The 69438-nt window shown below is 39.4% G+C and overlaps 1 protein-coding gene across 1 annotated transcript; it reads right to left on the bottom strand.

The window, feature by feature from the left end:
• Positions 1 to 8915: 8915 nt before the first annotated feature.
• On the bottom strand, positions 8916 to 50044 carry klf5l (Kruppel-like factor 5 like). The gene is made up of 4 exons (XM_038303706.1): positions 49747 to 50044; positions 25431 to 26361; positions 21463 to 21522; positions 8916 to 10344 (listed from the first exon to the last, which is right to left on the bottom strand). The coding sequence occupies exons 1-4, from the start codon at positions 49885 to 49887 to the stop codon at positions 10166 to 10168; spliced, it is 1311 nt and encodes a 436-aa protein (XP_038159634.1). The 5' UTR covers positions 49888 to 50044; the 3' UTR covers positions 8916 to 10165.
• Positions 50045 to 69438: the final 19394 nt, after the last annotated feature.

The raw sequence follows: 69438 nt of genomic DNA, 5'->3' as shown, positions 1-69438 counted from the left end.
TATATTTATTTATTTTTATTTATGATATTTAATGAGCACATATGTCCCTGAAAAAAGCCTTAGTTGAGTCGTTTATGTGCAGAAGAGCTTTCGATATCTTCTGTTCACAGAGGAATGTTGTTTCATAACCAGGATCTTGTTTCTTTGACCACGATCTATATCTCATGATCCCAGGAAAGGGTCAGAGTAAATAGGACGTTTCACAACAAATGATTTCTTAGTATTTGACCTTGATGCTCTACTTTGATATGGCCATATTTTTTTTTTCAATTGTTCATTCTAAAAAGTCTCTAAGTTAGAATTAAATAGAAAAATGTGCACAAAGAGTTTTCCTTTCTGGGACTTTAGCAGATTTTTATTTAAGATTTTCAGGTATGAAAAGAATGATGTCATGTGATAACAAGGTTACCATGATCTTTGGGAAAGAAACAGGCCCACAGCATCACTCATCCTCTACCTGTGCTGAACAGGGTATAAAGTACCCTGGTGGTCTCTCCCTTTGGAAAGAAGGTTAGGCTGGCTAGAAACCCTCTGATGTTTAATGTCAGTGCCAATCTGTGATAATCTGTTTTGTTAAATTGAAGCATGAATTCACATGTTGCGCTTTTTAATTTTAACAGAGCAAAAGAACCAGCTTAAAAATATGATATATTTTTGCTTGTTTTCCAAATCTGATGAAAATCTTCCTGTGGCAGACTCTTCTCTTACATCCCCCCAGGCATGTGAACCTAAAACCACCGCAGTGGAAAGGAGGGTTTCTTGGAAACAGAGTTTCCAAAACTTGTTGTCACGATTTGCCATCAGTCCAAACTCCGACTTTCTGAGAATAAAACGGTGGCTGCGGCATAAGGATAATGTCCTGTAACATGTCGGTGCAAAGCATCCAAACAGACCAGTCAGTCGCTCATTACATCACGCAATGCTTTGTGAGTTTAGTAGATCTTGTTAAGGCATATCTTTACCAAACTGTGGATTTAGATGAACAATACAGCTGATCCCTGCGTGTCAGACCGACAAGTCACAGTCTGCAGGTGCTGAGGGCTGTTTTGACATTATGTTTGGCTGCTTTCCCTATTTCCACCTTCTCACATGTCACCGGGACTCAGGACTGTGAGCAGCTTCCAAATGAAACAGAGTCAGAAGTGTTTAAATCAACACCCGCATGCAGCAACAGGTATCTGGTGGTTTATGGAGCCTCAGCTTAAAGTTTAGCTGATATACATTGCCATCTCCAACCAGTAACATCTGTTGCATTTCCAGTTTTCAACAGGTACGAGAACATTTCAAGAACAAGGGGAAAGGGCTTCTTAGATGTTAGATAAAGCAATTCAGGGAATTTTAATCCAAGGAAGTGAAGAAATCTTTATAGGCTTTTGTTTGGACAAGCAATGCCAGTGTTTGTCTCAGTCATTGCAGCAGGAGGTCTGTAAAGAGAAATTCATCAACGTTTCTTTCTTCCAGAGTTTTTAACATTGACCTACACAACAGCAGAGGTGGCACCAAGTCATTGTTTTGCAAGTCATAAGTCAGTCTCCATTCTTTTCCCTCAAAGCTATCTCTATAGTTCTGCTGCTATAGGCTTAGACTGCTGGAGGACATAGGGACCCCTTTTTCATCATTCTGCTTCATTCTATCTCTATTCTCCCACTCTGCAGAATCTGTTAGTTCAATCTCTAACGTTCTGCTCTCTCTGCTTTTTCTCATAGTAGCTTCATCTGGTCTGTTCCTGTTTGGCTGTGACTCCATCCTGGAGAGAAATATCAGCTGTGCTGCTGCCATCAACACCTTTGTTTCTAGATGTTGGAGCTTGGCCTGTTTTCCAGTGTAGTCCTGTTTCTCTGACTGTGACTAACTGGATGTGCTCTCTTCATCCTCTGACATGGGAGCTGGCTCGGAGCTCGTCTGCCTGGCTGTGTGTTTCCTGGACAGTTGCCTTTTGTATCTATGCTTCTTTTTCTATGTCTGCTTCTGTCTCCTTGAACCCCAGTGGGCCTCAGCAGATGGCCGCTCACACTGAGCCTGGTTCTGCTGGAGGTTTCTTCCTGTTCAAAGGGAGTTTTTCCTCTCCACTGTCACTACAAGCATGCTTAGTGTCCTGCAGTTTGAGTTTCAAGTCATTTCGAGTCCTTTTAACCTAAAGTAATACTGTATTTACACTTTGCTGGTCATAATCATTCCAAAAAAGTAAAAAAAAAAAAATCAATCCATTGGACTTTGTTTCCAAGTTGAAGACGTTTCGCTTCCCATCAGGGAAAGTTTTTCAATTCATGTATGCTTCTATATGTATTTATTACAACAAGTGCAACTTAAATTGCAGAAAGAAAAATTATTTCTGACATTGTTATAGAATTCTAATAGAAAACATCCATGGTATGTCATGTTTTTTAAACATTACATTTTCTGTATGATTATTTTAAAGATACAACAGATCCACAAATAAAAACAACTAATGACTAAATAAGAAAAAGAGTGGAACACAACATCCTCATTCACATTTTCCTCTAAATCTTCACCTCATGATGAATGTTTACATTATTTATTCGCTGCATCAAAAAATGTCAAATATATTTTCAATTTTAAACCTAGATATGAAATAATACAATATAACCTACAATAAGTCAAATTACATCATTTTATCAATTCAGTTTAGTCTGTCCAATAAGCTGCCTGTAGTGACTTTAAATGTCCAGCAGGTGTCAGTATTCTGTGAGACACACTTAATATTATCAGCGTTCTGAAGGCATTTTAGCCAAAGGATTTTTATCAGAAACATAATTAATGTGCACAAATAAGGAATAGTTTTATTAACCATAGATTAAGCAGAGATTTAATAGAGTTTATATATCTGAGGAGAGTGGTTAACTCTGCTTCAGACAGAAACGTTCTAGAAACTTGTGTTTAGTTTCTCTGCAACCTGCTAAAGGACGCTGGACTCAATATTACTTGCAGCGCTGACAAATGCACACATTTGAACCTGTGTTAATAATGCTTGATTGCCTGCAGCTATTTTATTTTAAGATGAATCAAGCGTAGTTATTTTTGGTGCTGATGGATTTATCTAAAATGTCATCAGGGAGGAAAGGGGGTCAAAAGAGAGACACGTGGCGGCAAAGTGGTACCTGAATCCATAATGGCCGCATCGAGGGTCAAGGCCTCTGCACACAGATAACACAGTTTCATTATGTGTCACCACTACGTCTTCCTCATTTCACTTTGGTGAAGATTCTCAGTCATCCAGGTTATTCCAAAAAAAGTTAAAAACAATCCACTGGACTTTGTTTCAAAGTTTGAAGACGTTTGGCTTCCCATCCAGGAAGATTTTTCAATTCAAAATGTTGAATGTTGAAACATTTTGAATTGAAAAAGCTTCCTGGATGGGAAGAGAAACGTCTTCAAACTTTGAAACAAAGTCCAGTGGATTGTTTTTAACTTTTTTTGAATACTCATTTCATTCTTTAATCACAGAAAAAAAACACCTTAAATTAAATAAATAACTTTAAGTTCAGCAAATGTTATAAATGTATATTTGCAAGGCTTTTTAGCAGAATGGTTCATATCTGTCTATCTATCCATCTTCTCTCATCAGCTCCCTTCTGATGATCCCAACTTTGCAGGTTGACAACTAGAAACTATTTGAATGCAAATATGTAGAATCTTTCTGTTTGAATCGATTGAGTTGACATCTAAAAGTTGCTTCATAGCACATAGTTTGAATCTTTTACTATACTAGTAAACAGAATTCAATTAAAATAAAACTTTCATCTGGTCAGTTTTCCAAAGCTGCTTATCGGATCAACAGAAAATGTGCTGTTTAAAGGTCTTAGAGAAACACTCCTGAACAAAGATTGAATTAAACTGATAAAAAATATTGTGGTTAGGCTGGAGATGGATGTTATCCATCTTATTTAGCAGCTGATCTAATAAACCTGTGGGAATAACATGTTAGAATAACATGGTAATGCTCAAGTTTGGTGAAATCTTATAAAATTATACAGCATAACATAAAAAAAGTCTTGTTCCTTAAACAAAAAGAACCCGGAAGACTGGTGGAAGTAGCTTATGGCTTTTTAAACCAGTTTAAATCTTTTCTGTTCCTCCAAGAGACAGTTAACTTCAGGCAGTTGGACAAGTTTTAACAGGAGATTTACTGCAGCAAGTGGAATGAAGCATTTGCTGTGCTGTCAGCTTCACCAGGCCTCCAGGTGAAAAAATATCCTGAAGAAAATGTACCTGAGCAGAAAATGGAAGAGCAACTGATGGCTGCAGATAAGCAGGTGAGTCATCGGAGTGCCTGTAGTCAAAGCTCTGCCTGCTAGAAAATATGCAATTAAAGAGAGAAAAGCATCATTTTCACTCCAAATAGGACATATATATGAGTGTGAGCGATAGCCTAGTAGTTAAAGGAAAAGTCGCTCACATTCAGAATTCAAATTCTGAAAGTTCTTTAAATGTGAAATGATTCCATCCTGTTCAATAAATCATCAGTGTTTTTAATTCAGAGTAATTTTCATGTGAATGTGCTTTATTGGAGGCATCCATGTTTGTCAAAGAACACTACTGCCACCTACTGGTTAGTGACATTGTCACGGTGCGGTATCGGCTGTTGATCAAGTCCCAGTGCTGTATCTGGTGTTTGTCACAACGCGCTATTATCCAAGTCATCTTGAAAACATTCTTCTTCCAAATGTTGGCTACATATTATGGGTTTTTTCTCTGGCCAGAAGTTCGATGGCAAATCCTCCCTCTTCAAGTTGGCGATCCAACGACCAACCCGTCCGTGGAGGATCAGGAATCAGAAAGGTGGAATAACTCTTTTTTTCACTTTTACCCGATGTATTCCAGCATCCAGCTGCCATGCACGTGGGCATTGTCAGTTTCACTATAGCTCTGGTGAATTTCAATGGTGAAGTCCTCTGGAAATCTTCAATAATTGTTGTTGATTGCAGATGTGTCTAGTAGTTCCCATTGATTTAGCTTGGAAAGCGGGGAGAATGGCGCTAGGCTTACCGCACCGTGACGTCACTGCTGGAAGATGGCAGGAGGGAGGGGCTACTATATTTGGACATAAATGGCCGCTCCCAGACTCAGTGATCGCGATGAAAATTGTTTTTATTTTTTTACTGATTAACGCTAAATTCATTAAATCACTGCGAACGCATTAGTTTTATTCATAAATAATGATCCATTGATGATTCGTTGCTGACCGGACTTTTCCTTTAAAGTGTCTTTGAGGGGCTGCAGACTGAGCCAATACTTTTCAGTAGAATAGAAACTAGATGTGTAATATTTTGTATTTGATGGAGACCCAACATCTGGGAGAACTGTGGCAGTGTCATGATACGGAGGTATAAGTTTATAAAGAACTTAAACTGAGACAGGAAGAGGGAAACAAAACATGGGAGGAGGAAGGAGATGAGTTATAAATAAGAAAATCCAGTAAGGAATGAGAGAAAAAGACAAGCTTTGAAAACCAGGAATATAATAAATGACAGAAAACATTAGAAGAAGAAACACAATCAGGCATAAATGAGAAACGCCAGATATATCACTTAAAATTAATAAGAAAAAACTAACAAAAGGAATTATAGAGATCATGAAGACTAAAACTAAGTAATGAACCAAATGCAGAACTACATTCACAAACAACAACAACGATAATCAGGAAACAAACTACTGAAAACCAGCATCTGAAATGCTTTATGTCGCTTTCACCATCTTTCACCATGTAAGACATCATGTTCAGGATGAAGAGCCGCTGCATGTTTGTCTTCTGCTGGACTCTTGAAGCGATGATGAAGATTCAGCAGAAGATCCACTGAGCCGTGCATCTCTGCAGCTCCTCCAGAGTTAAGGTGGATCCCTTGACTCCTTCTTGATCTGTCCTCCTGTCGGTTTTGGTGGACATCCATGCTGGACGCCAGCTGACAGCTTTGCTAGGGCCCGGGACAACACGGTCTTTTGCCCCCCCAACACCTGAAAACTGCTCCTCTTTTCTCTCTGTTAACCAAGCTCCCTGCTCCGCTCGCTCTGTCACTCTGCACCTGGACCTCTGCCATCTTTCTGCTTTTCTGGCGCTAAGCTCAAGTATTTCTGTAAAATAAAATGTGTTTTTCTCCCTTACACTAGCTAGCAGATGCTATACTTTAAAATCACATTGCTTCTTCTCTGGCTCTGAATGGGCAACAGTCTTCTGCTATTCCGTTCCTGGACCTGTTCCTGACTATTCTTTACTTTATTTTTAATATTTACTCCTAAAGTCCCTCCAACCTTTGGTGTTATCTTCCCTTTTCTCTTTTTTTTCCTGTGCGCCAGACTTCTGAAAACCTGACATTCTTAGTTTGCAGCGAAACAAACTGTTAAAGTTGCAGCCACGCGTTGTCCTGGTTAACCATTTTAAGTTGGGTGGGGGGAGTTCTAATTACCCTTTATCTACAGAAAACATATTACATATACCTAATACATATATATATATATATATATATATATATATTTAATTTGATATTAAATGTTTTTATCACAAATAATTTGCCTGTATTTTTAATGGTCAGAGTGTTAATTTTGGGCCCCTCTCTGTCCTGGGCCCGGGACATTTGACCCCTTTGTCCCCCCCTGTCAGCAGGCGTTCCTCCACGTCTTCGTAGGCCTGCAGTCGGTGCATCCTTCTTCCATGTTTAAAAGATGGTGGGTCAGATATGTAATTGCTAATCAGATGTGAGATGATACACTGGAAAAAATAAAAATCAAGATGTCATTTTTTCTCAAAAAAAGTGCCTTTGTTCTTGGATTAAGGAGGTAAAACAGACCTTTTGTCAATGGAACAAGACAATTTGCATTTAAAATAAGAAAACACAATTGCGTTGTCTTATTTCAAGTGCATTTTATCTAAATATCTTATTTTAAGAGTAAAAATACTCATTAAATTGGCGGATCATCTTATTTACCAACTCAAATTAAGGGTAAATACACTTAATTTAAGGCATTTTTACCTATTTCTAGATTGTTTTTCCAGTGCAGAATCGACAAAGTCTCCTGGTAGGACTAGAAACCTCTTTTATAAAAACTGAGTTAAAGTCCCGCTGCCTTTTATTTCAGCCGTTTTTTAGTTACAAATCAGATAGAATGAAATAAGGTAGAACTGGATTTTAGTTAGAAGTATCAGATTAAATAAGGCAGAATTTTAAAGGAAGTTTTTAACAATATTTTAAAATCATACAGACTTTGCTACCATTTTGTTTTTATGCACTGATTTTAAATGTTCTTTAATATGGAATAAACTATTGATTGTGACTGTAATTATTTTTGATAAATCAATGTATGGAAGTTTTTCCATTTGAGACAGAATAGATAAAGTTCTTTTTTGTCGCTCTGCTAGAAAGTTTGCTGTTATTAGAGTTTAAGGTATTTTAAATGTTAATGGACTTTTTCCATCAGTTTCCTCGTTATGCAGCGAGGATATAGATGTAGAGCTTCGTCCCAATGATCAGACTGATATCATCTCATGATAAACCTAATGTTTGTGCTTTATCTGCCAGCAGAGAGAGAGACGCAGCTCCACCCTTTGTTGCTTAAGATCTACATGTCCTGAATTACTCTTCAGGTTAAATTGTTGACTCCTTTGTTCTGTCAGAACATCATGCACTTTTGTCCCCCTGCAGCACCGGTTCGCCAGCGGCGTAAACTTTCACAGCACGCAAACACAAACGGATCATCTCAAACCTGCAAAGCTGGAATGGAAATAATGTGAATAAATTATTAACCCAGAAATAAAGCCTTAAACCTTTTATAGGAAATGTTACAGACATGATAAAAGAGGAAGAAGAGAAATGCAATTATTGAAAAGTCTTTAAATGTTATTTCAATAAACGATGATTAAAAAAAAGATTTCTAAATGCATTTCAGGAGTTATACAAACTCACATGATTAATGCTGATGGAGATTATTTATTTCTAATAAAAATCCTACAGAGAAACACTTTTTTTCCTTCCCTTTAAATTTTGTAGTGACTTTTACTGAAGAGTAGAATTTTCTTTTATCTCAAATCGCCTTTTGTTTAACCTTTCTAACTCTCTTAAAGCCTTTTTAAAGAAAGAGTTAAGCAGACCCTGTTTAAGCTGCTGAGACTGGAAGCAAAATGTTTTTTTAAATCAGGCCCAAAGCAGTTTTCAAATTTGATGCCTTTCCAGGCAAAAGGGCTGAAACTTTTTAAAGTTTTGTTGATAAAAAAAATTACACAGTAATTTCCTGCAAAAAAAAACAAACTAAAACAGACAAAAACGATCCTGAGTATTTTCTTTAAAATGTCGCATGCTTAGTTTTTCTTTTTAATTTAGCAAATCAAACATACTTTTTTGCACTTTCTTGGTGACAACTTTAGAGAAATTTATCTAAAATCCAATTTCTACTCAAACTTTATAAAATCTTCTTGGTTGGCTTAACAGGGCAGCAGGAGGACGTGCGGCACAAGTCATTTTCTAAAAATAAACTATTAATAAAAATTTTAGCTTGTAGTTTTCTTAAAACTTTATAAGGTTTTATGGTTTTTTAGCATTAAGTTTGGAGGGCAATGTTGTTTATTTCTAAGTTTTTAACATATATATATATATATATATATAAATTTGTTAAAAAAGTAAATGACTCTAGCAGAGAGTTCAAATGATTTAGAAAAGGAGTATTAGTTTCAAACTTCTTTTATTATTTCATTGCAGCATCACTGCTGCACCAAACTGAAAAAAAAAACAAAAACAGAAATTTTATCAAATTTGCATCAACAATCGGGTAATTTTCTTACACACATTAGGTATCAAAACAAAAAATTAAACTCATTCGAACAACCAATCTAAAATCCCGTTAGTAAAAAAAAACAATATTAATATTATCATAGCAATATTTACAGAGTCTTCCGTTAAAACTAGAACTACGCTTATATACACAGTGGGCGGTCAGCGCCCCCTCTAGGAGAGAGACGGGAGAACTTTCTTCCTCGGTGACAAAATAAAAACAAATGGTAAAAGTAGAACAATCATACTCTGAAATAACAGGAGGGGATTCATTTAAACGAACCAAGCAGACAGTCAGCCTCCATGAAGGAAACCTTCAGCTTCAATGGGAGAAATCAGAGCACATGCAAAAGCTGCTTTGTTCTCTTTAATCAATACATCGCAAAAAGAAAAATTCCACTAATTTCACTAGACGGCTCAGAAACCCTGAAGCTAATCTGCTGCATGAAAGCGTCTTTAAAAGCTGCAGAGGCATCACTGATCCTCTGTCATACAGTCGATTGAACGTTAACTGCCTGAATGGGATTTTTCTGCCACATGGTGCATTAAACCAATCAGAAAGTCACACCTGATTACATAAAAAGCCCCACCCACCTGCGTCTATCGTTCCTGAGCTCAAGTGTTAAATAAATACCGGGAGAATTAGAACAAAACATGCACTGAAAAAAAGAGGGGAAGCCATAAAGCGGTTGCCGGGGCAACAGGGGTGAGGACAACAAACAATGGCGAGCGGCGCTGCTGTCTGAGCTGGACAGGTATTACCTGCACTGAAACAGGCATAACGAGCTGATGATTAACTCCTTCATGGAGAGCTGCCTTCTCGTCTCTTGGCTGTTTTTGCATTTTTATTTTTTTTTCGTCCCGTTTTTAGGGCCATCGGCTCGGCTTTTTATCACAAGGAAGTCACAATGTGGAAAATTATGTAGGATCACGTTCAGCGGGAAAATAAGTGTCAAGTATCAATCTCAATACATTCGCTGTATTTTTTCAAAAACACACAAACATATGCACAAGTATGTACACAGGCAGGACGTCTCGTTGAAAGTTCGTACCTCGCAGAGCTGAAAGGTGGAAAAAGTCATTTTGTAGGAAAGGAAAAAAAAATAAAGATTTCCAAGACATTCAGATTTTGGAGTCCGTTCTTGAAACCTTGAAGTGACGTTTACTGAAGATCGATCAATAAAGTGATTAACCTGGATGTTAGAAATCAGTTCAGGTCCTTTGGTACTCTAGGCTTTCTTTGGAGTGTTTTCGTGCTGTTAAGATAAAAATCAACCTCCCTCCCCAACAGACGAGGCACCAGATTCCAGAGAGATGGCTGTCATGCATGCATGCTGCTCTGTACATGTGTCAGATTGTTTTAGGTTGGATCTATAAACAGTCAGGAACTAGTTCTGGTGGCGCTTCATGTGCAGAGCCAGGTGATCCGAGCGCGAGAAGCAGCGGCTGCAGGCCACACACTTGAAGGGTTTGGCCCCGGTGTGCTTGCGGTAGTGTCTGGTGAGCTCGTCTGATCGGGCGAAGCGCCAGTCGCAGTTCTCCCACGTGCAGCGGTACGGTTTCTCACCTGGAAGAGAAGAGAGAGAGGAGGATGGGTCATCAGCACGCTGCAGGACGTTAGATAGAGCTAGAAATGCTACGAGCAGAGGAACTGTGAGAAAACTCAAGTCCTGATCCCACTATTTAGGATCTCTGTCAGAGACCTTAGATTTGGGTTTATCCCTTTAATTTTGTACGAAAAATAGACTTCAAACTTAGTCATGTACCAAAAAAACACCTATTTGAGGTCAGATCGGCATACGCTTTGAAAAAACACCAAAACGTAAATAATTAAATTGTTTTGTTTTACATGACTAAAACGATACACTCCTGCTAAGATAGTTTAAAGTCTATTTTTCGTACAAAACTAAGGGGAAAAACTAAAGGGAGGAACGGGTATTGACTATGGGTATGCTGGTCTGACCGCGTATGCTCATCTGACAGAACACCGGTCTACATGTGCCGTCTCCTTAGCAGATCAAATAACATAAACATATTTCTGGTTAGCATGTCTTTAACATTATGTCCAAAATGAAGCATTTTCATTCCAAGCTTTGTAGATCTGAACCACATATTTAACCGCTTCAGTTCAAATGGAGCGATGGATGCTGCTAGAGTCCAGCTCTTTAGATCTTTTAATTATTTCATAGAAGGAAAATCACATCCTTTCCCTACCTGCAAATCACAATCATAAAAAAGTTGACTTTTACTCACAGCCTGCTTTTGTTTCCAAAGGATAGTCCCTCCCTTATTTACAATGTGTCATCGTTAGACAAGGTAAATGTTCTTATAAGTATTTGAATAGGTGAAATAATAATAATTATGTTCTAGAAAGCCAAGATGTATTTCCATTAATTGCATAGTTTCACAGCATTGGTCAGAGAATAAAACAAAGAGGCTTTATTCAGTCATATATTACAGCAGGAAAAGTAAAGTTCATAGCCGGTCTGAGCTGGAATCATTTTATCTTTAAATTAATCCTTGCTTTTTTTTAAGTGGATATCTGAGGCGAGTTTTTTCAGCTTACTTTAAAGATACTTCTAAGTTTCTGCTGCCACAGAAAAATATCTATAATTTCTATAATCCAGGAATCACCAGTAAGGCTCAGGTCTGTTATTAACTGGAAACTGCAAGAACAGTTCAACTAAATTCTATTCAGTTTATTTCTATAGCTCCAATTAAAATCAGGTCACTTTCCAGTTCACCAGATCATCCAGTCAGATTGATTCAAAGTTTTCTATCTAAGGAAAACCAGCTGATTGCATCGACTCATTGACTCTTTGAAGCTGGTTTCGTAGCACAGTACTGTGGTCAGAAAAAGCCAAAAACTTTTGTAAGATTAATCATTTTAGACTCATTTTAGAATGTTCTGGAGAAAAGGTGCAGAGTGAGCTAAGTTAGACACAGAGTTATTGGGCCATAATAAAAACAGGCATCGTTTGTGTGTAGAGGAGAGGCCTAGAACACTGCTCTATCTGTGAAGCACGGTGATGGCAGCGTCTTGCTTAGGAACTGGTGTACCAAGTTTGGAGAAATCAAGACTTCCTAAAAAATGACGTTAAGTTTGCCTCAATTTAAGAGCATAAAATTATTTTTTTCTGACTGTTGCAAACCCTCATTGTACCTTTAATGTTGATTCTATGAAACTAGACACGTTCCACTGGTTTTGCAATAAACAGGCCTGCATGGGGAGGAAGGGATGATGACAAAAGAATCTGTGAAACGAGTTCAAAGCAGAGCAATAAAAAAAACAACGGAAAACAAGTTGGGTAAATCTGGCTTGACAGTTATCCTACTCCACCCAAAAGCTGTGCTGCGACGTGTCCAAGCCAAACATCTGAGTGAATCATCGGCAACCAGAAGAAAAACATGAACTGGTATGCAAATGACAGAGAGGAAAAAATACCAACGTTCCACACTTTGCTGGAATTTAATAACTGGGAGGGAAGTCATATAAATAACCTTTAAATGTTTCTAAAATATGACCTTCATCTTTATTTTTAAAGCATTGATATGCAGTCTCTAAGCTACGCTATCAAAAATGTGAGCAGGGTTCACTCTGCTTTGTCTGTTGGGTCATTAAGTGCTCATTATTAGCATTGACCCTGTTAGCTCTGATTAGATATCCTCCACTACAGACAATCAATCACTCGGTGACGGCCATTATCGGTCCAAAGTGCAAATAGTGGGCGGGCACGGAAAACAAAAGAAGGCTGAAAAGAAATGGCTTGGTTGGTCTATCACAAACGTTTTCATCCAAAAATCTTCATCATTTCCAAAAGTCCTCTAAAAGATCCGATATAAAACTCCCAAAGCTACACTAAGGTGTCTTTTGTGGACGGTATTCCGATTCCTGGTGTTTTTGGAAGTACAAATATCCGTGGATGAAAAGCCCAGGCCCCTGAATGCCACAGGTGTGTTTGGTTTTGCTCTTTTGCTGCAGGTCGAGGTCAAAAAGCACATGGGCTCTCTATTATCCCCGAGAGCCGGTGAAACACAACACAGACGAGCGCAGAACAAACACACTCCACCGCTAGATGTTCCTCGACAAGCGGCTAAAAGGGCAGCTGAAAAGCCATCCATCTACACCTGCTTTCATTTCTCCAAATCCTAACAGAAATGTGAAGTTTCCTGGAGATTAGCAACACAAGTTGCACATAATTTAAAAGTTAAAAAACCAGCATTGAGTTAAAAAGAATAATGGCAGACATGTTCTCCTGCGGAGATAAAGGCCACGGTGTCTGAAAAGCCTTTACCGACGCTGATAAATGGAAGCCAGCAGCTGTTTGATCAGGTGGCCGATTAGAAAACGGTCAAACTACAGTACTGCTGGCCTCCCTGTTTCAGTCACGTGCGCATTAATGAGTTCACGAACTTTGACCACATCATAAGCCCTGATGGATGAAGGCACAGTCTCACCCACGCAATCACAACAAAACACACATGAGAACCGTACGGTGAGAGTGCATCAATCACTCTGAACAAAGAAAGGCTTTTATACAGCAAACCATGGACTTCATAAGAACTCACATATTTACCCTCTGAGAGACTTCAAGTCTTTCTCAGGAATTAAAAACTGTTTCTCCCTTTTAATTGAAACTGAATTCCCCCCAGTAAGATGTTTAGTTCCCTGTATTCTTATATCCTTATTGCTTTTTTCATCGTAGACTATTTAAACACATTGAGCTCTTTTTTGAGATTTTTTTTTGTCTTGATATAGTTTTCTGACTTATTTTGCCAAATTCATACACACCAAAAACATCAAACGTTACTGAAAACTAACTACTAAGCATTCTTTTAGCTGAATACAAAAACATTTTGTACACCGAATAACTTCCTTTTTAATGTTTTATGATTTTCTAAATTCCCTGTTTATGTTTGCGGTAATATTTCTGCAACAGTTTTACTCAGAACTACTACTTATACAGTTCTGAAGTAAACTTTCCAACTTTTCTGAACAAAGTTTTCCATTTAGATGCTAACTGTTTAGAACCTACGGTAGCAGACCTCTAAAATTTCCCCACTTTCCATTGCTGGTCCCCTTCAATTCCTTTTTTAATCAATCTTTGTACTAAAATATTCTTTCTGTCATGATTTGTGGACGTTAAGATCTAAAGAGAAGCATCCACTCCTGATCAGATCCTGTAATTCAGAGTGGAGTCTGAGTAAAAAAATATGCACGCCCAGGAGAAGGCCAGCGGCTGCAGGTTGGAGGGGATATTGCTGGCTGTAGACTGAGAAGAGCCATTTTGAATGGCTGCTACTGTATACAACCTTGTGAGGGGAATAAGCTCAAATGGTAGCGCCCTTCCTTCATGTGCGAGACGTAGCGGGATCCTTATACACAATCTCTGTGGCACAATCGGTTGTGCATTCGGCTGTGGTGCGAGCCCACCCAGGGACGCCATTTTTTGTAGGGGGGTAGTGGCCTAGTGGTGGGGGCATAGAGCTTGGCGTTCTGTCCCCACTGCCACTCTGGGTCCCTGAGCAAGAACCTTAACTCCACACTGCTCCCCGGGCGCCGCACAATGGCATCATTTTTATGATAATAACAGAAACCAACATGGTCATTTGATCGATAGAACAGAAATTAAAGACAGAAATATCCCAGCAATATTTATGTATATAGAAATAAACAGTGAGACAATTAAAATGTTCACCTTGGATATAATGTAGGGATTTCTTTGATAGAAATTAGATAAAGTATTAAGCCAACTGGAGGTGAAAGAAATAAAATCCTCAAAATTAGACTAATTATGCTGCAGTTCATTAATTAGAGCATGCAGAAAGCTGAGATTGAAGAGGATGAAGAGAGAGAAATGAGCTGCTGAGTGGAGGAAGAGGCACAGAGTTCAGACGGTCAACGGTTTGAACACAGCAACTGTTTCCCAGCGATCAGAACAGGCGCAGAGTTTAGCTTAAAGTATATCAAACTTGACATCATGTCGTCATCAATGAGCTGCCTGATATTCACATCATTTTGTATAGAAGCTGAGAGCGGAAGTTTCCCTCTGATGCTTTTTCCAGAAAATGTGTTAATTTTTTCATTATCTGAAGAATTCAATAACTGTTTTCTCTTGATAATGAGAATTATCTCGTTATCTTGAGAAAATTATGAATTGTTTAACCGTGATAACGAGACAGTTATGTCGAGTGCGACCGCTCTCGGCTTCTGTTATTTTGAAAAAACAAACAAAAAAACAAAAAACAAACAAGATTTAAATCCTTTATAGGCCAAGTTACCATTTTTGATCACTTGCATACATACCCCTTACAAATGGAGTGCCATTTCTTTTATTCTCAGAGTGTTTTTCATGAATTTCTTTTAGAAGCACTTTTGTTATTTTTCTTAATATATACGGGCAAGTTGGCGTTTCTTGTTATTACATTGGCACTAATTTATGCCATCAAAATATACATATTTTTTTTAATCTTACAAAGGTAATTAGTTCTTGTCCTGGATTCCAATAACACACTACAAAAATTATCTATAAATTTGTGAAAATGTCTTAAAGTAAGTGTATTTACCCTTAATTTGAGTAGGTAAATAAGAAAATCTCCCAGTTGAAGGAGCATTTTTATCCTTTAAATCTGATTATTTGATATTATGCATTTGAAATAGGAGACTGCATTTTCCCCCCTTATTTTAAATCTAAATGTTCTTATTTCATTTGCAAAGTATATCACTTACCTGCTCAGTTCAAGAAAAAAAGCACTTATTAATGTACTTTTTAAAACAAAAACTGACTTACTTAAATTTCAGTTTTTTGCACTCTTTGCTTGAAATGTAGGTGTTTGAAGTCTTTCACTGAATGCCCTATAAAGGGTTAAATCCTTTTTGTTGACCTGTTCCACGTGGCTCTACCTGCCCACTGCCGGCCACCGCAGAACAATCATTAATTTCTTTACTTAATATTTTAACTGTCATAGTATCAGCGCTGACATTGGATGAGTGCCGCTTCCAAACAAAAACCTCTCTGATTATTTCTGAAGTGGAAAAAAAGGATCTTGGGCTTGATGAGAATCATTAGGGAGGGATCAGGCCAGGAGGCGCCGCTGATTTTTATAAAACTACGAGAAATGTATGGGAGATTGCTGATACTGGAGGACGGCAGGAAAGAAGAGTAAAATACAGCATTTTACCAGCTTTTAGTTTATCAGTTCCTTAAGGAAAGTTTTTTCATTTCTTGCATTTCTTAATGCACATTTTATCAGTTTTTAGGATTATAGGATTTCTGTTTTTTCAGGCTAATTCTACGCTATTCCATTTCCCACCATTCATTACCACACATTCTGCTGTAATCCGAATCAAGTGTAATCATTTATTTTTACAACGTCTTTGCAGGGTTTTTACAGAGTCAAAGAGCAAACACTTTCAGGCACTCCAGGACGCCCATAAACTCCAGCTTTATCAGCTCAGTTAGTGTTTGTAAAGAGGGATGGAGGTTTACCTAATCAGGCTGATTGCATTCTTTTAGGCACCAGCACACAAGAACAACTTCAAGTCAAAGCGAACAGCAGAAGTGGCTGCTGTGGCCATGGTCAAGGTTGCCGCTTTAACCCTCCTCTCTGCTTCTACCTTTCTGGGAGGGTCAGATTTCTCTGATAGAGGGCGTGAACAATGACTGACTTTAGGACAAAAGAGATTTCTACTGTTAACCCAGATGGTTGATGGTGGACGTTATCAACATCTGAACTTGTAGGAATGAGTAAATTACAAATATAATTATTAACAGAGTAGCAGCTATTCAAAATTCCCCCACTTTCCTAGATGGGTCCTTTGCTGATCTCCTTTAATTACTTTTTAAACATTAATCTCTGTTCTAAAATATTCCTTTTGTCATGATTTGTGGACATTAAGATCTAAAGAGAATTCAGTAAAAGGATGGAGTAAAAATAGGCAAGAGAAAATAAGTAAAAATGTATTAAATTAAGTGCATTTACCCTTAATTTGAGTAGATAAATGAGAATGAGCATTTTAACTATTAGAATAAGATAATTAGATAATATGCACTTAAATAAGACAGTGCAATTGTTATTTTTTCTTATTTTAAATGTAAATTGTCTCATTCCATTGGCAAAATGTCTCACTTTCCTCCTGAATTCAAGAAAACATGCATGTTTTTGATTTGATTTGCATGTTTCCAAGCGATACAAGGCCTTGTCTATATAAAGACTCAAACTCACTGCGGATCCAGACATTTGAATTGAGAAAGCTTCCTGGAGAGGTGGAGAAACATCTTCAAATCTTGGAAACCAAGTCCAGTGGATATTCTTTTGAATTTTTACGGAATGACTATGACCTGGATGACTGAGAACCTTCATCAGCAAGAAAACATGCACTTATTTTATGAAAAAATGACTTATTTGGACTTCAATTTTATGCAGGTTGGAAGTTGGAGGGAAGTGGGCTGCTATTCGGATGGCCTTTGACTGGGAAGGGCCATTTTGAATGGCTGCCACTGTATAATTCAGGTGTTTTTCTAAAAACACCAAGACACATTGCTAAGCCCTGCTTATAAACAGGGATTTAAACCTGGACTATATTAGATCTCTATTACTTAATGAGTAAAGAAATAAAACATTTTTCATATCAGTTCAGCAGGATTACCCAAGATTCAACTGAGGCCTCTACTATAAGTAGGTCTTATTGTCTTTTTGAGATAACTAAGTTATTGATTTGCACGTTTACTGATGAGCAGGAGGCATAAAATAGTAGTGCACAAACAGTATGTTTGTTTGTGTGACTGGTGCACACAAATCTTCAAAGCGAGGCGTTTGAATCCTGATCAGATCTCTGAAATCACACTGGCTGCTGCCACTGATCCATTGAATGCATTGATTCAAGATTGACCCAGCAGCCATATTGATAAAATAAAACTGTTATGTATTCATGAGTTTTCCTTTCTGCTCCCTGCCTGTGATTGGTTGGCTGATGCTTGCTTTATTTGTTTTGTATCAATGTTCTAAATCTAGGAATTGGTAAAGAGCTGCTGACCTGCTGCAGGGTGATTCCATGCACATATTAGCAAGTGTCAATGTTCCTGCATTTTATTACAGATAATTTATTAAGGTTTCTGAACAAACTGCAAGGATAGTTTTAAGCTTCTAATAAAAGCTTTGATCAAAAAGTTTGAAATGTCTAAAAATCTTGCGTTCCTGGGACAAAAGAAACCTCGTGCTGCTAACTGTAGATACCAACAAGCATTTACCTACTTTAACAAAACAAAATCAACACATAAATGTCTAGAAGCAAAGATAATAATCCTCAGGTCCTCGTCAGACTGGTAACCCGCAGATGATGCAATCTGTATTTTTTGTTAAATCTCCCTTAAGCATGAAAGCAGCAAGTATTTCAACAGAAAAAGAAAAACTAAACAACTTAAGAAAACTAACTCTGGAGGGAAAAATCGTTTTCCATTTACAAAGAAACAAACACAAATCGAGTAGTTTGGTAGACAATGTAGGAGAGAAATGATCGGATTTGATTATTGGTCAGATGTTAAGGTCCCACATTTCTGGTTCTTACTAGTAGGAAAAACAGAAAAAGCGACATTGAAAATGTGGTGTAATATCCTTAACATTCCAGCTAACCGATGCAGACTAAAGCTGATCTTATCAGCAAGATAATCGATCTTTGTCCACAGAACATAAACGGATGGAAAACTCACAGAGCAGAAGATGTTTAGAGATAAACAGGAGGTAAAAGAAAGAAAAAAACCTCAGTGGGTGGAGCAGAACAATGGAAGCAATAAGAAACCAAAATGGGAAATTCAGCAGAAAAAACAAAAAATTAGAGAAACTGAGCTACAATCAGAAACATTTGGAAAAGTGCTGCTATCTGAGGGTAGGAGACAGATATATGCTGCTATGATTTAGATATTTTTATAACAAACTGTCATTTAATGTCATATTTTCCTTTTAATGCCTGAACGAGCTACAGACTTGAAGGTGGGGACTGATACACTGGAAAAACAATCTAAAAATAAGTACAAATTTCTTAAATTAAGCGTATTTAACCTTAATTTGAGCAGGAAAATAACATAGTTTGCCAATAGAATGAGTATTTTACTCTTAAAATGAGAAAATTAGATAATATGCACTTGAAATAAGACAATGCATTTGTTTTTTCTTATTTTAAGTGGAAATTGTCTTGTTCCGTTGGCAAAATGTCTCTTTTACCTCCTCAATCCAAGAAGAAATGCACTTATTTTAAGAAAGAAATGACTTATCTAGATTTAGATTTTTTTTCAGTGTAGCTGTACCTCTGAAACAGGTCTAATGAGAGATGACAAATATACAGAAATATGCGTAACTGTGGAGGCTGCTGATTAAACGGTGCCTCTTCAGTAGGTTTCAACATTTTTGGGCTTAAAAATGGTAAATTATGGGCTTATCATGCAGCTGCTTCAAATGCTATTTTTTACAAGATCCTCCAGAGACCTGTTATTATCTATACAGTGGTTTATTCTTTCCTTTCTGAGGCATTTGTATTGGTCTTTGTTTACTATTCTCATGATATATCTTCCCATCTGCCTGCATTGTATTGCTGTATGCTGCTGTTCTAAGAACTCCCCAATATTCTCTCCTTTTATCTGTTTATGGAGCGTTCCTGTTTGCTCGTCCATTCGCTCCAGGGTTTAAAACCTGGATGCTGAAGGCGCTGCACAGCTTTTTAATCGCATGAGTAAATCTCTAAAACACCGGTTCAGCCAAAGCCGCTGGGAATCGCCGGGTTTCACGTTACAAACGTGGAAACCAGCCTGCCCCCATTCTGCAAAGCCCCTTTTACCGATCTGCTTCAGCTGAAAAGGAACTGAAAAGCTGGAGAAACTGGTTTGCTCTTCGTTTAATCGTGTGTCTTCCCTCTTTTTATCCTCTTTTCTTCATTCTGCTCTCCTCCCTCCTTTGTTCTTCCTCTCTTGGGAAGTTTAGCAGACAAGTATGAGCATGTGCCAAAGATCTTAAGACAGAATACAGAAATTGCTGAATGTCATTTTCTTCTTAATTGCACTGTTTTCCTCACCTCATCTATTATTGTTTCAGGGCGTATCAAAACTGGTTAAGTAACCAAAGTGCAGCATATGAATAAATAAGCTTAAAGCCTAGTCTTATGATGCGATGGAGTGAGCCTTTCCTGGCTCCATGCGACCGATGGGACAGAAGGAATGTACCATATGGAGCGAAAAAGACCACAATAAAAGCAACCATCTGATATCAGAGATCTGATTGTTCCTTATGTTCCTAACAGAGCACTTGGCTCTCAATCTGCAGGTTTACTAGTGGTTCCTAGAATTTCTAAAAGTAGAATGGGAGGCAGATCTTTTAGTTCTCAGGCTCCTCTCCTGTGGAACCAACTACCAGTTTTAGTCCTTGAGGCAGACACCCTGTCTACTTTTAAGGCTAGGCTTAAAACTTTCCTTTTTGATAAAGCTTCTAGTTAGAGTGGCTCAGGTTATCCTGAGCTATCTCTATAGTTCTGCTGCTATAGGCTTAGACTGCTGGAGGACATAGGGACCCCTTTTTCATCATTCTATCTCTATTCTCCCACTCTGCAGAATCTGTTAGTTCAATCTCTAACGTTCTGCTCTCTCTGCTTTTCCTCATTGTAGCTTCATCTGGTCTGTTCCTGTTTAAAACTTTGAATCAGTTTGACTGAATGATCTGGTTGAATTGTAAAGTGTCTTGACCTGACATGTGTTGTAAATTATTGTTATATAAATAAACTGAATTGAATTTGTGCAAAGTTTCTGCAAGAAACATAACCTAAAGTGTTCAGTCTTAAAACATTGTCACTGAGTGCATCTCTGGGTTGTTCTGCAGCTTGGAGTGATGTGCTGTGACTGATAAAACTAAACAAACATATGCAAACTGAACCTGGAAACAAGTCTCCAAACAAAATTTGTTCATATGACACCTCAAATCTCTGTGCTACTCTCTTGCATTTTTTATTTCTTATTTTTATTTTGTTTTTCATTGTGTGATACATGTACACTTGCACCTTAATTCTGTACTGTATAGACAGTGCTTGCTTGTTTATTTTTACGCACCTTTTTCCTCCTTGTTTGCACCTTCTTTAATTACTATGCCAATATGTGAGCAGTGAATCTCTCCGCTGTGAGATCAATAAAGCGCATCTAATCTAATCTAATCTAAACTAAATGTCATGTCTTGATGGTGCATTTCTTAGCAGCAAAGTCTCTTTTACCTTGGTAAAAGAAAGGTCTTAAACACCTTTCCCTGCTGTCTTTTTATTATTGCTAAGACCTCAAAATCATGGAGTGAAGGAGAGCTCCCTGTCTGCAAACATTAGGTACATATAGATAAAAAAAAATCATACGAAGGAAGGAAGAACAGAGGAAGGATGAATGGATAGAAAAAAAAAGCAGGATGGGAAGATTTAAAGAGAGGGGCAAGATTCTGAAAGGAAGTACTGAAAGCAGGGAAGAAGGAAAGAAGATAGTGAGAGGACAGAGGTTAGGTTGGAAAAAAGGAAAGATGAATAGAATGGATCTGATTTTAAAAAGCAGATCAACCGTTCCTCTAAAAACGGTTCGAGCTGCATGAGGAACTGATTGCAAATAAATACACCAACTTCCTGCCGTGTCAGTCTGACTGCTCGTAGTGTTGGGAGGAGTTTCCTCACCTGTGTGCGTCCTTTGGTGCGCCTTTAGATGGGAACTCTTTGTGTAAACTTTAGTGCAACCTGTGGAGAAAGTTTGGAGAAGACTATAAGCAAGATGTGGAGCAGAAACAGACTGATTGTCCTCTAACAGTCGGTGTGTGAACAAACTATGACTTCCCTTTAAATGAAATAGAATAGATCCCATTTCCAACACGTTTGAGGAATTTTAACAAGCATATTTATTTATTTTAACCATCATGGCTAGAGGCTGGAAGGCATTTTACCTTGAGAAAAGAAAATTGTTGCAGAAAAATGTCCCGTTCAAGAGCTTAAACAAACTGCTTATATTGTAGTTGGTCAACCTTTTATTCCATTAGCACTAAAAAAAAATCCCTAAAAGCAGCAAATTATGCAGAAAACTTATGATTTCTGCTAGTTACCTTATGCAGGTATTTAGCATTTAAGACCCAGGTTTACTTTCTGCATATAAACTTTGCTGATTGGGTTTAAAATCAGCCTTTATCTGATAGTTTGCCTGGTTTCTGTGTTTGCTGTGTTATTAATAGCCTGCTGCTGGTGGGAAAATCCTTCCTAAATCGCTCTTAGCGAGTCTGTGTGGTTTTGCTTTTGGATTTCAGTTTGTTTATACAACAGCAACTTTGTCTGTAAATTAAAAAGAAGAACTTGCTGGAGTGGTTGTGCAGAAACTTGCTGTTGTCAACTATTTGGTTATCAAACTGTTAAATCTTGCTGCATGCAGGATGCTGAGTGACAGCAGCCTGGGTTTGAGACGTCCGCCTAGAAGGAACGCAGCCGAGCTGAAAGGCTGATCCGTAGCGGCGGCTCAGCGCGGCTGCAGGGTCCATGAAGAATATGCTGGTCCAGCCTGAAGTCTCACATTGGGACATTCTGACCCGACTTATGCCTATATTTTCATAATCATTTGCATTTAATTCTCGGTCGGGCCTCTTTTTCCATGAATTACGGCATCGGTGCTGCTTGGCATGGAGGCGATCAACCAGTGATGCTCCGCAGGTGTTGATGAAACTCGTGTTGCTTTTAGGGGCCTTCATCTCCTCTACATCATTAGCCCCTCCTGCAGGAAGCATCACCAGCCTGGATTACTCCTTACCTCTGGTGTAAAGGAGCCACATTCAGCTCAAAAATTAAGTTAGCATCAATTAGCATAAAAAGCTTCTCAGCAGAGACAAGTGTGAAGCACCTAAAAGCTTCTTGGAAGAATCATGTCCTCCTGTCCTGATGTTCTGCTCAAAAACTGTTTTTCTACTGAATTTTTGCACAATTAATATTAGTATTGAAATGCTATGAACTTTCATGTCAATGCGTTTTTCTTTGCACCACGTTTTTCTCCTACGCTGTTTGCATTTGATCACTGCTGCACTTTATGAAAGGGAAATGCTAATTTCACTGCTAAGCTGCAGCTTATCTACGACCTGAAAGCTGCACAAAACAAAATGTCTATTTTTATACACTGAAAGGCAAAATGACAATAAAAGTTGTCCAAATCTAAGACTTTAATGAAAATTTGTTCAAATAAAGCCAAATACTCGATACTCAAATACAAGCATTGATTCTGTTCCTCTTCCCTCCACACTTTTAGCTTTTATCTGATAAGATTTTTGTTCTCTGAGAAACAGTTCAGTGTTTTTCTCCTTCTGACGCTTCTAAAGTCAGGAATAACCAGGAGAAGTAAAATATTTCCTGAATCGGCTTTATATTAAAGCAGTTATTGCTGATCTCATGTGTAACTGTGTCTGGGTCATCAACTAGGGCTGCAACTAATGATTATTTTGCAAATCTATTCATCTGTTGATTATTTTTTAAATTAATTGATTAATAATCAGATAGCAAAGGGTTGATTAAAAGGAGTTTTTTGCTAAATCCACTTGAAGAGTTCTGGATAGAACATATGAACAGATGAAAAGGATTTTTACACTGGAAAAAATCTAATTCTAGATAAGCCATTTTTTCTTAAAATAAGTGCATTTTTTCTTGGATTGAGGAGGTAAAAGAGACATTTTGCCAATGAAACGAGACAATTTACACCTAAAATAAGAATTGCATTGTCTCATTCCCAGTACATATTATCTAATTATCTTCTTTTAAGAGTAAAAACTCTCATTCCATTGGCAAACTATCTCATTTACAAGCTTAAATTAAGGGTAAATACACTTTATTTAAGAAATGTTTACTGATTTGTAGATCATTTTTCCAGTGTATATTAAATGCAAAATGTTTATTTTCTTTTTTTTTTTTTTTTACAATTTTGGTATAATTACTGCTTTTAGTGGGTTAATCTTTCAGCTAAATGCATGTTTTAGAGTCTCTATTCTCCAGTTAACGATCATTACTAAATTAGTTGACGACTATTTCAATAATCGATTAATCACGATTAATCTGATAAATTATTTCAGCGCTAATATCAATGAATTCTAATTTGAAACAGAAAGTGACAGCTGTAGTTAATACCCTGGATGTGTGTGTGTGTGTGTGTGTCGGGCCTAAAGCTACTGATGAGGGGCGGGGGGGCCGTGCTGCCAACTCACCATCCTCTCCAGGTCACGGCTATCGCTGATCTTTATTCACATTTCTTCCTTCCACTAAACTAGAGCATTAATTCAACAGCAATACAGACTGCAATATGATTTAATTACATATCAATAATATTAACTGTTTAATATTTTCATATAACTGTCTATCATTACATCTTTTCTCCCTTTTATGTAGTTTTTATGTGTCTAAAATGTTTTATTGGAGGAGTTTTATAAACGTGGACAAAAAAAAAGCTTGTACAGCGTTCTGCTGTTAGCATCCATGGCAGGTTTTATTTTATTTATATCAGTAAATCATTTTATGTTATCGACCTGAAATTATAAACTAAACGCGGTAAAAGTTTTAACCATATCATCCAGCCCCACATTTAACCCTTTATCCACCTGCAGCGTCTTTGGCCACTAAGGAGGGAGTCATCAACCGTTAACCGCTAGTAAGTAGACTATAAGCCAGATTTACATATTTATACAATATATACAGATTTAAATATATATAAAACATATATACAATGATTTTATTGCAGAACCACTTCTGCAATAAAATTGTCTTTTTAATCCAGGTTTCAGAACAGAAATGAATAAAATTATATTCTGAGTCTTTATAATTTTACTAGGGATGCACGATATTGGGATTTTGGCCGATATCCGATATGCCGATATTTTAAAACTCATGTAGCCGATAACCGATATCGATACCGATGTTAAAGCTGGACAAAAATAAGTAGTCATTGAAAATAGCAGTTTTGTTATCCATTTCTGACACTTTGAAAAATAATATACTCAAATATATTTTCATATGCTGATATCAAATAGATTTTTAAAAACGCGGTATCGATCTATTTTACTTTCAGAATCTGGTGAAATTTCATCGTTCTGTTACAAACTCTCGTGATATTTTGCAAATTCTTGTGAGATTTTGTTAGTAAAATAGATCGATACCGCGTCAATATATCAACATATAAAAATATGGCAACATTTGGTGAATTTTGGGGGGATTTCGTAGCATAACGATGACATACAGCAATATTTCATTAGTAAAAGAGATTGATATGGTGTTTTTAAATGGCAATATATCAGCATATGAAGATATTGGGATATTTTAATGGATCAATATTTTTTCCCTCGTCTTTAGAAGTTTTTAAGTCTGTAAAAAAGAAGTTTTTGAGGAAGAAGAAGAAGTAGTATTTTATTTTATTTTTTTAGACTTTAGAAACTCAGAAGCTGATCAAATATCGGGTTAAATATCGGTGGGGTGGCCGATGTCCGATATTTAGTTTTAAGGCCGATACCGATAGGGGGCCGATTATATCGTGCATCCCTATAATTTACCTTTTAAAGTTACTGATTTAAATTCATTTTAGATGATAAACTTCTTCAGTGTTAAATAAATTGCAGTCATGCACACAGATAACCTACCTGGATAGTCACAGAAGTGGATCCTCCTCTTCTCCAGCTCGGGATTGTTCCGCCTGTTGTATTTGGGGCCCGTCAGAACGCCCTGGCCGTGCGTCATTAGAAGCGCGTGCGGAGACAGTCCTGACACCTTCATCCCTCCCAGACGCTGCTGGTACGGCGGCGGCGGCTGCGTCCCAAGGCTGAGCAGTTCCGGTTGGCCATCCGGGCTTCCTGGCTGGGAGTTTGGAGGTGAGGGGGGCAAGCTGTGGGGTGCCGTAGGCTGGGAAGAGCTGTTTGGAGACACCTGATAGTAGCCGTGATGCTGCTGCTGCAGCTGGTGCTCGGCGTGCATCATGTAGCTGCCGTTGCTGGTGGGCAGAGTGGCGGCACCCAGGTTCAGCATGGTTCTGCCACAGGCGGAGCCCTGCGCCCCCGTGCTGCTGTGTGACAGGGTGAGGTCTGAGCTGCTGATGGGCATGTGGTAGACCTGCTGCTGGGGGGGCGGGGGTCCAATCTGCAGCTCTGTGTCTAAATGAGGCTGCTGCTGCTGCTGAGCTGCTGTAGAGACGCTCACCCCTCCTCCAGAGCTCATGTCTGGTTTGATGAAAACACTGTTGACTACAGGAGACACGCTGAAGACGGAGGTGAAGTCTGGCAGCGCCTGAGTGGAGGCTGGAATGGAGCAGGGCACCTCCACTCCTGGCTCCGTCTTGATCTGTTGTGGCGTCAGCGTTTTGGGGTTACTGGGCCTGTAGAGGCCTGTGCGGAGGTGGGTGGTGTTAGGAAGGATGAGGTTGATGTTGAGGCTGTAAGGGGCGGCGGGTTTGTCCTCTGAGAAGTACTCGTCCACCACCGAGGCGCTCTCTCGTCTGTACTTCTTGTCTGCGTCGGTGGGGGCGGGGAGGAGGGGGCTGTTGACCAGGGGAAGGTATTTGTCCAGCTCTAGCTGAATCTAAAATGAAAACAACAGAAGTTAAGATTTAAGGATTGATTCTCCTTCTAACAAGTAAAGCAATAAAGTCGGGAATAAACAGAGCAATATTTCTCAATCGTTGCTCGGAGCTACAGCTCAAACTGTACGATGGAACCGCAGGGTTTAAAAGTTCTCACACTGTGCGACCCGACGCTCTGATGCGTTCTACCTGCTCACACTGTACGCTAAAAACCAGGTGGGACTCAGCTCCGAAGTGAGATGGCGCTACTGGGACTCGTCTATCTGGAAGCCAAACCAGTAGCAGAGGAACATGAAGCTCACTAGAGTGAAACGCGCTGCCTTGGATATTTGGGCAATTTTGTGCTGAAAGCCCTAAAAAGAAAAGGAGAAGACGTGTTTGGACAAAGACATGGCATGTGGGGATTCTCTCCGGGTACTCCAGCTTCCTCCCACAGTCCAAAAACAGGACTGTTAGGTTCATTGGCTTCTCTAAATCCTCCTTAGGTGTGAATGAATGGTTGTTTGTCTCTGTGTTGCCCTGAGATGGACTGGAGACCTGTCCAGGGTGGACCCCTCCTCTCTGTCCAGGGTGGACCCCTCCTCTCTGTCCAGGGTGGACCCCTCCTCTCTGTCCAGGGTGGATCCCTCCTCTCTGTCCAGGGTGGACCCCTCCTCTCTGTCCAGGGTGGACCCCTCCTCTCTGTCCAGGGTGGATCCCTCCTCTCTGTCCAGGGTGGACCCCTCCTCTCTGTCCAGGGTGGAACCCCTCCTCTCTGTCCAGGGTGGAACCCCTCCTCTCTGTCCAGGGTGGATCCCTCCTCTCTGTCCAGGGTGGACCCCTCCTCTCTGTCCAGGGTGGAACCCCTCCTCTCTGTCCAGGGTGGACCCCTCCTCTCTGTCCAGGGTGGACCCCTCCTCTCTGTCCAGGGTGGACCCCTCCTCTCTGTCCAGGGTGGATCCCTCCTCTCTGTCCAGGGTGGACCCCTCCTCTCTGTCCAGGGTGGAACCCCTCCTCTCTGTCCAGGGTGGATCCCTCCTCTCTGTCCAGGGTGGACCCCTCCTCTCTGTCCAGGGTGGATCCCTCCTCTCTGTCCAGGGTGGACCCCTCCTCTCTGTCCAGGGTGGATCCCCTCCTCTCTGTCCAGGGTGGACCCCTCCTCTCTGTCCAGGGTGGATCCCTCCTCTCTGTCCAGGGTGGATCCCTCCTCTCTGTCCAGGGTGGACCCCTCCTCTCTGTCCAGGGTGGACCCCTCCTCTCTGTCCAGGGTGGAACCCCTCCTCTCTGTCCAGGGTGGATCCCTCCTCTCTGTCCAGGGTGGACCCCTCCTCTCTGTCCAGGGTGGACCCCTCCTCTCTGTCCAGGGTGGAACCCCTCCTCTCTGTCCAGGGTGGACCCCTCCTCTCTGTCCAGGGTGGATCCCTCCTCTCTGTCCAGGATGGACCCCTCCTCTCTGTCCAGGGTGGATCCCTCCTCTCTGTCCAGGGTGGATCCCTCCTCTCTGTCCAAGGTGGATCCCTCCTCTCTGTCCAGGGTGGACCCCTCCTCTCTGTCCAGGGTGATCCTCCTCTCTGTCCAGGTGGACCCCTCCTCGCTGTCCAGGGTGGATCCCTCCTCTCTGTCCAGGGTCGGATCCCTCCTCTCTGTCCAGGTGGATCCTCGTCCAGGGTGGATCCTCCTCTGTCCAGGGTGGACCCCTCCTCTCTGTCCAGGGTAGGACCCCTCCTCTCTGTCCAGGGTGGGACCCCTCCTCTCTGTCCAGGGTGGACCCCTCCTCTCTGTCCAGGGTGGACCCCTCCTCTCTGTCCAGGGTGGACCCCTCCTCTCTGTCCAGGGTGGACCCCTCCTCTCTGTCCAGGGTGGACCCCTCCTCTCTGTCCAGGGTGGATCCCTCCTCTCTGTCCAGGGTGGACCCCTCCTCTCACTTGTAGAAGGCTAGATATAGGCACCAGCAACCCTCGCCACCCAGAAGCGTGACAGAAAATGGACGGAGGGAAGTACAAGAAAGTACCAGAAGTTTGAGCAACCGATTCTTCAAAATCTCACTAAGAAACTCCTGTTTCCTCCAGAGTTCCCTCTGAGAGCCGGAAATGATCCGACCTTTGGTTTTAAACTGCTGCCTGTTCCAGGATAGAGATCAAACAGCTGCTAACTTGTAAGAAATGCATCAGTTGAACATTTCTGCACGCATTTCCTTGTCCTCGTTTGTTGTGCATCCTCTATAAAAAAAAAAAAAAAGCAGGAGGCGACTTGTTTAAAGTTTCAGTTTCTTTTAAGATAAAAACGATGAAGATGCAATCATAACAGAAGAAGTGCCAGAAAGATTATCACTTTATGCAATAACTCATAAAAGCTGAGGAGGATTCTGGTAACCGCTCTGTGAAAACCATTCATGTGAAGAACCTTTTCAACATTTTCATATTACTGATATAAACTACAGTATTATGTAATGTATCCACAAAATGATTCAGAAAAAGATAAAACAGACCAGCCTTTGCCAGACTGTTCGTTTACTGTAAAACTGCAAAAAATTGAAATTTAAATAAGTCATTTTTGCTTAAATTAAGTGCATTTTGTTCTTGAATTGAGAAGGTAAGTGAGACACTTTGCCGATGGAACAAGACGATTAACATTTAAAACAATTCAAAACAAAAGCTTTGTCTTATTTCATGTGGATGTTATCGAATTATCTAATATTAGTGGTAAAAATACTTATTCTATTGCCAAATCATCTTATTTACCTACTCAATTTAAATATTATTACACTTAATTAAATTTTTCTAGATGCTTTTTGCATTGTAGGAAGCTATATTTCAATCTGTCCCCAGATGTAATGAATATATTTTAATCTGTAGCCTCCAGCATACCTGGCCTGTATTTCTCAGGCTGCATCTGGATGCAAATTTGTACCTTTTTTTCCCCCATATGTCTATTGTGTCTTTTACAAAACTTTTATCAAAATGCAAACCAGGCTTTTTGTTTGCTTGATTAAATTAAATCCAAGGCTAGACTGATAAACAAATGATTGATGTCTCGTTAAAAGATGATCCTCCTGATGTCTGTAGCTCTCTGATTGGCTGTTGCCATTGGAGACGAGCCATCAGATCATGGATTGATCAGAGCTTGAGAGGTTCTCATAGGTGCTTAATAAAATAGTTTGATAAAAAAAATAAAAATAACTGAAGGTTGCCCCATATAACGCATATGGAACATGTTGGGAAAGTTCTCTTTCTACATGAACTAGTTCAAAGTTCAGTTCACACATTTTAAAATGAACTAGTTCAGTTCATAGTTCACAATTCCAAAAAATGAACTAGTTCATAGTTCTTTTTTTTTCATATATTGCTCAATTACACCATAGCCTACTGTAGAACCACAGACAGCAATTATTTTATCAGTTGTAACTCTGAAACTGTGCGTCAGATTTCATCTTCATATCCAGTTTTGAATCCTTATCCAACCAGGGTTTACATTAGCATTGAGGGGACAGCATTTCCCCATTGTTGCTTTAACGCTTTGTTGCTGTCCATTCACTTCACACTAGTAGCAGCTGCAGCTTTCACCCCTACAGTATATTCTCAGAAACATCAGGAAAAATGTGCTGCTTGAATGGTCTTTTTTATGAGGAATTATTAAAAGAAAAATAGGAAAGTAGTCTTTAAGGTGGAAATGTTTTTTTTTTTATTTTAATAATTTTTTCCATTTGAAATTCCATTTCAATACATACTAAAAAGGAATACTGGAATCCTGGAAAATTATACCAGGCAGGTTTAACAAACAAGTTACATGGATAGTAAAACCCTCAAGAACAGGGGTCTTCTATGTTTTCCAGACCAAGGACCCCCAAACTGATGGCGAGATGGAGCGGGGACCCCCTAACTATATATATTGTATGAAATTGTGTCCTATAGTCACTCTATTACAGATGGAGTAATGTAAAGAAATTAATTTCTCCCTGGGATTATTAAAGTTTTTCTGATTCTGATTCCTGGTTGATGGGACAGGTGTTGTGAAGGAAACGGTGCCCAGCTTGAAAGAGCTCCTGTGTGTCGCTGAATGTGTGCATTGATGACTGAAAGACATCTTTTGTCTCCATTTATCTGTTTACTACAGTGTGTTGATTTCATGTTAATGAGTATTTAAAGACATTTCAATTAGTGGGGGGAAAAAATGCAGGGGGGGAATATAAAAATATCAACTAACCATGCAGACCCTCATGCAGTACCTCCGTAGACCCCCTAGGGGTCGCGGATCCCCTGTTGAAGACCTCCGCTCAAGAACATTTTACCAACACAAACTGAGGGACCAGGCTGAGGGAGGAATTTAAGGTTACTGAAGTGCGGATTTTTTTTACTGAAAGCCGGCGGGCAAAGTTGTTGCCATCATCCTCACCGACCACCTGGTCATAAACCTGTTTTAAGTCGCCTCCATGCTGCTGTGGCTTCCACGCTGCATTTTGTTTAGATGACGCAAGCGGCTGTAGGCTACGACGCTGGTAGCTGGTGTTGCCAGATTGGGTGTTTTTCCCGCTACATATTAAGGCCTGTTTACGGTGTGATTTAGCCGGGGTTTCGCCTGGAGGGCTTTATAGAAATCTGGCAACCGATTGAACGGAGCTGAACTGAGAGAGCGTGCCGTTCACAGACACCAGAATGAACGAGTTCACAATAACGTTCATCAGGCAATAATGCAGTACGTTCAGTTCACGTTCGCCCAGAATATGAACGAGTTCATGAACTTTCGTTCAATGAACGCGTTCAGGCACAACACTGCATGGGAGGAATGCTTTGACTGCCTGCTGCCGTGGGACAGAATATTCTAATTAATCTATAAAACTACTGCTGATGTGCAAAATCAATGTTTTCAAATTAAAATCATATATTATTTATTTATTACTCAGTGAAAAAAATGTCAGATGATTTCTGTTTCTGCTGTCAGGAATCTGAATCCAACCTGTATTTGTTTTGGTTTGTTTTGTGTCTATATTTTGGGTGGAAGTTGAAAAAAAAAATCCTTTTATTTATTTATTTTTTTATTCATTTTCTTATTTATTATTGTTTTTTATTTAAAAATTAATAACAGAAAAAAAAAGAAAAGAAAAAAAAGAAACAATGTGTTTAAGGATCGGTCTGTCTATGAAGCTTGGCTTCTGTTTTAATGGGAGAGTTTATCGACAGTAACGACTTAGTTATTTTAATCATTGTTTATCTTTAAAGCCAAAAATAGATTTTCACTAAGTATTAATTTCTTTAAAAAATTTATTCAGTATTTTTTTACTTTAGAAAGTTATATGGTTGAAAATGAAAAAACCTAAAAAAAACAGACGAGAAGTTCTCAAGTTTTTACTCTGAAATGTAATTAGTGGATGAATTAAATCATTCAATGAGGGTGAATGAATGGGAATGAGTGTGGGGGGGGGGGGGGCTTCGGGTTGCTACATTAACTGTGTAAATCTATCCTGCTGTGATTTATGTGCATTTAATGAAAGTAAAGAAAAGGTTCTCAAAGGGTGGAGATATTAGTTTAAAATGTAACGCTTCTTTAAACCCCCCTCCCACTGTCTCCCTGAGCTTTCTGCTGTGTTCATTCATTGGTCTCCACAACGTTCAGAATCTGCACTGTGGGGTTTTATCAAACTAAAATCCAAGTCTAGATGGTCTGAATGGCGTGAATACTTTCATGAGTCTCATCTCTTCTTGCAGCCTTGAAGCTTGAGGATCGGTGGCGAACACAGACACATATTTCCAAGCAGCAGGACTGGACACGCTTGGTGCCGAGTTAAATAAACGGCAGGTATTTTCTTGTGTTTGACTGGGAGCCATTGTCTGATCTTCATCCCTTATTAACCGCTGTGTGTCATTCAGAGTCCATCAAGCAGGCGGTGCATGGAAAGTTGAGCAAAGAGTCAGACGACACAGACACAGACAAGCTCGCATAATTGGAAATATGCACCGATTCCAAGAGCTCCTGCATGCATTCAAGACGCATGGAGAGTTCCCTCAATGGGCTTGGATGGCAGGCTAGAATAGGAAGGAGACAAACAGGAAAAAGAAAAGAAAACTTTCAGGCTAACCAAAACAAAGGCTGACGGAGTGAAAAAGCTACTGCAAAAACCAAAACACTTTGGGGTAAAAAAAAACCTGCCAGACAAATCCGATGTTTACAAAAACGACCAACGAGGAGAGAGTAAGGCGACTGGGATCAGCTTGGAAAAACACAACTGTGAGAGAGAACAATGACGGAGAACAAGTGTCGGAGTAATAAGTAGGAAAAATGTCAGATATGTGTGATACAAGAACAGCGTGCAGCTAATCTAACCGAGACGTCCACATAAACTGAAAGTGATAACAGAAACCTGTTCTTCACAATAGCTAATTGAAATTTAAACCACAAACTTCTGTTGTTAGAAAATTAATTACTTCACATTATATAGTTTTGCTGCAAATCTTTGGTGAAGTGAAGTGTAATAAGATGCTGATTTTGTTTGTTTGATCTATTTACTGCTGATATTTTTAAGGAATATCAATGAAAATCTACTAATTACCAGAAGAAAAATTATCATTTTTTTAAATTGGTTATACTATTTTTTAAATCCTGCACCATGAATATAAAGCCACACATTCATGCTAAAAAACGTTTGCATCTGCAGTCAGTTGCTTTGGAGCATAGAGCTGCGTGTTAAAGCTGAGGCAGAGAAATGTGATTACAGAGAGAAGCAGCTGGTGTCACATCAGCTTCAGAAAGGTCTGAAGGCAATTTGCAAATATGAAATCAAGTTTATCATTCTGCAGAAAGAAAAGATTTTCATTTAAGTTAGTTAGAAATCCTCCCTAGAGGCAAAAAAAAACTAAAACTCCATCTCAGATTTCAGTATATATGTTCAATTCTATTCAGTTTATTTCTATAGCTCCAATTCACATCATGTCATCTCAGGTCACTTTCCAGTTCCCCAGATCATCCAGTCAGATTGATTCAAAGTTTTCTATCTAAGGAAAACCAGCTGATTGCATCGACTCATTGACTCTTCAGCAATCCCTCACACTAAGCATGCTTGTAGCGACGGTGGAGAGGAAAAACTCAGGAAGATTTCACATGTTGGGATGTAAAATTTTTACAGATTTCTAGATGGGAACTTACAATAGCTCTCACTAAAATAATAAATTTGCATGATTTTTGGAGGCTTTGAAATTGCGGATGTATGTAGAAAATGGGACAGATGAGTAAAATGTGTGGCCTATTGGATACCACTGTGATTTGGAAAAAAAACAAACAAAACCAGCATATAAGGTTAAACACCATTATCAGGCTCAGAGGTAGAGAAGTCATCATGTGGGCTAATTTTGATGCTCCAGGAGATGGTACAGTAGTAGCAATTCAAAAAACCATATTCAACCTCCTCATGAATCCACTTAAGATGAGCAATCATCATCCAACTACTTCCAGTCTTCTTTTTTGTCTTTTTACAAGACAATAAGGACGAGCTGTAGATCCATGACTCGTATGATCAAAAAAAAAAAAAAAAAAATTCAAATTTTACACAAAAAAACACATTTTTTTGTGAGAGTTTTTTTATCCAGTGTTTCCATTTAGGAAATTGCAATCTGCGGAAGTTGATGCTTTATGGAAGCGCAGCAACTGAAACACTATGCTGAGGCTTTAAGAGAACTCTGGACGTTCCTGTTTAAAAGTTTTGATAAAGCTTCTAGTTAGAGTGGCTCAGGTTATCCTGAGCTATCTCTATAGTTCTGCTGCTATAGGCTTAGACTGCTGGAGGACATAGGGACCCCTTTTTCATCATTCTGCTTCATTCTATCTCTATTCTCCCACTCTGCAGAATCTGTTAGTTCAATCTCTAACGTTCTGCTCTCTCTGCTTTTTCTCATAGTAGCTTCATCTGGTCTGTTCCTGTTTGGCTGTGACTCCATCCTGGAGAGAAATATCAGCTGTGCTGCTGCCATCAACACCTTTGTTTCTAGATGTTGGAGCTTGGCCTGTTTTCCAGTGTAGTCCTGTTTCTCTGACTGTGACTAACTGGATGTGCTCTCTTCATCCTCTGACATGGGAGCTGGCTCGGAGCTCGTCTGCCTGGCTGTGTGTTTCCTGGACGGGGCCGCCTGTGGAGCTGGTTGACAGTTGCCTTTTGTATCTATGCTTCTTTTTCTATGTCTGCTTCTGTCTCCTTGAACCCCAGTGGGTCTCAGCAGATGGCCGCTCACACTGAGCCTGGTTCTGCTGGAGGTTTCTTCCTGTTCAAAGGGAGTTTTTCCTCTCCACTGTCGCTACAAGCATGCTTAGTGTGAGGGATTGCTGAAGAGTCAATGAGTCGATGCAATCAGCTGGTTTTCCTTAGATAGAAAACTTTGAATCAATCTGACTGGATGATCTGGTTGAACTGGAAAGTGACCTGAGATGACATGATGTGAATTGGAGCTATAGAAATAAACTGAATAGAATTCAACATAAATATCTGCAAATCTCAGTGAAGTAAGGCTCTAAAAGCTGCCAAATCACGGACTTGTTTTTTCAAATGAAGCTTTTCCTTATTTATAAAGTGCCTTGAGATGACATGGGTTAATGAAACAAACTGTATTTGTTTCATTAACCCTGAATATAGAAATCCCTTCATCCTGCAGCCTTATTACACGCTGCCTTTTGCATTTGTTTCCATCTACTTGTGAGTTCTGCTGTATTTGTCCTGCAGGACCAGTTCAGATGTCCATCATTAGTCGCAGGTGAACTCATTCTGCTGTGTGATCGGTGCAACCTGAGCGCCTGGAGGGAAGAAAGACGTCTGTATTTTCTGAGTGGAGAAAAAAAGTAGAAAACAAAAAACAGGCAGTTTGTTTCTTTGCAAAGGAGAGAGCCAAGTCCTTCCCCAAACTGGACAGACGCAGGTTTTGTGTTGTAGCTGCAGGCAGCGGTTGCCCTTGGTCTTAGACCATTAGTATGGGATAATTATAACTTTTCTTAAAGACATTAAAGTTCCAAAGATGTCCGTCTGCGACACAAGGTCATGCTGTCTGGATTATGTCCTCGTTTCCTGAAGCTACCGGAACGTGAGCCTGAATCCGGACTAGTTAGACCTCAGTTTGGAACGTCTCTATTGTTTCATGCCGTAAACAAGAAGAATATTTTGAGCAGAGTCGGTTAATAATTAGAGAAATGTACAACAGCCCAGCTATGAATCCTTCAACCTGATAACAACAGTCTCTTATCAGTTGCTTTATGGGATGTGGTGGGAGTTTCCGCACTTCCGCCCGCCATCCTTAAAGACGCTTTGGAGACAAGTTCCAAGTGCAACATCCAAAACCAGACTTAAATGTTAGGTTCTAATTTTTTTACAGATAAAACAATAATTCCAGTCATAATAATGGCTTCCACCGAAGGTTTCAGCTGAATGCAGGACATCCAGGCTGCAGAGGCGACCCTTTAACTGGGATTTAGTTGTGGAATATATTGTTGGTGGCTGCCAACGAAATTCAAAAAACCATCAAATTGAACTCAAAGTCTCTACAGACCACCAAACACAGCCCTACTAGGTGAAATCTGCATACGCCTCCTGCAAACTGCTAAATAAGTTCCTGCATCTGCACACAGCTTCTTCTTTATGGCTTTTAGGAATGCAAAAGGTTATTTGCCTTCGGATCTCCATAAAAACAGGGGAAAAAAACATATTTGCACAAAGGCCAGAGGGTTAGCTGGGAGCAGACATTCTAGCTGGGGTCATTGGAGCTAAAACTAAACCTTTGAGACATGCTGCAGGTTTATGGCCGCTGATAGGAAAGAGAAATGGGACAAAAATCTGCTTAGCTTCCAAAGAAGGCAGGTTGCTGCTGAATCTTTTTTTGTGAAGCAGTAAAAAAGAAAAGATTTTTTAGGCATCACCTCATAAGAAACAAAACAAGCTCAAACAGGGTTAAGATGGATGTGAAATTATTGTTTTATTTGTTTTTATTTCCATGCTCTGTGTTTTTCCTAAAATGATGATTTCACTTTCCACCAGGATATTTGATCATTGTTCCTCTATCGCTCATTCTTTATTCATTCATTCATTCTCACCTGCAAAACCCAGCAGGTAGATTTCATCATCTTAAGCTAATCTGACGGCAGGATCCTGAATATAGCAAGCGTAATACAATTAATATAAAAAAAAAGAACATTATAGATTGCTCTAATAAACTATTTATACCCTGAATGGTGCAACTGCTGATTACTTCATTTGTTTATTTAGATTTTTTTTCTAATTTAGTATTATATAGGCATTTAATCAGATTATTTGATGTATTTTTTTTTCAAAATGTCGGATATTTGGAACGTTAAATTGTTTTTTGTATTAACTTTTAAATTTACCATTGATTTAGATATTTTTCTTAAACTTATATCCTTTACTTTTTATGTGTTTTTAACCTAAAATCGATTTACTTTTTTAAATTAATCACTTTTGATGATTTTACTGCATCATTTACACCAATGGTATTTCTATCCTAGATAATTTTATTCCCGTTATTGCCGATTCTTTTTATGTTGTATTAATTGCAAATTCATATTCCTTTCAATACGCTTAAGTTAATTTAAATCTCTTTTTTCTGTGAATTTTTTGTTTGCTTTTTTTGACTGTTGTTCTTTTTGCAAACTGTAAAATAATCTTTATTTTCTTTATAATTTGCTCCCTGAGTTTATGTTTGACTTTGTTCTATTTGGGCAATAAAATATAAAAGTTCCTCTTTAACAATGTTAAAGAGGAACAGTTACATTTTCTGTAACCGTTTAAAAAAATTGAATATGTTCATGATCTAATATTTATATTTTTAAAAACACTGTACAGTACAATATTTATTTATTCATTTATTTTAAATCTGCCACTGAATCTGTTATTTTTAGGAACTTTTTAAGGTCCAGTTGTGTGACTGTTTTTGCTGAAATGTTTTTCTGCTGTAACATCAATTTCCCCATCGTGGGACAATAAAGGGATTTTCTATTCTATTCTATTCTATATTAATGACAATGAAAATTTAGCAACAGTTGAAACTTTTGAGCCCGACTGCAAAAAAAGTTTTTCTTATTGTTAATAGTTGTTAATTGGTGTTAATTGCCAAGAAAGCAATTAAGACTTTTTTTATTTTTTATTTTATTTTAGAACAAAGTAAAGAGATCTTAGCTGCTGCATTAAGGGCGTCTGTACGGAAGAGGATTAGGGCCAGTGAAAAAAAAAAAAAGTTAACTGTTTTTTAAATTTTATTTCAGTTTAACATGGGGAAAAAGTCAGAATTCAGACTTTTTTTCTCAGAATTCTGAGAAAAAAGTCTGAATTCTGAGAAAAAAGTCAGAATTTTGACTTTAATCTCAGAATTCTGAGGAAAAAAAGTCAGAATTCTGAGATTAAAGTCAGAATTTTGACTTTTTTCCCATACTATACTGAAATGAAATAAAAAAAAAAATCAGTTAACATTTTTTTTTTCCAGTGGCCCTAATCCTCTTCCGTACGTCTGCACAGGAAACCCATTAAGAATTAGGCTGTGCAGGCAGAAAGGGACATGGCCGGGCGGCATTATACGTTTACTGATCACAATATGAATCACAACTTCAGTCAAGAGCAGAAACAGACTGTTAAATGGGTTTGATGATGCATCGTATTAATTTTTCCCTAAAATGTGCATGTAAACGAAAATAGATTAAATATTTTACAGAGGCCTGCGGTGCGGTTCAGGTGATCACCGTTCTACCACCACCAGCAGCAGACAAGATCTCATATTGAAAAATCTATGGAAAGAGAGAAAAAAAATCTTCCTAGATGACTGAAAAATACACGTTTGCTTCAGACAAGCTTCCACTGCTGCAAGGACACCAACGAGCTGCAACTCGCTCACTGCAGAGACTCTCGCTTGTATTCAAATCAACTGCATGTGTTGTCCTGAAAGTCAAATCATTAGTCAAACCACAACCTTGTAAAACCTCAGCTAAAGAACATTTGTTGGCAGCAAGTTGCCTGGAAAAACTGGGCTGATAACGAACAAAAGGAGGCTGGGCCTGAAGTGGAAGACCAAAAGAGACTTCCGGTAAAAAACCAAGGTAATAAAAAAAAGCTCAGAGTATGCCTGGATGCATATCTTAAGTATTGATCTCCAAGAATTCGTAGGCGTGACCGGCGACATGTTCTTGATCTGAGCGCCATGAAGTTACTCTGTAACTTATCCTGTCGTCTGTCTAACAGGAAAACCACTGATTATATAATGACATAAGAATCTGAGAATGGGATTCATTCCCTTCACTTGTTTACTTTATCCTCCTATGGAAAATGGACGGTCTGAACTAAAGCTTCCAATACGGCAAGTTCAAATACGCCACGATTTGAAGTAGGTTGGTAACGTTTTTCTGCATATTTTTTTACAAGGACCTCTTTTTATATCATGAATGCAATGCAGTCTCTGTAGACGGCTAATCAGAACACTGTCCATCTCAGAATAAAGACATATAAGGTGTATTTAACCCTTTAAAGCCCGATCCAAGAATAAAACAAAACAGAAAATTAGTTTTTTTGGTTTGAAGCCCTTATTTGGCCTTTCAACAAAATATGTAACAAGAAAAAACAGAAATACGTTTTTGATATTACTATGCGATAAGTCAAGATTATTTTTTGTGTAGTTTTCTGCTGGCTGTTATCAGGTATATCTGATTGTGTACAATACACTGGAAAAAATTGAAATCTAGATAAGTTATTTTTTTCTTAAAATAAGTGCATTTGTTCTTGGATTAAGGAGGTAAAAGAGTCATTTTGCCAATGGAACGAGACAATTCACACTTAAAATAAGAAAACACAATTGCATTGTCTTATTTCAAGTGCATATTATCTAATTAGCTTATTTTAAGAATAAATATACTCATTCCAGTGTCAAACTATCTCATTTACCTACTTTAATTAGGGGTATATAATTTTTACTTATTTCTAGATTGTTTTTCCAGTGTAGGATTTTGAGTTTTTACTATTAAATTATGCAAAAAGGTGTCAGATGCAAAACATTTCAGAAACCGTATGTATCAAATACGATACATTTGGCATTAAAGGGTTAAAGGAGCCTAGTCACGTTTTTATGACTTTACCCATTTCTTCGCCAGTAGATCACTATTGTTGGAAACAAAAGCTTTCAAACTGAATTAAACTAACATTTCCAGATCGTGCTATTTACTCATTTTCCCCATTTATTAACAAATTAAAGCTTTTGCTATAGATACCCCATCCTAACGGGATCGTGTCACCAGAGGAATAATATTTCGTACACCAGGAAGTAATGGAGCCGAGGCTGTTAGAAATTCACCAGCTGACAAGTCCAACATTAAGTGTGAAAAATCATTAATAATACTGAATGCTAAGAGGGAAAAGCAATGAGTAGCACTAGGAGTAACAACATGGACACAGTTGTTCACTGAAGGGGAGCTAAAGCTTCAGAAGATGCTAAGATGATGGAAGGATGAGCGCTGCCAGCAGAGGGCAGCAGCGTAAACAAACGCTCCTCATATATGTTCTTATTTAAAGATAAGTAAGGGATTAGGCCCATTTAAAGACAACATGAAATGGACATATAAAACAATTACTTTATTTATTATAATCATCTTTTCAGGTTACATGTGCGTATGATTAATATCTTTTATATAAATATTATGGTCGATAGAAAGTACTAAATAAACTGCTGTCCACATTAAAGCTTTTTTTTTTTCCAATAAAACACAAACATAAATCAAAGCAATAGTTGGGATTTAAATTTGCATTTCTTTAAATTTTTAAAATCCAAGTTAGAATAAACAGCAAAGATCGCTGCAGACAGAGATCTGTCTTCAAAAGCATGTTTCCCATCACCTGAAAATCTATAAAATAGAAATATAGATCCAGTATTTACCTTTTGACAGCTACATAGAATTGGTCACAACTAGAAGCAATTTAAAAGTTCGTAGCTGATGCATATCTAATGTTTTTAGATTCCTGAAATAGAGGAATATAAGATATGCTTTTAATGTTATTAGAAACTCATTGAAAGAAAAAATCCTGCAAGTTTTCCAACGTAAACTGGTCATGATGTCATACTCAGATCTGAGCTCTAACTCCTCACAAAAATTACAAAAAAAAGTTGTTATAATCACATTATCATCGACCACATGGCAATAATATCTCTATATCTGTGGGGAACATTTTTCATAACTTAAGAACAAACAAATAAAGGTGATATTCTGTATTATCAATCGACTGAATGCGAATACTTGCTTGATCAAAAATGGGAGCTACAAACATAGATTAGGCTTTAACAATGATATTTATACTTCAGTTATTGTATTTGGAAAGCAAAAAAAAAAAAAAACTCTAAACAGCTCTAATGCTGGTTTGTAGATGAACAGAGTTATTCTGTATTCTGCTTTTCTCCAGAAGGAGTAAAAATGTTTACTATTTAGAAGCAAAAACTTATAGGAATTTTAAACTACTACTTGTTTTAAGTTCCTGGAGTTATTTTATGATAAAACGCTTTTTGGTCGCATCAAAATTTCTATATTTCCCCAAACTGCAGAGGAAACACTTTTTTTCTCATCAGCAGGTCATGTGATCTGCGAATGGACGTTACTGTCTTATAAAAAGACGAAGAAGAGTGGAAACGCAGCGTCTGCTAATGTGCAAAAGTATTAAATGACAAGCTAAAGAATAAGAACATAAACAAGAAACATATGCAGCCCTCTACCCTAACATCAGCCTCCACTCTGGGTCCCTGAGCCAGACCCTCAACCCCAAACTGCTATCTTAGAAGTAAGATATGCTTTAAAGAAAAAAAAAGTGTTTTTGAATTTCCCTCATTCTGGATTCATGAACAATCTGAGCAAACCTTTGCAGCAGAATATTTCTCACAGACTAAAGTTTGCTAAAAAAGAATTTTTTTGAAAATAACTGAACGCTGTGGGTTTTATTCTTTAGATTCTACATTCTTTTAACAACTTAAATTTTAAAATAACCTTAAATTATTCTCTTTTAAATTAGTCTTTTCTTTATTATCAGTATAATTAAAGAGTTTTTCTAATTGCAAGTCATTCTATAATGTTAGGTTACAGTTGTATAAGCTAATAATACTAAAGGAGTCATTTTTGCTTAAATTAGGTTAATTTTTTCTTGAATTGAGGAGATACGTGAAACACTTTGCCAATGGAACAAGACAATTTACATTTAAAATAAGAAAAAAACTATTGATTTGTCTTATTTCAAGTGAATATTATCTAATTATCTTATTTTAGGAGTAGAAATGCTCATTTCATTGGCAAATCATCTTATTTACCTACTAAAATTAAGGGTAAATACACTTATTTTAAGAAATTTTGTACTTATTTCTAGATGGTTTTTGCAGTGCAGTATAACCTGAAAGCTGTTAAAGAGATTCCTCTTTAGCTCTTATTTTATTAGAGGGTATTAAATTGCTTAAACTGAAAAATAAAATCTATATTTCTTGTTATATCCATGACAGTCTGTCAAATCTGGGTTAAACCAGCTAGATTACAGGTATCCCCCACCCCCAGATTAAATGACCACCTAAGCTCAAACTGCCCGCTGCATTGGGATGGTGTTTAACTTCCCTCTTTGTTGCTCCATGAGAGCAAAGCATAAAGTAAAATCTGACGTCTTTTAATCATAAATAGAGTTCTATTTGATTTTGCATTTCTTTACAGGCGCCTTGAAAAGTTAATGTTTAACTAGAATATTTTCAATTAAGAGCAAAAACTGAAAGTAGTTTCCTATTAACCATGAATATCTTTAAAATGCATCTGCTAGCCTGAATAAAATATCTATAAAGTTGTTAATTTTTATTTTTCAGTGCTCAGATAGTTGTGTTGCTTTATAGATGTGATCTACGGGCATCCTGAAGTAAATTTTAACATGTTTGTGTCTAACGCTGGATAGGAATTAGCCATAACTCAATATTTGCTTGGGTAATTGAGGGACGCCACACAAAGAAAGGAGTTGGGTTTCCTTTAGACTGTGCTGATGATTTCCTTTGTTTCCCTGCAAGGTGCGCTGTCATACCGAACGACAAAAAGCTGCAAGCAACCGTGGATTATCATCACTTTTATCAGAGATATCAAAAGTTTGAGGGTCAATACATCGGAATGAAATATTCAAAGAATTTAAACAACATCTAAGGAAACTATTTGTGTAAAAAGGAAAGCAAGAAGATCTGTGGCTTGATCATTTTTAGAACCGAGTCCTGGCCACTTCTGAAAGGGCTCAGAACAGGAATGCGGCTCATCGTGGCGGTGACTTTCTCATGAGGTCAGTCTGCCTCGCGCTCCCTCTCCCTCTGGCCTGAGGGAGGATTGCGGCGATGCGGGCCCTGCTCAGACAGGTTGAGCAACATACGGCTGTCACGACACCGCCAACTTAAGCGCTCTTTAAAAACATCAACACAATTACACAAAGACCTGTCTGAGAGCGGAAAAAAGAAAGTTGGAAAACAAGACAAAGGAGGGATTTAACTTCGTCTTTCTCTCCCAGTACTCTCCGTAATACCGTTTGAGTCAAATACACAAAACAGATTAAAAGGAGAAGCTTGCTTGGTCTCTTTTACTCTTACAAAAAGCAACAGACTGGATGAACCTCTTGTGAATAAAGAGCACATCAGGTAAACCTTCTCAAAGCGGCCGCAAAAATTTGCCTGAGGGTTACAATTTCACTTAACCAGACTTCTTAGTACTTGACGTAATGTTTTTTGTGTGTGCATAAAACCATGGTTTCATGGGTGACAAACAAGCAAAAACTGGCATGCATCTGTGCTGTTTTACCTTAAGAAAGAAGCGACTCTAAAACTATAAACGCCATAATTTGTTATGACCTGCTTTATAACGTCAACAACCTGTTGAACCCTTCAACCTGAAATCCTGTATTATGATGCTGCAGTCAATTATTAACAAGAGAAATAATGCATTGGCCTGCTAAAGTTCAGGCATTCAGCTGCAGATGGTTATGATTCATGGAATCCCATGAACACACCAACAGGTGGGGACTGTAAAGAGGTTTATATTTATGGCTTCCATCGAGTCCCAAGGTCAGCTGCACAGAAACAGCCCAGGAGAGCTCTGCTAAAGAGACTGAACAAGTCTCCTAAAGAGGAGACTGAACAAGATGAGTGACCTACAGACAGGGGCGCCGTATAAGACGGAGAAGTTCGTCCCAAAAGAAGACGAAAAGATTTGTTCCAATTCTATTCAGTTTATTTCTATATCTCCAATTCACATCATGTCATCTCAGGTCACTTTCCAGTTCAACAGATCATCCAGTCAGATTGATTCAAAGTTTTCTATGTGTAACCGGGTGGTCTAGTGGGTGTAAATTCCCACCCGTTTTGGGTCCTTGAACACATCACAGCTCCGTTTCTTTACCTTCACGTCTGCTTTACAGAATTGACAGGCTCATTAGCGTATATAGGCACCAGGTGTGCAAGCAAGCTATGAGAGTCGGCTTAGTTTGGTGTGCAGTAGATTCTTCTGAGCATTGGGAGCCGTGCTGCTACACAGAATTTGGATCTTGGTACTGCACTGCTGGAAAAGTTTTCATGGAAGCGTCTGCATATATCCCTGTCTGAGGCTGATGAAGGTACATTGTTTTCTTTTATTTCTGTATTTCCTGTATAATGGTCCGCAGACACTTTATTGTTTTTTTTGGTTGTTACAGATTGCTGCTGTTGCTTATTATGCTCTCACCATTGAGACCCCTTTTTTATTATGCTCTCACCATTGAGACCCCTTTTTTGTTATGCTCTTGGTAAAAGGTTTTCTCTGGAGCTAGAGTTGCAGCACGGGCACTACAGAACCAGAACGACCATTTATTTCTTTTATTAATAAGCTGATTGGGCGCAGCTCTATAGGACGCAACGTGAGATTCGTGTTCTTCTAAATTAATATAATCTTGTTTGATCTTGTGTGCTACTAACGTGGTTTGCAGTGTTTTCTAGAGTCTCAGATTGCTTCTTCTGTCACGGGTTCTTGTGCCTTATTGGATTTTAAAATAGAATAATAAAGTTGTCTTCCAATTGTAAAATAATCCATAAATAAAATATATAATTTGTATACTAAATCTGTTTCCTCATTTCAAGCCAGACTTACCTAGGTACATTTAATTGGGAGACCCTAGGCTACTTGATACTTTTAGTGGTCTACTAGTTGGTTTAGGGCCACGTCCTCGGTCACAATCCGGGTAATTCCCCCGTGTTACAATTTTCTGGCGTTGCTGGTAGGATCTGGCAGTTGGAACAGATAGTGTTTGTGTGTATAGATCCTTTTTTTTTTCCTCTTCTTTCTTCTCTTGATTTTAATTGTGCTGGTTCTGTGGTGCTCTAGTAGAGATCCTTATAGATTTTTTTTTTTGGGTGAGAGCATAATAGTGCAACAGTAAGCACATCGTGGGACCTAGCTGGATAGACGAAGCTGTGACCAAGGATCATCATTTCCTGGTGCGATGGATGAGGAACTTCAAGAACTCCGTGTTCGAGTCCAGCAGTTGGAGGCCGAAAGGAGCCGTCTGCAGCAGGAGAGGGATTCTGCATTAGCAAGTTCAAATCGACAGGATGATGTACAAGCTGGCCCAAGTACAAGTGGCACTCCGACGAACAGGGGGGCTGATCGCATAATCTACCTACCAAGAGAGAGAAAATGTCCAATCTTCAGAGGAACTCATGGTGTTGGGGTGGAGGACTGGATAGAAGAGGTTCGCACCAGTATGCGAGTCCGCCATGTTGGACCCACAGATCAGGCTGCTTTCATTTTTGACCATCTTGAAGGGGAAGCTCGAGATGAGATCAAATATAGGTCATCATCTGAACGTGAGGATCCAGAAACTGTTTTCACCATTTTAAAGGAACTGTATGGTTGCCAACAGTCGTATGTCTCATTACAGGAGGACTTCTTTTCACGGAGACAGTTAGATGGTGAATCTTTGCAGGAATTCTCTCATTCATTGTTTTGCTTAATGGACAAAGTTAAATCTAGTGCTCCCCATGCTGTGTTAAATGCAGACATTTTACTTCGTGATCAATTTATTCAGAATGTTAGTAGTTCTGACCTGCGTAGAGAGCTAAAACGTTATGCTCGTGATAATCCAAGGTGTACATTACTTGAGGTTAGAGCGGAGGCCATTATGTGGGAGCGTGAGGGTGGGGTGGAAAATAAAAGTAGGGTGGTCCCCTCCTTTTGTGCTGTACAGAGTGCCAGTGTGCCCCCTTCCTTAACTGACCCTCCTTCCAGTTGTGTTGCTTCTCAACTTGCTACTCTTAATTCAATTGTGCAAAAACAGCAGGAACAGTTGGATCAGATTACTCAATGTCTTGCAGCTATGCAGCAGGTTTCGGTGGCTAGGCCTCTCAGTCCTAGTAGTGTGATATGTCACAAATGTCAGCAGCCAGGCCACATTGCTCGGTATTGTACAGTTCGTGGCCGTTTTAAGCCCCCGTGTGCCAGTGGTACCCCTCAGGTCCAAGCCACCACTAGTTCTCAGTTGCAGGGAAACTAACTCCCCCTAGTGTTAGGAGCCAGACATTAGGAGGGGGTGGTCCAGGCTCAGAGGGTCCTCAAATGGATGAGGTGGCTGAGTGTTTAATTGCACCTTGCCCTGAAGTTACTGTGAAACTATCTGGAGTTCCAGTACAATGTATTCTTGACACTGGGTCTATGGTTTCTACCATTTCAGAGAGTTTCTTTAAAAAGCATTTTCCAGATAAGCTAAAGGCATGCCATTGGTTGGAGTTGAGAGCAGCAAATGGGTTGAGTATCCCTTACTTGGGCTATCTTGAGCCTGATATTGAGGTGTGTGGGGTAGTTATCCCCAGAAGAGGGATCCTTGTTGTTAGGGACCCTCCATGCCAAGCAAAGTTACCCCAGGTACCAGGCATAATTGGGATGAATATAATAAAAGCCCATTATCTTCAGCTATTTGACCAGCATGGCCCTGATTTGTTTAAACTCCCTTCTGTTTTGGGGGCCCCTACTTCCTGGCTTCCTGCCTTTCAGCTATGTCAACAGGCTGAGAGTCAAAAAGACCAAATTCAAACCAGTGTTGCAAAGCTTCGGGGTAGAAGACCTGTTGTGGTCCCTGCAGGCACTACTAAATTTGTACCTGCCACTTGTTCAGCCATGTTGACGCAGGCTGGGGGCGCATTAATTGAGCCGTTAGATAGGTTTGGCTTACCTGAGGGTTTGTTGGTGTCTCCTTCCCTTCTACAGGTTTTTAGGGGCACTGTTTATGTCCCTGTGGTGAATGTAGGGGTATGTACCGTTTCACTAAAACCCCGTTGTGCTTTGGGTGTCGTGTCCCCTGTAGAAGTGGTCAGCTTACCGTCAGAATTGCAGGAAGTCCCTTGTGTACAGGAGCAAGTTGTGGCTGCAGTCAGATCTCATACTGCTCAGACTGGGTCGGTTGGAGAAAAGATAACGTCACTTAATCTCTCTATGCTGGATAGGGAAGAGCAGCATAAAGTGAGAGCGTTATTGCTAAAATACGAGTCTGTGTTCTCTGCTTTTGATGGCGACCTTGGGGTTACCAACTTGATCGAGCATACCATCCCACTGTTAGACACTGTTCCTGTACGGCAGCGGTATCGGCGTATCCCTCCATCTGAGTACGAAGCAGTTAAGTCACATATTAACCAGCTGCTGGCAACCCAGGTCATTCGTGAAAGCAGTAGCCCTTATGCCTCGCCAATTGTCCTGGTTCGAAAGAAGGACGGCAGTCTTCGCCTTTGTGTGGACTACAGACAGCTCAATAAAAAGACCAGAAAGGATGCTTTCCCATTGCCTCGAATAGAAGAAACATTGGACTCTCTATCGGGTGCTCGTTGGTTCACAACCATGGACCTTGCTTGTGGTTATAACCAGGTTCCAGTTGCAGAAAATGATCGCCCAAAAACTGCCTTCTGCACGCCGTTTGGCCTCTTTGAATTCAATCGAATGCCATTCGGGTTGTGCAATGCACCAGGAACTTTTCAACGTTTGATGGAGCGGATGTTTGGGGCTCAGCATGGTCAGTCACTCTTGTTATACCTGGATGATATTGTTGTGTTCTCTTCCAGTGTTGATCAACACCTGGCACGGCTCGAGGTGGTGTTAAGTCGTCTAAAACAAGAAGGACTGAAGGTCAAGTTGGAGAAATGTGACTTCTTCAAAAAGCAGGTTCAGTACCTGGGACATTGCATCTCTGAGGACGGTGTGGCCACAGATCCAGGCAAGATCGCAGCAGTGTCAAACTGGCCTCACCCTACCAATGTCTCAGAGCTCCGGTCCTTCCTTGGGTTTGCCAATTATTACCGGAGGTTTGTTGAAGGATTCTCTCAATTGGCTGGCCCCCTTCATCGCCTTGTTTCCAGACATCCTGCCTCGAAGACGCGTCGAGGACAAGGGAAACTATTGGAAGGAGCGTGGTCAGAAGACTGTGAAAGGAGCTTCCAGGAACTAAAGGCCAAGCTTGTAAGTGCTCCCACTCTTGCTTTTGCTGATTTCTCATTGCCCTTCATTTTAGAGGTAGACGCCAGCCACAGTGGGTTGGGAGCCGTGCTGTCGCAGGAGCAGAGTGGACGGGTACGACCAATTGCATATGCCAGCCGCAGCTTGCATGCTGCTGAGAAAAGTTACAGCTCCATGAAACTTGAGATGTTGGCCATGAAGTGGGCCATGACTGAAAAGTTCAAAGAGTACCTGTAGGGCCACGTCCTCGGTCACAATCCGGGTAATTCCCCCGTGTTACATATGTAAGGAAAACCAGCTGATTGCATCGACTCATTGACTCTTCAGCAATCCCTCACACTAAGCATGCTTGTAGCGACAGTAGAGAGGAAAAACTCCCTTTGAACAGGAAGAAACCTCCAGCAGAACCAGGCTCAGTGTGAGCGGCCATCTGCTGAGGCCCACTGGGGTTCAAGGAGACAGAAGCAGACAGAAAGAGAAGCATAGATACAAAAGGCGGCCCCAATAGATATTCCCATTGATCTTTCAAATATCAAAAGAAAAATCCGGTATTTAGATAAATAATTTTTGTTCCCCCCTCATTTTTCAACAGTAAACAGTGAAACAAAGCATGAATAAATTGACGTCCGAGTTTTTTTTATCCACCAGTTTATGCAATTTAATTTAATTTTTCCTGTTCTGATAATTTTCAATTGTAGAAATTTTACAATGAAAATTACACTTAAAATGTAAATGATGCTCTTCAGTGCATCTTTATAGCAGTTTTAAAGCTTGCATATGTTTTTAGCAATGTCTTTGATGGGGCCCCCAGTGGAGCCCCTGCCTACAGACAGTAACTCTGTCTATACCTGTGTTGGATTGAACAGAAACTAGGACACAAATGGCCGCTCTCCATTCTAACTAGTAGTGCTCTCTGTTTACAGAAAGATCCAGGTCGCTCTTTCAATGATATTTAAGACCTAAATGTGTTGCGTGCACATAAACATTTCATGTAAAATCGAGGACAGCACACCCTTCCAGCAGTTTAAAATGCACCAAGGAGTTCACCTCTTCTAGGTGCTAAAGCCAACCTGCACCGCTGCCAACATGGCACCAGTTGTATTGAGCCTTAGGTGTCTGGATTCGCAAACTGTTTACCAAATACCGGGCAGGTGACCAAGCTCAGCAGCACAACAAAGGGGTTCGGTTTCAGTTTGCGCCATGTTGCCTTTGTAAAGCCATGTAACTTTAATGCAGCTGCGTGTTTCTGCTGTCACCAGGTGTCCGTGTTTACGGCCAAGGCCAAGATGACCTCTGACTCTCACTGCCATGGATTGTGGACAATAAGCCGTGAGATATTTCCTGAAATGTTGAGTTCCACTAGAAGAATTAGATGACTTTATAAGAGGGGAATCATTGAGTTACAGCAATAGCAGCAGATATTGTTCCCTGGATGAGCTTAAAGCTCAGGGATGACGGCAAAACAACCAAGATTTATGTCGACATTCAGTTTTTGTGCCACAAATTCATCATTAAACAAATAAAGAAAACACTTCCTTAAATAGGGGCTTAAATGGAATGAATTAAATGGCTTTTTAACTGCATGTAACCCTAAATACTTTTTGTAATAAATGCAATTATTACAAAGCCTGTTTTGCACAAATCAACATAATGCAAATAAAATCTTCCAGCCACCTGTCCCCCCTTTAGAGAGCCACTTTCATAGAATGTGTGACTACCTTCCACTGGCTGGCAGATCTATTAGTGGCTTTCTACTCTGGCAGGTGTCTGTTTAGAGCTGATTTTACAGGAGAGCAAATAAACAAAGGTCATTCAGCAGGTATCAAAGCTTATATTACACCTGATGCAGAACCTGCAACATAGATTGTTTACAGAAAGTGAGAAAATGACTAGAGGGGAATAAAAAGCCAGACGTGTAAAGTCTGGAGTCTCACCGGCGGCTTGACGTCCTCAAAGACGGGCGTGTCCTCAGCACCGTCCGCTCCAGACATCCTGACGGGCTTCAGCTGTGTGAAAACCGCCCTTTCCTCTGACATATGAGGCGGATTCATAGCCAGTCCTACTCCCGCTGCCATAAAAACTGTTTCTGATCAACAAACTGTTTCTGTCTGATGCGCTGCGGCCTTTCTGACTGCTGGGGAAGAACAGCGCTGAGGGAGGCTGGAGGTAAGGGCTGTAATCCACTGTCCTCCTGATAGCTGTGAGCTCTCAGGTAGAACTCACCTGAGCTCAAGTATAGAGCTGCAGGATGTGACTGACACAGGGTTCAGCCAATCAGAGAAGGGCTGGCCTCGCGGAAGAAGGTGGGACTCACCTGGAGAGAGAGAGAGAGAGAGAGAGAGAGAGAGAGAGAGAGAGAGAGAGAGAGCGAGACGCAGGGGCGGATTTAGGACATTTGGAGCTCCAGGCAAAGACAGGCAGGGGCCCCTCTGAACTGAGAAAACGACACATAAAGCAGCCCCAGTCTCCAGATAGAGAAATGTTAATAGAATAGACATCCATTATCTGTTCTAGGTTGTGTCCCTCTCTTCTTGTCCCTTTTCTTCTTGTTTTCCTCTCTATGTTTTGTACTCAGCTGACTTTTCATGCTGTCTCTAAAGGAATGAAAGATTTTTTCCAAGCACTAAGCTCACTTAGCTGATTGCTCCTTCCTGTGTTTCCAAAAAGGCCAAAGTAAATAACCCAGTCCTTCTTTTCACTGTAGACAAGCCATGATCTGCTTATCTGTTCTCCATTTTTCATTTGGATGAAATAATAGCTGCATGAATCATGACAGCAGACAAGATAGAGGAGAGCAGGAGGCGGGGTTACCAATCTACTCGCTCTGGAGAGCAGAGTTCGCTGCTTTTAGATGTTGTCTCCAAAGTCTCCAGTAGCAGAAAAAAGTCTCTAGATTTGGCGCTAGGAGCTTTTTAGAAATCAAAGTGCTAGAGGGGTCTGAAAAGTGGCTAAATATAGCGACTAAAGCGCTAAGTTGGCAACACTGCTCTTTGCATGGTTTGTTTCCAAATGGTTTGCTGCTGTCTGTTTGGACCTTTCTGAACATGTGCAGCAAATGGACTGATCCAATATGGTGGGTCCCTAAACTAATTTTACATCTCCTAAATAAAAGAGTGTGAAAATTAATTGGATGATGGCGCATTTCTTTCCTAAATTGCGAAAATATATGCCTAGAGGCAAACCATGACTTTATGGTTGGACTGCAGCTAAAGGCAGTATAGATTTTTTTATTTGCTCTAATTGTTTCTTTTTTAAGTGCGTAAATGTCACATTTAACCAGTTTAATATTTAATGAATGTGTCAGATTTCAGGTGCCTTTTGAAAACAACATTTAAGCAGGTAACATTATTTTCTTTAAGCTAACATTCCTGTACACATTTACGACAGAGTTCTTTTTCTTCTATTTCAAGAATAAAGTAATAAAAATTACAAGAATAAAGCTGAAACAGAATGAAGTCATCATACTCGTTTCAGAAAGAGAGCTTGGAGCTCCGCCCAGCAGATGACGGTCGACCAGCTCCACCAATCAGCAACCAGAGTCCACTTTGACATCCTGCCCAGTTTGATGCTGCTGCTAAAAGATTTCCTGATTTGTCAAACCGATGCTAAAGTAGAACTTCACATGAGGCTCCACATTCCTCATTTTAGGGATACAACTTTATTCTCATAATATTAGGACTTTATTCTCTTAATGTTAATACTTTATTCTCGAAAAAGAAGAAAAAAAATCTCTATCCTGGCTCTAATACTCCATCGTACACATTTAACATTTTTTGTTTGATGCAATAATCTAGACTTAAGTGTAATTTTTGTTGTGAGCAGGAAGCTTTCACGATCACCAGAAGTTAATCCTTGAAAATGTCAATCTGTATGTTTTATACTAGATAACATGTTTCACTTTGTGAAATGAGCTGCTGAAATACATTTTTAATAACTTTATGAGTGCTTTAGAAAGACATTTTCTTTCCCTCTTCTAGTGACTAGCTGTAACAGACATAAAAGAAGATGTGTCTTTAGCTGTGCTATTTTTTATTTTTGTGCTTCTATGGTATTAATAGAAATAACAACATTCTTGTTAACATTTCCATCGATGAAAACCAAACGGAGGCATCTGTTATCACCTTTCTCATGTTTTTCGACATTTAAAAAAATGTGCAAAGCAAACAGTAAAGTCTTCCCCAAGAACATGAAGCCAGGAACGACAATTAAAAAAGAATAATATTAGACTAGATTAGATTAGATTAAACTTTATTCTCATTGCGCAGGTTCAGCTACAAGGCAATGAAATGCAGTTCAGGTCTAACCCGAAGTGCAGGATATACAATGCTATTACTTTAAAATTAAGAAATAAAACTAAAACTTGGACAGAAGCTTTCTGAATGAAAGTGCAGTGAAGGTAATTGCATATTACAGTTAAAGTACCGTATTGCAAACGCATCTGTAAACAATTGGTACTGTACATAAACAGTGGGGAGTGCAGATCAATATTCCAGTCAAGGTAAATAGTGCAAGATGCATTCCTTGCAATATGAAGGGAATGCATTTTGTGTTTAGTCAGGATGTTAAAAGAAGCACCTTTTTTATTTTCAAATGGAAATAATGTTGTAAACCTGGTAATGTTACAACTTAATAATTTGTCTCCCCAGTTCGTTTGTGTTGACATCTGACTCACAGAAGTTCATAAACTGAAATGCAAGTTTTTTTCCAGCTGCAGTTAAAAAGCTGTATATCCAGTTTTGGGAAATTTTTTGAGTTTCACAGATTTTATGCATCTGCAAGATAAAAGGGAAACCGTAAAGAGAGCAATCAGCATTTACAGGATAGTTTCTGCCGTTTTTAAATTGTTTAATTAATCCTAACCGTAACCACCAAGAAATAAATCCAATGAAACCATCTAATAAATGAACAAACTTCACAGTTGCAGTTATTTCAAATAGAGAAGCAAACCTCCCCGTCCTAGTGGGGGAAAAAAAAGATTTTTTTTAGTGAGGTTTAACCTTCTGCACTACATTGCATCATTTCAGTTTGCATGCAATGTAAAAAATAAATAAAAACAAGGTTGTAGTTTTTTAAAGTACAATTTTTTTTGTATTCCATCTCATATATTTGCAAACAAACTGATGGAGTGTTTTGAACTATGCACCAGTTTGGAAAACTTTTATTTAGTCCAGTCTTAGTATTAAATTATCATTTTCATATTACAAATATTGCAATTTCATATAAAAAACTACAATTATTAATGGTTAATGTATTCCAAGTGTTTGTTATTACACTTTACATGGTAACGTAATATTTCGGCTAGCCTCATGACATCATCCAAACTGCTAATGTTCAAAGAGTAATGGATAAATCTAAGGTTTTGTTAGAGAACATTTAAAAACTACAAGCATGAAAATCGAGAGATGCAACACACAGTTCATAGAGCCTGATAACTAAAAGATCTGCCTCCCATTCTACTTTTAGAAATTCTAGGAACCACTAGTAAACCTGCAGATTGAGAGCGAAGTGCTCTGTTAGGAACATAAGGAACAATCAGATCTCTGATATCAGATGGAGCTTGGCCATTTAAGGCTTTATATGTGAGAAGGAGGATTTTAAATTCTATTCTTGATTTAACAGGAAGCCAATGAAGAGAAGCCAGGATAGGAGGGATATGATCTCTCTTTTTCATTTTCATCAGAACTCTGGCTGCAGCATTTTGGATCAGCTGAAGGCTTTTAAATACAGTTTGTAGGCTGCTCAGTGTTGGAGTGGGTAGCACTGCTGCCTTGTAGCAAGAAGGTTCAAGGTTCGATTCTCAGCCCGGGGTCTTTCTGCATGGAGTTTGCATGTTCTCCCTGAGCATGCGTGTGTTCTCTCCGGGTACTCCTGCTTCCTCCCACAGTCCAAAAATATGATGTTAGGTTAATTGGCTTCTCTAAATCCTCCTTATGTGTGTGAATGAAAGGTTGTTGCTCCTCTTAAATAGATTAAATCTGACTAAACAGATGTGATAACAGCAGCTATGCGTATATCCTCTTGCAGTGCCGTGTTTATTTTAGTTTGGTTGTAGGCTTAGCACCTCTTGCTTTGGTCACAGCAGTATCTCCCTCCTAAAATCATAATACAGCTACATTATTCAGAAAACATTACTCAGATTCAAACATTTTCAGCTCGAGCTGTACAAGATGCTTTCAGGTAAGGTTATGTTTTGATCAAAGCATTAGTTCAACTTGATATGCTGAACTAATGACAACATGAAGTTTCTGTGGTTCGTTGCAACAGCAAATCAGTTGGTTCATCCTTTCTGAGGAAGAGCTCAAGGCAGGACATGAGTAAGACTTCTGTGATCTGATTCCAAAACATAACTTTTTTCCAATCTTAAGTATCACATATAGTCAGGCAACCAGTCAGACAAAGTATTCCACCAGCAATCACTTTGATTAGCATGAGAAGAATTGCATGGTCTCAGCTTACTCATGGGTTATTATCACATAGATAAGGCTGTAATTCAAAAAGCTGTAAAGTTGAACAAAAAATATTAGGAAGTCTTATGGTTTGCTCGACAGTTAGGGAAAGGGGACATTCTGATAAAGATTATGTGATGCATCACCACAGCCAATCAGTTGGCTCATTCGAGGAAGACCTTTCCGAGGAAGACCTCGGAAAGGATGATGAGTAACCTGCTGTGCAGCAAGATTCAGGCCTAGAATGTGGAATAAATGGACCATAAAGAGCAGAAAGAGAGAATCCAACCTCACTACTTCCAAAACTGTTTTAGCACAGATAAAGGTTTCACACGTATCAAGTGTATTTAATACTGCCGCTAATGGTTTCATGTTTAAATCCACCAATGCAGGGGAAAATTACAGTAATTTTATAGGTGCCTGATTTTAAACATGCATGTAAGATTTTCATTTCATGAATGCTAATAACATCAGTCAATCAATTTCCATTTCCATTTTAGGTTCAAACCGTTCTCATACATCACATACATTGTGGATGGGGGGGTGATTCACTGAGGCAATGCGTGGCACAGAACGTTGCGTTTGGCATGTTTCTATGGCTGCTGAGGGCCTCATAGCTCTGCTTTTATTTCTGTGGAAAGATAGGAGCCACATTGGGGAGGGAGGGGGGAAAAACATATTTCACAAGAGAATAACAAATAAACACAAGACAAATCTTCAGCAGAGGGTCACATCTGAGGCTGGAGCAACATGAACGTCAGTCTGACATTTGAGCATTAGTTGTGTGTTGAACTTGTCCATGAACGATGTCCACAGGCCGTTTTCCTCACGGAGATGGAAGTTTATCAACTGACACAACAGTTCTGGACGCATCCACAGAATCCACAGATGTTCGCAGTATGCAGATAATACAGTTTAGATTAGATTAGATTAGATTAGATTAGCTTTATTGATCTCACAGCGGAGAAATTCACTCGTCACATATTGGCATAGAAGTTACACAAGGTGCAAACATGGAGGAAAAAGGTGCCTTCAGCTGATCCAAAATGCTGCAGCCAGAGTTCTGATGAAAATGAAAAAGAGAGATCATATCTCTCCTATCCTGGCTTCTCTTCATTGGCTTCCTGTTAAATCCAGAATAGAATTTAAAATCCTCCTTCTCACATATAAAGCCTTAAATGGCCAAGCTCCATCTGATATCAGAGATCTGATTGTTCCTGATGTTCCTAACAGAGCACTTCGCTCTCAATCTGCAGGTTTACTAGTGGTTCCTAGAATTTCTAAAAGTAGAATGGGAGGCAGATCTTTTAGTTCTCAGGCTCCTCTCCTGTGGAACCAACTACCAGTTTTAGTCCGTGAGGCAGACACCCTGTCTACTTTTAAGGCTAGGCTTAAAACTTTCCTTTTTGATAAAGCTTATAGTTAGGGTGGCTCAGGTTATCCTGATCTATCTCTATAGTTCTGCTGCTATAGGCTTAGACTGCTGGAGGACATAGGGACCCCCATTTCATCATTCTGCTTCATTCTATCTCTGTTCTCCTATTCTGCAGAATCTGTTTGTTCAATCTCTAACGTTCTGCTCTCTCTGCTTTTTCTCATAGTAGCTTCATCTGGTCTGTTCCTGTTTGGCTGTGACTCCATCCTGGAGAGAAATATCAGCTGTGCTGCTGCCATCAACGTCTTTGTTTATAGATGACCGCTCTAGGCTTCCGTACAGACTCCTATTAACCCAGCAATTAACTATTAGCACATTTTTAGGCTTTTAACCTTTTTTTTTAATTGTTTTTCATATATTTTAATAAAACACTATAAAAAAAGTGCTCATTACGAGTTGCTTGTTAACACATAACAAATATCCCATGGACCCAATTTGAAATAGTATTTCTATGCTATTTTTTAAATGATTTATTGCAAGAGAGGTCAGCAGCCAAAGTCCAAGGAGAAACTTCCAAGGACCCACAGCTCTTGTTATAAACACTTTGATATAAATTTTCCCTGTATTTATCTAACTAGTTTGCTTTACTCTCTTAATATAGGAGGGAATATAAACAGAGTAATGCAAATGTACCTAAAACCTAATCCTTATTCAAATAATGCTGACTGCTTTGATCTCTGATCCTTTTTTCGTTTCCACTACATGTTCGTGCAAAAAAATGGAAGCTAAGCAAAAACTAACGTGAGGTTCAAAGAAAACCTGAATACCATGCCTAACTGTCAGTTACACTGAAAGAACAGTCATTCATTGGAATGATAAGTCCAATAAGAAAAACAGATGAAGTACTGAGTGGATCGACACATTGCCTCATCAACCAAATCGCTAACGAAACCTTCAATTATAAGGAACAGGATGAACCACATTTCTTCCTTGTTTTTTTCTTTTTAGTCTTAAGCTGCACGCCGAGGGCATGGGAGGACACGGCATCCACACGTTGGTAAACTCCCATCTGCCTTCAATGCAGCACTGTAATTTAACACTTAAGTACAATTATGAGAGCAATTCAAGTCACTGCAAGTCTTTCTTTAAGACAAGTGAAATATTAAAGTCTTACAACAAACCGGTGATAATAAGTAAAACATCCACCCAGCCATTGTCTGTAGCTGCTTCTCTCTGCAGGGCTTTTGGTGGGTATCTTCAGAGGACACTGAGTGAGAGTGAAGATACACCCACGACATTTATTCTCCCCCCCCTGATCATAACATATTGCACAAAATATTGTTTTTGCAAGGATTTCTTTTCAGCTACAGACCTTTAAATAACATTAGGAAAAGAATTTCTATATCCACATTTCAATCTTTACTCTAATTTCCATAAAGTAAAGCTGTTCAAATAATTACATTTTAACAATAAATGAGGCAAAACATTGTTGCTAAATAAATGAGAGTTAAACTTATAAATAGCTATTATTTTTGATAGTTTTAGCCAGAAGTGTTAATAGAATATTGAAGTTTTGTCTATTATGTTTTGAGGCAATCAAACGTCTATTAATACAACATTCAGTTGGAGACATTTATTAGCTCGTTATTTTATAGCTGTTATTATCCTACATCCTGAAACCCACAGGTATAAAATCTAGTGCATCTTTTCACAGCTGTATTCTGTAGTTTAAATACCAGCTTTTTTTTAGTCTTTTCCACACAAGACACGTTTAGCTGAGAGCTGAGTCTAAACCAGGAGTCTAAGCCAGGTCTAAAAAACTGTTTCCCCTGGGGAGACCCACACCTGAACTGAAGGGTTAGTGCAGGGGTCTTCAACGTTTTCCAGGCCAAGGACCCCCAAACTGATGGTGAGATGGAGCGGGGACCCCCTAAATATATATAGTATGAAATAGTGTTCTATTAAACTGGTCCTATAGTCACTCTATTACAGATGGAGTAATGTAATGAAAGTAATCCCTCCCTGGGATTATTAAAGTATTTCTGATTCTGATTCCTGGTTGATGGGACAGGTGTTGTGAATGAAACGTTGCCCAGCTTGAAAGATCCATATTGAGATTGGATCCCAGATTTCTTTTTTTCAAAAAAAATTGCTCTAATGTTTAAAGCTGAATGCATCTGTTTTTTTGGTCTATTTCAGATTTTATAGAAAACTGTAATTTTAACTTAAATTAATTTAAAAATATATACAAATCCTAAATTATGAATGTATATTGACCTAATAGGAAATATAATTTGATTAAACCTAATATATTATTATATATTGTAATATATTAAACTTTAATATATTTGAATCCCTTGCCCTGTTATTTTATTTCATGCCTTTCTGTGCCCCCAGGAAAACCAAGCTGGCCCCCTGGTACATTTGGTCTAGAACCGCCACTGGCATTGATGACTGAAAGACATCTTCTGCCTCCATTTATCTGTTTACTGCAGTGTTTTCAATTCATGATAATGTGGATTTAAAGACATTTTAATTAGTGGAAAAAATTGCAGGGGGGGGATATAAAAAAAAAAAAGTCTAATCAACCAAAACTTTCACGACCCCCATGCAGTACCTCTGGGGACCCCCTAGGGGTCGCGGACCCCCTGTTGAAGACCTCTGGGTTAGTGTTTATTCTTCTTTCCTTATAGCACCGTGGGATCAGCCCCAATGACCCAATGAATCTCACTAAGGAAAATGTTTTAAAGTTTCTTTCTGGACCTTTTACCCCAGAAAATCCAGCCTTAGATAAGTGGAATTTATGGATCAATGGGAATTCATGTAAAACGTTGGTTTCAGAAATAAACTGTTTAGATGTAAACTGACTAGAAAAGAAAGTTTTTATTTTCCAAGTGAAAAAGAAGAGAAAATGCCTGAAGGCTTTTGTTATCCTGTTAGATCATGCTGGGATCCGATGCTTCAACAAGCGATTGAGGAAATTAAAGAAAGTGCTGACCTGATTCTCTCTCTTTCTTTAAAAAAGATTTAGATGAATTTTGAGGAACGGCGATAAAATGGCGACCTGTCCGGGGTGGAACCCGCCTCTCACCCAATGACAGCTGGGCAATAGTTCACACATTTGTTGCTTAAGTAGAAGTATAGATACTGCAGTTTAAAAATAATCTGGTAAAATTTGAGGTATCAACTTGACCTCTTTACTCAAGTAAAAGTGAAAAAGTATGCGCTCCAAAAACTACTTAAAGTATAAAAGTATAAAGTAAGCTTTTAAAAAAACAGCCAAATGCCACTATATGAATTGAAAGCTCAATTTTACGACTATTTGTAAAAATTCTTTGAGATAGGGCCGAGGATGAGGGAGGTCTCGTTGGTCTCCGTCTCCCGATACGCTCTCGCCTGTGTCCGACCTTTCAGACATTTCAGAATCTTTTTCTGAATCCCACATTGTAGCATGGCATAGACAATTCACGTTAGCAGTTTGAAGAACACCTGCTGGCTTCTGAGGATTTCCTTTAGCTAACCAATGAGTGTTTGAGCTTCATCTGGTCTGTTCATGTTTGGCTGTGACTCCATCCTGGAGAGAAATATCAGCTGTGCTGCTGCCATCAACACCTTTGTTTCTAGATGTTGGAGCTTGGCCTGTGTTCCAGTGTAGTCCTGTTTCTCTGACTGTGACTAACTGGATGTGCTCTCTTCATCCTCTGACATGGGAGCTGGCTCGGAGCTCGTCTGCCTGGCTGTGTGTTTCCTGGACGGGGCCGCCTGTGGAGCTGGTTGACAGTTGCCTTTTGTATCTATGCTTCTTTTTCTATGTCTGCTTCTGTCTCCTTGAACCCCAGTGGGCCTCAGCAGATGGCCGCTCACACTGAGCCTGGTTCTGCTGGAGGTTTCTTCCTGTTCAAAGGGAGTTTTTCCTCTAAACCTTACTGGGAATCAAACTTTACTGGGATTAACAGATGTCTGGTTTATTCAAACCTTACTGGGATTAACAGCTGTCCAGTTTATTCAAACCTTACTGGGATTAACAGCTGTCCGGCTTATTCAAACCTTACTGGGATTAACAGCTGTCCAGTTTATTTAAACCTTACTGGGATTAACAGCTGTCCGGTTTATTCAAACCTTACTGGGATTAACAGCTTTCCGGCTTATTCAAACCTTACTGGGATTAACAGCTGTCTGGTTTATTCAAACCTTACTGGGATTAACAGCTGTCCGTTTTTTTTAACCTTACTGGGAATAACAGCAGTCCAGTTTATTTAAACCTCACTGGGATTAACAGCAGTCCGGTTTATTCAAACCTTACTGGGATTAACAGCTGTCTGGTTTATTCAAATCTTACTGGGAATAACAGCAGTCCAGTTTATTTAAACCTCACTGGGATTAACAGCAGTCCGGTTTATTCAAACCTTACTGGGAATAACAGCAGTCCAGTTTATTTAAACCTCACTGGGAATAACAGCAGTCCAGTTTATTTAAACCTCACTGGGATTAACAGCAGTCCGGTTTATTCAAACCTTACTGGGAATAACAGCAGTCCAGTTTATTTAAACCTCACTGGGAATAACAGCAGTCCAGTTTATTTAAACCTCACTGGGATTAACAGCAGTCCGGTTTATTCAAACCTTACTGGGATTCACAGCTGTCTGGTTTATTCAAACCTTACTGGGAATAACAGCAGTCCAGTTTATTTAAACCTCACTGGGATTAACAGCAGTCCGGCTTATTCAAACCCTACTGGGATTAACAGCTTTCCAGCTTTTTTAGTTTGCATATATAATTGGAGCAAAAGTGTACTCTATAAAGTAACCACCGAGGGATTTTAAGTAAAAATGAAAAAAACAAAAACTAACTAGATTTTTTTCCAATATCCTTTACTACAAAATATTATTTGGGGTTTATAAAAACGGCTTATCTGGAAAGCTTTTTATAATTGTTTCATTGGGCTTTTAAAGAATAATGTGCAGCCCATTGTTGCGAAACCCCAGAGTTTTTGTTTTTTTAGACTAAGTCCTCCTGTTATCACACTCAATCTAAAGATCCTGCTGACGGGCGTCTAATAGTTCCTGTTCTGTTACAGTACAATTGAACAAGGATATAAGTTGGACTCTCTGAATCACGGCTAATTTAAAATTTACAACACATCTTTTATGGGCTGAGAATTTCCTTCTACATGGCTTTAAATTAGTCACAACTCCTTTGTTCTCTGGAAACATGAAGCTACATTAAATATAATCCCAGATATGTTACGAAAGAGACTGGGGAGGGTTTGGCTGCCATAGATCTAGATGGAAAACCACAGATTTTATGGGTACACAAGTCACATTTAAAGTAACAGTAAAGCCAGTGGTTAGGAGAGCAATTCAATTCAGTTCAGTTTATTTCTATAGCTCCAATTCACATCATGTCATCTCAGGTCACTTTCCAGTTCACCAGATCATCCAGTCAGATTGATTCAAAGTTTTCTATCTAAGGAAAACCAGCTGATTGCATCGACTCATTGACTCTTCAGCAATCCCTCACACTAAGCATGCTTGTAGCGACAGTGGAGAGGAAAAACTCCCTTTGAACAGGAAGAAACCTCCAGCAGAACCAGGCTCAGTGTGAGCGGCCATCTGCTGAGGCCCACTGGGGTTCAAGGAGACGGAAGCAGACATAGAAAAAGAAGCATAGATACAAAAGGCAACTGTCAACCAGCTCCACAGGCGGCCCCGTCCAGGAAACACACAGCCAGGCAGACGAGCTCCGAGCCAGCTCCCATGTCAGAGGATGAAGAGAGCACATCCAGTTAGTCACAGTCAGAGAAACAGGACTACACTGGAAAACAGGCCAAGCTCCAACATCTAGAAACAAAGATGTTGATGGCAGCAGCACAGCTGGTATTTCTCTCCAGGATGGAGTCACAGCCAAACAGGAACAGACCAGATGAAGCTACTATGAGAAAAAGCAGAGAGAGCAGAACGTTAGAGATTGAACTAACAGATTCTGCAGAGTGGGAGAATAGAGATAGAATGAAGCAGAATGATGAAAAAGGGGTCCCTATGTCCTCCAGCAGTCTAAGCCTATAGCAGCAGAACTATAGAGAGAGCAGAGCCATACTTGATATCTTGAATACTATTAGTAAATACTATCATAAGTAATTGTAATCACTGTTTTTCCGGCATCTGTTTTACATTTTTTAATACAGACCTTCCACTTCATAGTGTTCCCTCCTTACAGATTTCTTCCCCTTTTCCATTTGTGTGTTCAACTTTAAATGTAGGACTTTCTCCAGCACATTTTAATTTGATTCATTTCATAATAAAAATAATAATAGAACTTTGTTGATCTCACATTGGAGAAATTTACCTCTGCATTTAACGCATCACCTTGGGGAGCTGTGGGCTGCCATTGTGTGGTGCCTTGGTAGCAGTGTGGGGTTAAGGGTCTTGCTCAGGGACCCAGAGTAGCAGTCTTTGAACTCAGAACCTCTGGATTCAAACCCCTTCACCCTAACCACTAGGACGCCACTCCCCTATTTTATAATCAAAGTTATAAATTTGGGGGTTGGCATCATGCATGGTAAAGAAGTTTTTTATCATAGAGTTTAGCTCAGCATGTCTAATTATTTACAGTTAATCATACACTTCTTGTCTAGTGAGAAATTATTTTACGAAATATAAAGCAAATGACCTTGTAGTATTGCTTTAATTCCACTTTTGATGTGTACAGAATCTTAACAAATGTGACGAAAATAGATTAAACAGTTTCAGTTAAATTCAAGCTTACGATCTAACCGTGGTAATGCAGTGCAAAGAGCAGGCTTTTAGGCTTTATTTTTGCATTTGATTCCTCTGACTTCTCACTGAAGCACCTTTTTGGCCTTTCCATCCTTTCCACCTGACACTCATCCACCATCCTGCCCAGTTTCAGTCAGAGAGGTTATCATTCCATTTTTTCAGTAGTGGTGGAAGCGTTGATCCAAAATATGTATGATATGGAAAACAGGTCGGTCTCAGTATATAATCGATATTATAGAGAGATTGATCATTTAGATTCAGATTCACTCTTGTATGCTCTGCTGATGTTTGTTCTTAAAGGAAACAGTCTGGTTGCTGCCGCCAGACTTGCAGGGGTCGGACCCCCGTTACCTTCAAAATTGCTTAAATCCCTCCTGACAAAGATTCAACAAAGTACGAGAAATGTTGCTCAGAGTCTGGTCCATATTGACATGATAGCATCATGCAGATACTGCAGATCTGTCTGCTGCACATTCATGATGCAATTCTCCGGTTCCACCACATTCCAGAGGTGCTCTATTGAATTCAGATCTGGTGACTATGATTGTTTGAGTACAGTGAACCTAATGTCACTTTCAAGAAACCAGCGTGAGAGGATTTTAGCTTTATGACATGGTCTGTTATCATAGTGGATGTAGAAGATGGGTACATCGTGGTCATAAAGGGATGGACATAGTAACAATACTGAGGTAGACTGTGGCGTTGATATGATGCTCAATAGGTACAAAGCTGTCATGATCTGGCCTGTTTTTCCCTCCCTGCCTCAATTATAATTTATTCCTCTCACCTGTTTCCTCTGGTTTATATTCAGTGCCAGATCATTGCTTGTCTTTTTGTCAGTCTGTCTGTTCAGTTTGATTTGATGGTTCGTGTCCTGGATCCTAGCTGCCAGTGGAAAGAGGGTTTTAGTGTTTGTCTCATCTCCTGATCGTCCACTGTTCCTCCCCCACGGAGTCCTCTGGGTTTTTGGCTCAATATGTGGGGAGGTTCAGTTTTTATCCAGTAAGCCTGGCTCCAAGGAGGAGACCAGTTTAAAGTCCTGCTTAAAGTTCCGGTTCCTACGTCCTGTCTTGGCTACCCTCTTCCACTGAGCCTCCCTGTCTGCACCTGATCCTGTCTGCTCCTGTGCGTGACCACCTGGTCATGCTTCTGGTCCCAGTCTGACTCTGAACCCTCCTGGGATGCCTGGAAGTCTGGATCCTGCCACCTGTTTCTGTTCCTGTCTGTTCTGGATCCCTGACCAGGATCGGCTTCCTGCATCACCTCTGGGACTGCAGCACTGGAGACATTCGTGGTCTGGACTGCTAAACCAGGTAAGTGACCAACACAGATAATCTTCTATCAGTTGATCGTGGTCACTTACCTGTGTTTCTCCCCTAGAGTGTCTGAGATTGGGCGGTGCCCCGCCCCGCCGCCTGCAGTGTCCGTGAGCCACAGCTCCGCTTTTGTTTTGTTTTATTTAATAAACGTTTGGACTTTCCTACTGACTGTCTCTCCTTGAATACTGGGTCCATCTGTCCTCTGTTCATGTCACAAAGGTATGGGTTGAACCCTTGATGCCAGGCAGGATAGATCCATATTTCATGTTGTTGATGCCTAATTTTGACCCTACCATCTGAATGTTACAGTAGAAATTGGTACTCCTAAAACCAGGCAACGTTTTTTTTCCATCTTCTACTGTCTAGTTTTGGTCAGCCTGTGGGAATTGTAGCCTCAATGTTGTTTTAGCTGACAGTAGCACCCAGTGTGATTTTCTGCTGCTGTAGTCAATCTGCCTCAAAGTTCGATGGGTTGTGCATTCAGAGATGCTCTTCTGCATACCTTGGGATGTTAAAGTGGTTATTTGAGTTACTATTGCCTTACTTTTGGCTATGATTCAGATAATAAAGGAAAAAATGGCCTCTCCTCTGACATCAACAAGGCATTTGGGCACACAGAACTCCATCCCCATGAATATTTTCTCTTTTTCTGACTTTTCTCTTTCAACTCTAGAGATGGCTGTGTGTGAAAATTCCAGTAGATGAGCAGTATCTGAAATACTCCCACCAGCCTGTCTGCCAGAAACAGCTATTTCACGTTCAAGTCACTTTAATCGCATTTCTTTCTGCATCCCGATGCTTGGTTTGAACTGCAGCTGTCTGCATGCCTAAATGCATTGTGTTCCTGCCATGTGATTGGCTAATTAGAAATTTGCACTAACGAGCACTTGGACTGGCTAACCTGATAAAGTGGCCAGTGAGTGTAAGTATTAATCTTTTCAGAGACCCTGATTCTGAGCCTTATGCTGCTGGAGGTTTTATCCTGTTAGAGGGGAGCTTTTCTCCCCACTGTTGCCAGATGCATGCTCAGTATAAGGGATTGATACAAAGTTAACGACACAATGCAAACATCTGTCCACCGTTGCTACGGTACATGCTCATCCAGGAGTGACTTCTGCCAGTCAATGAGTTAATTATATTGAAATCGTTTCACAAGATATAAAACTTTTAAACCATTTTCAATAATAATTATTAACTGAAAATTACAGCATTATTTGATAACTTTAAGGAGGAATCTAAGTATTGGTCCATGATAGCTTTGCTTAAGCAAACTGTAAGATCCCATTTGTGGCAAATCGTACTTGGATCACTAACTAACAGACATATAATGTTCTCTAAAACAGGGTTGGGGTCATGTATGCGATCATATAGTGCATTATTCATTTTTTGTGTTAAATTGTTCTTTATGTTGTAGTTTAATAAGTTATTTGAATTATATTCTATTTTCATGATATGCAATCAATCTGAAAGAAACTGAGATAAAAAAATTAGCCATTATGGCTAAATGTTGTTAAATAAATAACTGTGTTTTGTTAAAGATGTTCAATGTCTTATCACTTTACTTGGATTTATCACTTTACTTGGATTTTCACTTTATTTGGATTTAGTTTTTACATATGCATAGATATACGTACAGATATATATATACAGAAGAGCTATATGTATATATATTTTATCTCTTTTTATTCTTATTTTTTTTTTAATCTCTATTATATTGTATAGTTGGGTGTGTGTATATATTATAAAAAACTGTAACTGGAGCGTGTAACAAAAGTACTTTCCCTCTGGGATTATTAAAGTATTTCTGATTCTGGTCATAAAATAAGTGAAAGCAGAGCAGAATAATTTTTGCTTTTATTATTTTGGTTTTGCTATGATTGAAGTGTTGGCCTAGTGAGTTCGTGATGTTAGAAGGTTGCAAAGACCCGGTTCGATCCCCACAGCCTCCCCCTCCTGAGCAAAACCCTAAACCCCACACTGCTCCCCAGGCGCTGCACAATGGCTGCCCAATGCTCCCCAAAGTGGATGGCCTAAATCCAGAGTGAATTTCTCCAATGTGAGATCAATAAAGTTCAATTATCTTAATAATTATTAAACAGCCCTGAAACTATATTGCAAGCATCCGAATTAAATCTAGTAATCATTGAAAGCTTTCCCAAAGTTGTGTGCTTTGTAATTTTGCAGTGTATGAATGTACGATGGCAATAAAAGGGATCTTGATTGTTAAATCTCATAATTGGATTACTCAATAAGATAAATGGATTTTACAAGAAACAATTTGGAGGAGCAGATAAAGAGACAAAGGTGACATTTTTTAAAACTAATTTTAAGAGATTTTGCACGTTTTACACACCAACAAAGAAGAGCTAATAATAGCCTAGACCTCTGCTTTCTGTCTTTTCAGTCGGCCTTTGTGTCTATTATATCCCTCCACCCCACAGTCCACCTTTACAACAGGTAGAGTGGTAACCTGATATAATGTGCATTTCACCATTCATCTGTTTAACTGCTTAAAGTACAACATTTTTATGTAGAAAGAAAGGTTTAAACTTGTTAGTGGATGTGATGAAGGCGTCTGGTATGGGTGAGTTATGCTTTCGCCAACAAATCAGTCTCAAATCAGCAAACTGGAACATGTGGGCTACTCCAGAATAGTAGTGACTGGCAGATTCCCAGTGCTCTGAGATGGTGTGGGTTGCATCAGTCCTCTATCAGGACAGGAAACCATTACCACAGCATTCCACGTGTACTCTGCCCTCCAATCATTGAATTTCATGCTTAATGATGTCACTAACTCACTACTCACACTTTACCTGAAGGAATTAAGGAACTTCCTGAGTGCCAAATATGGTCACACATCCTAGAGAGCTGTAAAAACATTTCCTGTTGTTACTCAGAGCAGTAATCCATCTTACAATCAATAGAGATAAGAGCTTATGCAGCATAGAGGAAAATTTATCTTTCTAAATTATTGGTGATATCTGAAACACTGAGGAGAAAACAAAATCTATATTTTTGATTGTTTCCTCCTCAGTGTTTTTATGTATTTTTCATTTAGCCTTGTGTAATTTACAAATGAAAATAGGTCTGGTTACCTCTGGCCATAAACTACTTTAGTTCCTATCTTCTTTTATCAAGTTATGCAATTAAATGTTTCTCTGGTAGCAGTTTTACAGTGTTTGGTTAGAAATCATAAAGCTTTATGAACCAGGACTTAGAAATGTCTATCATCAGCTAATTCTGACTCTTTCTATGCAGAATCCAACTAAGAAAGCAAAGTTGAGTTTTAGTCTCTGCTGGGTTCTTTCCCTTTATAGCTTGCACTGTCTCAGCATACATTCATATGTTTACATGTAAGCTATATTTTCATTTCCCATGTAGTTCTGGATCGTTTCTCAGTGTTAGCCCCTATATCATAATCATAAAAGTATTTTGGAAGTGATTAATGCAGAAGCATGTTTTATAGCTTTCATTGTGGAATTGAGCTAGACAGGTTCAAAGCTATAAACTGTATGACTGTATGTCTTAAATCTGTCACGCGATACCACGAATTAGCTGTGTCAGAGAGATAAGATCTGTGAAATAGTGACTGTTAGATGTATTTATGGTAAATGAGAGAGTAAAGGCCTGGTTATCCTCCCCCAGCAGTGTGTTGCACTGAGCCTGTGGCAGATATTTTTGATTCATGCTCAATATTGAAGCGTGGTCTGTGCTATGTTATTCCACGCCACAACGCCAGAGGGCCAATCAGGAACTAGCTGTGGGTCTAGATACGGCCGAAGCGGTGAGGAAGTGGGGGCAAGTCTGTCCGACAACGGAGAGACATGAGGGCTAAAAAGTGCGAGGATCCAGGTGGAAAAAGGGTCCCAGCGTTCTCGCGCACATCGCTGTTTTAGCGGGTCAAACTTCATGAGACATTTTCCACAATGGCGGTCATACAAACAAAATAAACGGGTATGGAACCAAACAGGAAATACCCATAATGTAGAGTGGATGTAGAAATTGACCAATCAGAGGCCTCCTGTCTGCGGTCACCTACAATCAGGGGCGGATCTAGAAAAATAATTTAGGGGGTGGCGAGAGGGGGGCAAGGATTTTTAAGGGGTGGCAACAAATGGCATATGTTTACACTGAATTTAATCACAGTTATCACAGTTTGGTGAGAATAGTATGTACAGTAAGTGTTTTATGTGAAACAGTTCATATTAATAATACATCGTACAATGTGATCTCACTTAATAGGAGATAGAAGAATGATAACACTACTTCTAGAGGGGCCTTATCACAGGAAAGGTATTAAGGTAAGACACAGGTGCTGAGTCACAGATGTGTGAGATTGACTGTCAGAGGAGCAGCTTTGCAGCATTTGCACAAGAAGAAACGATAGAAAGAAAAAGTTTCCCATCAGAGATCTATGGACTGAGCTGGAACAAAGTGAGCAGAACTACACAGTAGAAATAAATGGGTCAAGGCACCCGAACAAGGTACCAGACATCTATGTAATGTTTACTCTGAACACACATTTACCCCATTTGTTCCTCAGTAACGTGACATACAGCATTTAAGGCAACATGAAAGGGACATTTCATGCATGTAGATATGCTGTAGACAGAGCTGCTGTATCAACAAATCAACAAAAAGGCAGGTACTGGATGTTACATCAAAATCTCCACAAATCTGAAAAGAAGCAACAAAAAAATTAATTTTGCTTCCAGTCTGAAAAAGTACAAAACATTTAGTGGGTAGGTTCATACAGGTCATTTCTGGATAGTTTCATACTATATATACAAAAAAAGAAACAACAACACTGCTTCATATTAAGCAGGATTTACACCAGTATCACATTTTTAACTTTTAACACTTTTGGTTTTATTAAAGGAAATATCAGATTTTCTCAGGTGCCAAAACAAAATGTAACAGCTCTGTAAAGGCTCACCAGAGAGCAGAACATAAAGTTAACATGACTATAACAGCTGAATGCAGTGATTTCCATGTTGCTCAGCAAAACGCTTCACAACTTTATTTAGATCCAATGCCTTTGTGCGTTTTGATTTGAGTACAACCAAACTTGATCGTCTCTTTTCTGTCATAGTTGACCGCAAATATGTCTTTATGAGGCTGAGACGTCAGGCCTAACTAACATCATAGATAGAGAAATAACGTTCTGCAACCTGATTTTTATCATCTGTAAATCAGCATTGCAGCTATGCTAGCAACATTGTGCTTTCATTACGATTCAATTTCTCGATAGATAGTTATTCAGTTTTTACCTGTTTCATCCCGTGTCTCCTCTCCCAATGACCCCTGGCTCCCTCGCTTTGCCCCATTCGGTTTTCAAAACAATCAGTCTCAGTCGCGTCATCTCGTGCTGCATTCGCTGCAGTCCGACATTGGAAATTAGCGGTCGTAATTCTCAAATGATCCATAATTTATAAGCCTCGCCACCCCTACCGCCAACTGGGGTGGCAGCTGGGGTGGCAAGGCTGTCATTTAGGGTGGCAGTTGCCACCCTATGCCACCCCAGTAGATCCGCCTATGCCTACAATTTTGGAGAGGTGCAACAGAGCGTCTGCGGAAGGGGCGGGGCATATCTGCGTTCAATGCAACACACACGCAGACGACCTGGTTCCCGCGTATAAATCAGCCTTTAGCATTGCACAGCTTACAACTTACAGTTTTACAATGATTACATTTTTTATTCAAATAAATA

Source organism: Cyprinodon tularosa, unplaced genomic scaffold (assembly GCF_016077235.1).
Source record: "Cyprinodon tularosa strain WSP-4 unplaced genomic scaffold, ASM1607723v1 ctg518, whole genome shotgun sequence".
Classification (NCBI taxonomy): Eukaryota; Metazoa; Chordata; class Actinopteri; order Cyprinodontiformes; family Cyprinodontidae; genus Cyprinodon; species Cyprinodon tularosa.
Note: the sequence above shows the minus strand (reverse complement) of the source record. Positions and strands in the feature narration are given on the sequence as shown.

Bases quoted from the DNA above. Each gene is read 5' to 3' on its own strand.
- klf5l (XM_038303706.1), bottom strand. From the start codon at position 49,887: ATGGCAGCGGGAGTAGGACTGGCTATGAATCCGCCTCATATGTCAGAG. The intron at 26,362-49,746 runs GTGAGACTCCAG...TTTTCATTTTAG, and splicing joins TTGAGGACGTCAAGCCGCCG to ATTCAGCTAGAGCTGGACAA. The intron at 10,345-21,462 runs GTGAGGAAACTC...CTTCTCTTCCAG, and splicing joins GCACCAAAGGACGCACACAG to GTGAGAAACCGTACCGCTGC.